Source organism: Oryzias latipes, chromosome 7 (assembly GCF_053564925.1).
Source record: "Oryzias latipes strain Hd-rR chromosome 7, Olatipes_Hd-rR_3.1".
Lineage (NCBI taxonomy): Eukaryota > Metazoa > Chordata > Actinopteri > Beloniformes > Adrianichthyidae > Oryzias > Oryzias latipes.
Genome location: NC_136243.1, coordinates 14,272,156 through 14,337,614, shown reverse-complemented (window position 1 = coordinate 14,337,614; position 65,459 = coordinate 14,272,156). Strand labels below are relative to the sequence as shown.

Sequence of the window (65,459 nt, the reverse complement as noted above, 5' to 3'; positions counted from 1 at the left end):
TTATGTGCTCTAGTTGTTTTATGCCCCCTGCTTGCCAAGCTGGGAAGTGGATAATTTTTTTGTTTATGAGGATGTCTGGGTTGTTCCAGATGGGTGTCATTTTGCACGGTTGAATTGATGATTTTGATATTTTGAGAAATTCCCACCAGGCTGTTAAAGTGGCATTTATATTAATACTTTTGAAACAATCCTGTCTTTTAACTATTTGACTAATAAATGGAAGATCTGACAGGTTGATCTTTCCACATAACGCCTGTTCCAAGTCTAACCATGAGTTGGTTTCTGGATTATTTTTTAACCATTTTAAGATGTATTGTAATCTATTTGCAAGAAAGTAATTGTGGAAGTTAGGTAATTCTAATCCTCCACAGCTTTTTGCAGATTTTAAAGTTTTTAGACTAATTCTTGCAGGTTTATTGTTCCATAGAAAGCTTGATATGGATGAGTCTAATGTTTTGAACCATTTTAATGGCGGTTGTGTGGGAATCATTGAGAAGAGATAATTAACTTTGGGTAAGATTTTCATTTTAACCGTGGCTACCTTGCCCATAAGGGACAAAGGCAGGTTGGTCCAGCGTGTTAGATCGTCCTGTATGTTTTTCAGTAATGGGGTGTAGTTTAGCAGCACCAGTTCTGATATTTTGGGGGAAAAATAAATACCTAGATATTTTATATTGCCTGATTTAACTGGTATTGTGAGTCCTTGCTCCGCATTACTGTTCAGTGGTAATAAAACAGATTTATTCCAATTAATGGAATAGTCTGATATAGAAGAGAATTCATTAATGATTGTTGCCGTTTCATTTACAGAATGTATATTACTTAAAAACAGTAATATGTCATCTGCATAGAGACTAATTTTATGATGGCTGTGTTTGGTTTTAATTCCTTTAATACTCTCATTCTGTCTTATTGCTGCAGCTAGAGGCTCGATAAATATTGCAAAAAGAGAGGGGGAGAGTGGGCAACCCTGTCTAGTTCCTCTTCCAAGAAAAAACCTGTTGGAAGTCTGTTTATTAGTTCTAACTGATGCATTGGGGTTGTGATATAATATTTTGATCCAATTGATGAATGATTCTCCAAACCCAAACTTATGGAGGGCAGCAATGAGGAACTTCCAGTTTACTCTATCAAAGGCTTTTTCAGCGTCCAGTGATAGTATAGTCATTTCCTGGTTTTTGATGGTGGCAAAGTCTATTATGTTAACGAGTCTGCGGACATTGTCATCCGAGTGTCTGCCTTTGATGAATCCAGTTTGATCAAAGTCAATTATGTGAGGAGTGACTTTTTCTATTCTCTGTGCTAGTGCTTTGCAGATAATTTTTACATCTGCATTAATTAAAGAAATGGGGCGATAGCTTGAAGGACTCGTGGGGTCTTTGTCTGGTTTTAGAAGAAGGATAATGTTGGCAGAGTTCATGTTAGGTGGTAGAGATTGGCTTTCATTGATAAATTTTACCGTTTTATAAAACGTTGGTGCCAGTTGTTCCCAGAATTCCTTATAAAACTCTGCAGGAAAGCCGTCAGGCCCTGGTGCTTTACCATTAGGCATAAGTGACAGAGCTTCATGAAGCTCAGACAACGAGAGCGGAGAGTCTAAATTTGTGATTTGATCTTCGTTTAACTTGGGCAGGTTTATATTGTTGAGAAATGAGTTGATGCTTTGTTCTGATGGATTGATCTGTGGAGTGTATAAGTTTTGATAAAAGTCTTTAAACGCATTATTAATTTTTACCGGGTCATGGGTGACATTCCCTGTTTGGTCCATAATCGAAGTGATTGTTGATTTTTCTTTATTAATTTTAAGCTGATTAGCTAGAAATTTGCCAGATTTATTTGAGTTTTCATATCTTTCCAGTCGAAGCCTTTGTATCTGGAATTGTGTTTGTTTATTGATGATGTCATTTAACTGCAGCTTTAAATTTTTCAGGTCCCCCAGTATGTGTTCCTGTGCAGAAGCAGCATAAGCAGTCTCCAGAGTTTTTATTTTATTTCCTAATTCTAATAAATCTGCTTTCTCCTTGCGTTTTTTATGCGTTGAATAAGAGATGATTTTCCCTCTCATGACTGCTTTTGCTGCTTCCCAAAGAATACTTGGTGATATTTCAGAAGTATCGTTGAATTCTAAGAAGGTTGCCCACTCTTTTTTAAAGAATTCAATAAATTCCTGGTCTTTTAACAGAGACGTATTAAACCTCCAGGTTGAACCCGAGGGTCTGGGTACTTCCCTTGAGATAGTAACAGAAACTGGTGCATGGTCACTGATAATAATTGGATGAATGTTGGAACTTTTAATTTCTTTCAAAAGGGAGTTACTGACTAATAAATAATCTAAACGAGATTGTGAATGGTGAACTGGAGAAAAAAAGGTGAACCCCTTAGTGCTTGGATGACATGAGCGCCAAGCGTCGCAGAGACCCAGATCATTCATGTACTGCTTTAGAATACTTGCAGACTGCCATGTACGCTGGTTTGCTGCTGTGCTGAGTCTGTCAAGTTCAGGGTCCAAAACAAGGTTGACGTCTCCTCCTATAATGATTGTGGAGTCAGAGTGAACTGAGAGTGAGGTGAAAAATCTGTGAAAGAAGGAAGAGTCGTCAACATTCGGGCCATAGATACTGGCGATGCAAAAGTCTTTATTCTGAATGGATATATTAATGATTACAAATCTGCCTTCTGGGTCAGTAACTGTATCCTTATGAGTAAATGTAACATTTTTATTAATCAAAACTGCAACCCCTCTTTGTTTGGAGTTGAAACTGGCAGAATACATAGCTGGATACTGGGAACAGCACAGGAGTTGACCAGCTGATAAAGATAAATGGGTCTCCTGCAGCAGAGCTATATCTGCTTTAAGATCATTCAGGTGATTTAACACTTTCAATCTCTTTGGCCCAGAACCAAGTCCACGCACATTCCAGCTAACGATGTTAAGACTGTTCATAGCTGTTCTAACCGGGAGAGTGCAAGGCTAAATAGTGCGTGTGCCCGTCCGTGTGCGCGTGCCCGCTGTGCGTTCCTGCTACACTGACAAGCGCTATGCGTTGTGGGTGAACGTGTCTTGGCTGTGAGCTGCATGTTGCGTGCAGTAGCGGTTCTAGGCACGGGCCGTCCGGGCGGTGGCCTGGGGCGGAAAACTGAAGGGGGGCGGCACCGGCGGCTCAGCCCTTGTAAAATATTATATGCACCACTATTGGTTTACTTATGTCACAGTTTGTGAGTTTGTAACAGCCTGAACCTGGCCGCGCCGCCGCCCTCGCCCCGCAGCTGCGCTCTCCTGTCTTTGAGAAGTAGACACAAATGTGTGTGAAGAAGGAGAAGGGAGGGGGCGCGGGGTGAGCATGAAGCGCCGCCGCGTTTGCGCATGTGCAAAACCTGGCTGGCTCATCTTTCAGGGGAGGCGACGGTCGCGGGCTTGATGAAAAAAATAAAAGTAAAAACTGCGACTGCGCCGTCATGTAGCGAATCAGCGCCCCTGGCTGTAGCTGCACGCGCTCCTGCTGGAAATGTGTGAAGGAAGGGGGGGGGGGGGGGGGGGGCTGCGGGGAATCAGTTTTGGGACGCTTCCAAATTAAGTGGCTAGGTGGGGACAAGGGCGGGGGTTTGAATCTACTTTATAAAACCTTTTTATAAGTCAGTCATAAGGTGACATTCTATAACCTACATTTTAATAAAGGTAGAAAAATATATTCTGCTTTTTGGGTTAATTTTGTGTGAAATGCCCAAATAAAAAAAATGGCAACACAAAACAATGCTGTCACTAAGGTGACAGTTGGTTCAGTCGACGGACTTGATGCCTTCTTCGTGACGTGAGGACATTTATGCCAAACAAACGCCAAAAACATCTAAAATATGGAGAAGAAAAGGTCAAAGCCATCTGGTGCCCAATTTAGAAAGAAAAGAAAAGAAGAAGAGGAGAAAAGAGATAAAGAAAACGGGAAGTCCTCACAGCTTGATGCATGTTCTTTCTAAATTCTAATGCTACCTGCCCTTCAACCTACAACAACGTTGCCGATGAAAACTTTATTTTGGTCGATGACCAACACTGAAGTAGGCCCAAATGTTGCAAATAGCGTCATTTTTTTTTTTTAGATTTTATTCTTAAAAATTTGCTCTGCCTTAACTTGTAACATTAGTTATGATTCATGTGTCTGTCTGCTCTGCTGTAACACAAAGGTTTTGTTGTTGTATACTAGTTCATAATGTTAAAAAAGCTGTGATGGTTACACAGCATGCTGCTGCTGCCATAACATGCTAATGGGGCAAATAATTTGAGATTGGTCATTAATTTAATAATCATTTGTGGCAGCCTAAACGTTTTCACAATGTTTTTTTGACATGTAACTGGGGATTTAGGGGTTAAGTTTGAGCCTGCATATGAAGTTTATTTTTTATTTGTTTTACAAATGTGGGGTTATATGTTTAGCCAATAGAATTTCCATAAATCTGTAGGTAGTTTTAAAAATGAATATTTACCATTTACTGCAACTCTATGGGGACAAAACATAATTCAACAGGTCATAACTAAAAATGTGCCAATCAAAGGATTGAAGACGGAAAACATGAGTTAATTTTTCTTCTCTGAAGTAGAGATCGATATAGAACATGACAATTTAAATTTCCAATTCATAAATGTTTTTAAAATATTTATTTTATATTATTTATTTAATATTGAGTTTGATTCAATATTTTCTTAGCTAACTGTATTTTTGCCATGCTTATGGTCTTTTATTTTTTGTGTTCTGATAACTATTATAATGCTGTTCAGAATTCTCACATCTTTTGTATCCACTTCTTAATTTCAATGACAATAAAACATGTCAGTTGACAAAGACAAACAAAGTTCTGTTGCGACTATTGGGGGGGGGGGGGGGGGAGGGGCGCCTGGGGAGGGTCTCGCCCGGGGAGTAATTCAGGGTAGAACCGCCACTGGTTGCGTGCGTCCTGTGTGAGCCTAAGTGAGGTTTTTGCAGTTTATCAACGTGTGTGTGCGGGATCGCGTGTGCATGCTCTTATGCGCGCTAGTATGCGCGCGCGCCCGTTCCGTGCATAAATAAATACTCACCGTGGTTGCGTTGACTTTACCTGATTCACATATGAGGACATGGGAAGGGGGGGGGGGACAAGAGAAAAGAGAGAGGGAAAGAGAAAGAACAAAAAACAAAAACAACGAAACAACAACAGAAACATGAATGTGAGAGAAAGAAAAAACACTTTTCCTGAGAGGTGTGGATTATTGATGATCCGATTATTTCCTAGTTAAATAAGTTTGCGGGTTTCTTCTGGGCAGCGCAGATGTCAGTGCGCCTCTGAAAGCCTTCAGCACAGCCAGGGTGTTACCTCTGGGTCCCGGAACAGCTTGCCATTCACAAAAAGTTTATCAACAGCAACCACCGCGCGTGCTCCAGCAGACAGGTGCTTCCTCCTCAGCGGGAAGAGGATTTTCCGCCGGCGGAGGATCTCGCCTGGAAACTGATCATTCACGCTGTAATGTGTGTCCTTCAGCTCTCGTCCTCTGCTTTTTACCTGCATCTTTTGTTTATAATGTTCAAATTTAGCAACAATAGGACGGGGACGCTGATTGTCCGGCCTTTTTCCTCCGAGCCGGTGAACCCTGTGGAAGGAGATCTTCTGGACTTCTTCCTTGGGGAGTTTCAGGTGGACCTCTATAAAGGACTTAACAATGTTCTCCGGGACTTCCCCTGCCTCTTCTGGAATCCCTGCGAACACTAGATTGTCCCTCATGCTCCTCGCCTGAAGATCCAGGAGGGTTTCCTTGATGGATCGGTTTTCCTCAGAGAGACGGGCGGTGTCGTGGCCCAAGATCTTCACGGTCTCTCTGAGGGCCTGGTTCTCCGCTGCGAGCTCCTGCACCTGCTGTTGGCTGAACTCCAGAGACTCTCGCAGACCTTGGAATTCCTTATGGAGGATCTCCAGCAGATTTAAACGGCAATCAAGGCTGGAGAGCCTTTTATCAATTGAATCCAGGATATCACTCATGTTGCTGCCTGGGGAGGAGGCAGCCCCCGGGGAGTCTTCGGGACGGTTGCGTTTGGTGGACGGAGTGGCGGTGTTGGATTTCTTCATGAGGCAGGTATTGAAACACTCGTCGATGTAATTCTCCAGATCCTCCAGGTCCTCCAGGTCATCCAGGCTGGCAAATGCTTGACAAACTTTTTCAGATTTTTATTTTTTAAACTTTCTGGATTATTTAAATATGGCGGTGTAATTAAATAAATCAAAAATGTTTGTTCACAACTTACGCGCCGCCAAGTAAACTCACCACACTCCTCTCGTCGGATCTCGCGATACTACAGCATCACGTGTCCTACTGCTGACTCCTGTCCTATGAATATTTCAAGCATCAGTAGCTCCCAACCTGCACATATTGTTGATCGCGCAATTAGAGTTAAAGCCACAATCTAATCATCCAGCCATGATAATCTTCAGCAAACAGAGCCTGTCAACAAAAGTAAAAGAACTGTGGCCATTAGCTGGACAAATAATTACTTTAAGGAAGTGTAATCAACAGTGTTTTACATTATTAACCCCCTCATGCCTGAATTTGTTTCCAATTACACAAAAAGTATGTTAATGGTTTTTCCGTTTAAATAAAGTGAAGTCCTGGAGCAAATGCTGTGTTCCGAATTTTTGACTTGCAGAGCAAAGGGATAAAACTATCGTAAAAAAAAACAGTTTGGCAAATTGTTCATTCTTTTGGTTAAGAATGGAAGAAGGTTTTTCTAGAAACTTAAAAAGCCTGTAACAAAATGAATTAAAAAAAATAAAAACTCTCTGGAGCATGAAGGTCCATGAGAATCACAGCAGAACCCAATGCAGAATCCTTCTGCTTTGGATTTGAACTACAACTACACATGGAACAGGCAGCTCCTCTTTGAAGATTCAAAAATAATTGCAAAAATCCTTTAGGCATAAGGGTTTTTGCTTTTAACAAACATATTCTGTATTTTAAAAACTAATTTTGTATGTTTATCAAAATTACTTTGCCAAAGGTTTCCTTTTCTTAACCCCTCTCGAATAACCTTGTTTGGGTTTGACATGTTTATCATTCACCTGGCAACATTCAGAAAGGCGGTGCTGTTTGGAAGGAATGTGATTCATGGCGGTGGAGAATAGCTGAGATGTTTCCCAATTTCACAGCATATTTGTACCATAGTCAGAGCAGACACCATTTGCCCACAATATAGAGGTGAATATTTAATGAACTACTGCCGCTCTGCAGAAACTATGTCCCAGAAAACACGTTTTTTGATTTTGGATAAAAATGGCATAATCCTAATTGATAGACCACTAGGAATGCTTTTACAGTAGATGATCTGATTGGAACATCAATATGATTAAATAACTTTATCTACTTGAGCGCTTTTCTTTTGTCTTTTCACTGCTGCCTTTTAGAATTAATGAATGAATGCTTCAGAGGCTTTGGCGCCCCCTGCTGGCTAACTAGCTTCTGCTACATCTGCTTCTGTTGACCTTCCCATGGCTTTCATGACCCATCACGTCCACAGAACTCCAGTCTCTGCTAACATGTTGGCAATGTAAGAGTTAAAGCCTAAAAAAGAGGCATTTTAGAACAACTTTTGAAATGTTTTCACCCCAACTATAAGGCAATAAAACAGGCTGTCACTTAGAACAAAAAGGGTTTTATTCCACGATATAACCTTAACATTTTGACTTCCGCAATGCGCCCCTCTGTATCATACGTTGGTTAGATGCTGTGGGTCTGCACGTCAGCAGCGTGTGTGTCCGGTGCGTCCACCAGAACTGCAGCCCATCCACCTGAGCAGCTTCATCATCATCATCGCTACAACACCTATTGAGACGCAGTCACTTCAGTCAACTCGTTATTGCTCAGATAAATAAACCTATGCTACAAGAAAAGAAAGATAAGGACAGGGAAAGGAAAAAAAACCCACAATTCTTATATTAAAATGAATGTACTACACACTGAAGTTAAAAAAAAAGTAATATTTTACTTTGGGGAGAGTTTTAGGGGATGAATACCTCAACTTCAGACCCCATGACTCTGACTGAGCATGCAAAGAGGTTCCAACGGAAATAAATGTAATCCTCCTCACTCTTAATCTGGGATTTTATGGCGTAAAACTCCTTTGCGCTGACGTAAAATCCCATGCAGCACACTTTACATCCTATTTTTGTTCTTTTTTTTTATCATTTACACAATCACAAACAATTTATAAGAAGAAATATATATAATATATGTAAAAATACAAAAAAACCCTAAACATTGTAGATCTGGACAACAATTGAAAGAGGAGATAGCACCGTTGTTACAATGGATGGAGGGACGGGTCAGGGTGTGAGGAGACGAGGGAACGCATCAGTGACACATCCAGGCTTGGGACTCCAGTAACGGTCAAACTTCAGAAACATCAACATAAAATGTTTTTTTTTCTAAAAAAAACGGCTGATTCTCCTCCATCTCTTCATTTTCTCATGTGTCCGTCCTTCAGTGTACAAGTGACACAAACGTAGTCCTCCTTCTCGGCCATCTCCGGCGTCACCCCAACGCACACCTGGTGGAACCACTGGTTGCAGCTGCCATCACACTGGACCCAGTCCACCTGCAGACACACACCACCACCCAAGCGATCCATGAAAAAGCAACAACAAAAAGAACTCTTTTGAGCTGTTTTAAGAGTTCCCAGTGGTCTTTTATGGTTATGATTATGCAGTTTTTGGGCGAAAATGAAAAAAGTATGTGCCATTTTCTAGGACATAGTTTCTGCTAAGCGGCAGTAGTTCATTAGAAATTCACCTCTGAGTTGACTTCTCTGTTGTAGAGTGGACCGCAGGTTGTAGCCTGCCTAGTGTAGTTTCTACGTCACAAATAAACTCTTTTTCAAACAGCAGTTTTGCGTCTGCTCCTGATTCACAATGATTTGAATAAAAAAATACTTAGAAATGCCATTTTGAGCTTAACTTTCTTCATATATGTCCTCCATCATCAGAAAAAGGCCACAAGGACATTTTAAAAACACCAAAAACACATTTTATTAGCAGAAAATCTGTTTTCAGCTGTTCAGAGACTTCTTGCAAACGTACTTGTTAATAAGTAAACCGCAGTTCCTCCCGTGACGACTTTTTAAAAAATTGCATCTGATCCATTTTAACAAGAAAAAACGGTGTTGAAATTAGGGTTGCACGATATGAGGAAAACTCGCGATATGCGATATTATTGATCAATGTTGTGATGACGATATAACTTGCAGTACATGAAGAAGTAGCAAAAACAACAAAAACATTTCCATTTCACAGCATATCTTAATTTAAATAAGAGTTAAAATACCTTAAATTATTCTCCAAATGACCCTCATCAAATTAGGACGGCAACGTCTAGCATAAAGGCTCCATCCGATTGGTCACAGGAATAAAGGGATTTACAGTGATCCCTTGCTATATCACGGTTTACTTTTCACGGTTTCGCTACTTCACGGATTTGGATTGTGCATTGTGTTCTGCATTCTAATTGGCTAAAAAGTCACTCAGCGAGTAGCTCAAGAATGGGACCCTTTGATGAGCCGTTCATTACAGTTCTCCAACATAATCGATGGTGGCATGTCGGTGTATAAGGATCTTTAGCAAAGAAGAAAAAAGAGCGACAACAACTGCCTATCAATATGTTCCTCTCCCGAACAAACACACCTGCAGCTGCACCGCGGGCTTCAAAAGGAAAAAACGCTGCAGAGGATGCAGCGGCTCAGTATGAAGAGCAGTGAAAAAGAAGACCGGAGTCACTATCTGTCCCACTGTACTTTTTTATTTTTTTCATAATCATTTTAAATTTTCTTCCGTTTAATCCACTCGGGTCGCGGTGGGCGGGGCTAATCTCCGCAATTTAAAGCCTTCTGTTCTTATCGATGATTGGAATTATTATTTGACAGCACACTACAGAAGTTATTTGTTGAAAAAACGTTTCTAAAGTACTTTTATTCTTTAAAAAAACAATTGATTTAGCCTGTTAAATGGTTTGTTCTTTCTTTTCAATGTATAATAGTGTATTTCATTGTATAATAATTGTAAAAAAAATAAAGGTTTCTACTTCACGGGTTTTGCTTATCACGGGTTCTATTTGGAACGTAACCCCCGCGATAATCAAGGGATCACTGTATTCAATTCATTAAATAGTTCAAGTTGCCATAACATTTTTTTGGCACATTTACGGTTTACCATTTATTGCGATGTTTGCTGCGATAAATTTGTGATTAATTGTGCAGGCCTAGTTGAAATGCATTACTAACCTTACTCCTCCGACCTTCATGCGCTGCCTCAACATGCAGACGTTTGCAAGATACTTAACACCAAATGAAAGCTCGCAAGATTTTCTGTAACAAGTTGACTTGGGATCTCTGAGTAAAATATAGAGATGTAGTCACCTCAAAAGTAGACAATCCAGCCTTTTTCCCTCTGCTTTTGAGCAGAAACAGCTCAACTCAACTGGGACGATCTGACAAACTGATAGAATTGAATGTAAAACTGGTTTAGGATGAGTTCAAATGTTGGAAGATTTGATACTGAGCACAACAGTACAAGCTACAACTTGTTGGAAGAATCGGTTGTACAAAAAATAGAAAATAGAATTTCAATTTGATAAAACCATGGAGGTGCAGGAGTTTGGAGATTGAAAACAGGGGAGAGACTCTGGTTTGGTTTTTGAAGTGACTTCACTAGTGAATAAACTAAAACATAAGAGTAAAATGTATGTTAGTAGAACTGCATTCCTCACATTTTTTTTTACATTTTGCATTCTGTTTTGCAAGTACAAGTTTGCAATGTGTGTTATGAAAAATAATATTGTAAAAAATATTAAGAACGAGGATTGTAAATAAAATAAAACTTGTAGTGTAGTCTAGAGAAAGTGCGCTTATTAAAAAAAACAGAAGTTTTCAAACAGGGTAGTTCAAAAGTTTCTGTTCCCAGATACAGATTTGAATCTCTCTTACTGAATATCACCTGTTGATTGGGCGTCATTTGAGAGGTGGAGCTGTTTTAATCCACAGAACCTTAAGCTCATTAAAACACTTAAATATTTAGCTTTGAGTTTCCAATACCGTTTGTTTTGAAGTCAGGCATAGACCCTGCTCATTTTTTCTCACCTCGTCTCCTTCTGGTAACTGACAGTCCTCCGCTGGACACACAGCCATCTCCTCATCCGAGTCCTCGGACTGGGAGAAGTCGGAGCGTGGAGAGGATGACGTTGAAGCCGACCTGCGCTGAGACTTCTTTTTAGTCATCTTCTGTCTTTTGTGAGAGTGCTTTCTGTCCTTCCCCCTGTGTTCTGCATCCAAACCCTCCTTCTCCAGATGCCTCTTTATTTTCCTCTCAGAACCAGCTTCTTTGGAGCTGCCGGTACCATCCTGAAACACCGGATCAACCCATTACAAACAAACCCCCCGAAAGGGTGAGTTTGTTCCCTCTGCACTGCCTTACCTGGTTGAGCGACACGTTTGTTCCCTGAGAGATAAACTGCATGTGTTTGTCGCGGTCCGTGGGTTCCTCCAGGAGGGGCGATCTGCATCTCTTGGCTTGCTGGCTGCTGGCTCTGTCCAGTAAAAAATGATAGAGGCTCTGGACTTGGGGCAGGCACACCTGCAGCAGCAGCCCTTCCACCATCAAACCCTCCAGCTCTGGGCTCAGGCCTGACAAAGACACAAAGGTTTTGGGGTGAAGCAGAGAGAGGGCTAGTTTTTATCAGCCTCTGGAGGACGCCCGTACCCTGCAGGGGGATGCATCTCTGCTCCGTGTAGAAGACGGTCTGAGCATGGCTTGTCCTGTTCCACTCTGGAGTCAAAGAAGGAGCCTGCATCGAAACATTCAACCCCAAATTTAGCATCTACAAAAGGTTACCTGCTAATATGACGTATCAAGGAAGACAATATCAATGACCTGAGTGTTTTTGGGATCGTTTTCACAGCCTGACACCCAATGGGTTAGAGTGGGAGGAGTTCTAGGCCTCTCCTCCAGCTCTGGTAGCTTACACAAGACCTGCTGCGCTCGCTCCTGCCAGTTGTGTGTCCTCTCCACCAGATATCCAAGTGCATCGCCTTCTGGCAGGCGCACCCCAATGCGCTGTAGGGATTCCAGCAGAGAGAGCACTTTGCTGAGCGGAAGCTTCTCTGAGCGCTGGCAGTGCGGGCAGAGCCACGGCTGGGTGTCGCAGGAGCCCGACGAGTCCCTGACGCAAACGCTGTGGAAGGCGTCCCTGCAGAGCTCACACTGCAGCATGGCGCCCATGGGAGCCTTCTGGCAGAAGCACACCTTCAGGTCCATACAGTCTGCTGTGGGAAGGAGCTTTGATTCATTTGCTGCCCTGAGATTATAGAAGGTTTCCATCTCCCTCACACGCAGCTCCTCCAGAGTCGCCACCTGTGGAATAGAACGATAGCAGCCGCTCATTTCCCTCCAATCCTAAACCAAAAGAATTCCACCAAAAGGATCTGCCCATCTATCTTTGTTTCTGACCAAAAAACTAGTTTGTGCTGCCTGCTCAGTGTTTATGTCGTTAATAAAATGACACACATTTTCTCCTCCTGGGAAAAAAACTCCAAAATCATACACATCCTATTTACAGGAAACAGATTCACAAGCAAACGTGGAACCCTTAAAGCAGAACTGTTGCTGTTTTTCTCCAGTGGAGGAAAACCTGCAGTCATCTGAACTGCAGACGTGCCTTTACGGAGCACAGGTTATGATATTTTAACAGGGAGAGATACCATCTTCTCTGGAAGAGCATCATTGCAGCAGGCTCGCTTCACCATTTGTTTCTAGTGAAATTCATGTTTGTCAGAAAACAAATAAGGAAGTTTGCGCTGGAAACTCACATACCGGTTTGTTCTGTTTTAAAACCAGCTCTACTGTTATGTTTATGGAGCCTAAGGTTTGCTGTACATTTTCAGAGAATTGCCTGTCTTTAAATTATTATTTTTATTACTTATATCTCCAGATTAAACTAATAAAAAGGTATTTGGACATTTTTTTCTTGTCTGTGAAGGTAACACGTGGCCTTTTTGAGTCTCCTACTTTGTGTTTTACAGTTTTATGCTCAAAACTACACATAAAACTTGTGTTTTTATATTTATTCTGACACTTGCTTGTGATATAATCGACAGAAACGAACAGATAATCCCATAATTGCCTGGATTCTGTCCTATAAAAAGCTTAACATTGTTGTTCACCTAAATGTGAGCATTAGGAAGGACTTTATTGGTGTGTAAACTGTGCCGGTAATTAAATTGAGGTGTTTTACAAATGTGTGCAATTGTGATGATTATTGCTTCATAAAACAACTTTTAAAAACTCAACCACTTTAGCTCTAAATGTCGTCTTTGTATCCAGAATAACGTACAGAGCCGGTCTGTCTGTTCCGGTATTATGCCGGTAAAAACAGTAACATGTACCAGCTGATGGTTAAACTCACTGCAGAGGTAGGATCTTTGGTCCCCAAAAGACTTTTCTCCACGTCGCTGATGGTGTTGAGCCGCGCCGTTTTCTTTTTGTTACTTTTCATCGCGTCTTTTCCTTTCCTGGCCTTCCTCTTGAAAAGACCTGCAGCCTCAAGCCGGGGACACAGAACCTGGACGGAGGATAAAGACGTGAGTTTTGACTGGGAGACGATAACTAGAACGTCTCTTTCTGCTGCTCCTCCCGTCTGTTTTTTATAAATACGAAATAATCCGTAATATTAGGTAAATGACTCATATGCTATTTAACATGTGTAGTTTGTCACTATTTTAACAGTTAGAAATATTGAGGCTAAAATAAAGACTAGTGTTTTTCAATGTGCCGACCCATTGCTTGACCATTTTAAATAAAGATTTACCGGTAAATGAATTTTTTTTTTTACAAACCTTATATTTTTACACAAACAGTTAGTTTTACATTGAAATAAGAAACCATAAGGGGGAATTTGCGATTTCCACTTTAGTGAAGGACTTACCTCCAGTAAGTTCTTGGTTAAGTCCTTCTGAAGGAAAGCGGCTGCAGCAGATTCCTTCCACTCCTGCACAGCTACCAACAAAGTCTCCAGCTGGTCCAAAGGCTCCAGGTGGACCTGAATGGCTTGTCCCCGTAACACCATGTCAGAGAGGCTGTCCACCATCAGCACACAGCCACTGGTCTAAATGGAACAGATTAAAGCCATAACTCTTAGAATATTCTTTGCGTAAACGCATCAAAAATGTTTGACTTTTTTGTTCTAACCTGAAGCTCGTCGGCCTCCTGAAGCCACTCGCTGGCTTTTCTGATGGTGTCCTTCAGGAGGAGACAGTTTGGGAGGTAGGCGGGGATTCCAGATGCTTTTTCAGCAGCAGCGCTAAGAGTCTCTATGGAGTGGGGGGGTCTAATGGGAAAGACATACGCCTCAGTACATTATCAGCTCAATTCTCTTTGTAAAGATCCTTTAAAATGACCTATTCTCCAAACATTTAGTAACTGATAAAAGCTCTTCTTTTAAGCAAAGCTTCTTTATGAAAGTATAAAATTTCAATTATGTCAAGCTCTATTAAAACTGTAGTAAACTTTAAAAAAAAAAAGTCTAAACACTTAAGAGAGTTCTAGGAATTGGCCCTGAGATTAGTTTTTTGAATGAAGGTAGGAAGTGAAGTGCATTCCTGACAGCCATGCCATTAAAGCCATTAAGAAGCACTAATGACAGTTAAACTGAGTACCAATGAAATGAGGGCAAAACTAAACGGGATGCTCACTTTTTTGTTGTTCATGTTGGATATTCTAGCAGCAGCATTTTGCACTAGCTGTAATTAAAATGAAGCAAAATCAGGAGCACCGACGACTGAATTTAGTCATAATCAGTGCGACTCTAGGAAAAAGGCCAATGTTTAACACATGATCAGTGTTTGGTTCACAGGATCTTTTTGGTGTCCTTCCTCCGTTCTTCGGAACATCCTGGAGTGCTCCCTCTCACCTCGCCTTAAGGAGGCTGCTCGCTTTGTCCTCCCAGTGCTCTGACATGGTGAGCTGCTCCTGAAGACGTGCCATGGCTTTTTCCACAGACGAGTGGGGTGCCAGGCCCACTCCCTGGTCAATGAGCATCCTCATGGTCTCCAGAGTGAGGGTGGCGGGCTGGGTGGCGGCCTGCTGCACCGCCTCCAGCCACCGCGCCTGCTCCAGCCTCACTCTGAGTTTGGGCAGCTCTGGCAGATCCACGTCAAAGTCGAAGCTGACGTCTAACAGGCTCTGGATCTCGGCCACGCTGAGAGATTCCTCTGCCAAGACCTTCTCGCTGTGCTGCTGGAAGTCTTCGATGCGATTCAAGAGTTCCTAAGAGCAAAGAGATCAAACACAGAGCGAGTAAATACCAATGAGGATGGTCAGGTTTGAGTCCCACTCCAATCATTTGTTTTTATCTATTTTCAAAGCTTTCCCAGTGGTCTTTTAATTATAAATATGCCGTTTTGAGCTAAAATGTAAAAACCTGTGTTGTTTTCTATGAAAGTTTCTGCAAAGCTGCAGGAGTTTATTAGAAATTCACCTCCGAGTTGTGGGCAGGACGTCTGGCGCAGAATAAGCCCGCCCCCACTTTCCGTCACCCATCTGTGTACACGTTCTCCTGCTAGCTTACAGCCCTTTACACCCCCCACCAAACATTAATGGTGCTACAAAAATGGTGAGCAACATTGGAGTTATCCAGTCGTACAGTTCAGAGCCAGATTCCAGCTCAGACTACATGGATCTATTTGTCTGCTAGTGGATCCATCAGAACGCAGCGGAGCGGGGAGCCTGTGACCCGCTAATTTTAATTTCTACGTCACACCTCCAAGCTTTTCCAAACGGCATTTCTGCATCTGCTCCCTGATTCACATTGATTTGAATAAAGAAATACTCAGAAACACTATTTTAAGCTTAACTTTCTTTGTAAATGTCCTCCATCATCAGAAAAATGCCAGAAGAACATGTTAAAAACACCAAAATGATGATTTTCATCTGAGTGGGTCTTTAAAAAGAATTAGCGATCAGGCTTTGTGCTACAGACTTAAACATGATCATACTGCTGTAGGACCAGACATTGGAGCTTCTCCTCCGATTACCTTCAGCATGGGGGCCTGAGGGAGGCTGCAGCACAGGTTATACAGCTGCCTCACAAAGGAACTGAGCTCCTCCACAGTCAACTGGCTGCGTGACTTCCCACTTCCACATCGATACCTGTTTGACGATGATAACCATTTCTTTGGAGGTACAACTGGATAAGGAATGTGTTTATCAGATCGAATTCGATGGGATGTCTGGTCAGGTCTGAAAGTTACCTGGTCTGTTTCTTGCCGTTTAGCAGCTGTTGAGCCACTGAGGCGCACTTCTCTGCATCCTGTGTGACGAGACGCAACCGCCGCCGCAGGTCGTTGTCAGGGAACAGCTTGGACTCGGACTCAGAGAGTAAAGAGCGAAAGACGGGCAGGCCTGAGGAGAGAGCACAAAGTCAGTCACAAACACAGGTCTCCAAAATGAAACAACCCCACTCTCTGCTGGATCCTTTTTCTGCTGGTTTTCTCCTCACCTTTCTTCTTTTCTAGCTTAGCTTCCAGAGTCTCTGTCACACGACAGGCCCATTCATCGTACAGCTCAGCTCTCTGCTTGACAGCACTCATCATGGGGTACAGCTCATCCAGCGTGTATCTGTAACTGCAGCCACAAGAACTTCTCTCAATTCATGGATGCAAGACCCTAAACACCAAACTAGTTCTGCCGTTTACCGTCAAAACCTGCCTTTAAAACACACAGTCACTTTGATGCATCATGAGTCTCAATCCACTGGACTTACTTGAGTGTGTAGTTGGTGACGGGGCAGCTGCAGAGGTCACCGATGTGGTACAAACAGACCAGAACTCCAGGGCTGCAGGGGCAGGTGATGGCAGAAAGGTAGCAGGTGGTCCTGCACTTGGCACACTGCCGCTCGTCATCCTGGAGGTGATCGTACTTTGCCTCTTTGAAGTCCAAGACGCCCTGAAGGAAGGAGGGAGAAAGAAATAACAAAGCAAATCAGGTAAAAGCAACAAAATATAAACTTTTTTTTTAAAGCGACAGAAAAAAACCCATATAGCTTTAAGACGAGGATGGAAGGCAGAGTGCAGTACCATTTTCTTCGCTTTCTCTCTCAGTTCCCGCTCCTCTTGGATCATGAAGACCATGTCTTTGTGGACGGCTGAGGCCAGGACCATGTTGAGCGTGTCTGCTTTGGCGGCCATGTTGCAAACCATCTCATCGTGGGAGAACACGTTGTAGCGGTGCAGCATGCGGTAGTGGTCCACACACTGTCGGCCAAGTGGCATCTGGAGATGTGTGCAGAACAAAAGACAGAAAAAAAAGAGTTAGTTTAGATTCTGAGCGATGGATTTTATAGTGCTGTATTTTTTACAGATTGTACTTAATTAATCTTTCATGAAGTATAAACGTTTGATGTCAACGGGGATAGATGAGAGTTTGAATGACAGTGTTCCCTCGTTTAATCGCAGTTCACCTGGCTCCTGCTCTCACTGTTTCACAGATTGTTTTTTTTTGGTGCAATTATTCAGCACACCGTGTTCTGCGTCCAGATTGGTTGTTGACCTTGTCAATCAATCCCCTCTGTGCCATGTCTCCTGTTTTCAGTTTGCCACATTTACACAAATCTTCGATGGCGATCAGATCTTGGTTTGATCCTATAATCCTGGACTTATTTCTATGTGGGGGTTTGAACTTTGAGAGTTTAAACAGAACAGAAAAGTGTGAAAATGTTCATGTCTGTCTGAAAAAAGTGCATAAGGTGTGTAGTGAGGGGTTTTACAGCCTTAAAACATCTATTATCCTACTAAATTTCACATATCGCAGGTTATTTTTGGGACGCAACTCCCACGATAAACAAGGGAACACAGCACTCTTTTTTGTCATTTTAAACCTGCATAACTTTGTGTGTAAGGGGGGGGAGCGACAAACATTTTAGGGCTGAAAGAAACACGGCAGCTCAATGGAAACACTATAACGGAGAGACATAGCGGAGGACATGAAGAAATAAAAAAGGGCTAATTCTCCAGCATAGAAACAGCAAGACAGAAATTAAATAACTTGATTACTTTTCTAATTTTTTTAATGTTCTGATTTGGGCAGCCGTGGCGCAGAGGTAGTGCGGTCAACCTATGATCAGAATCTCGCAGGTTTGGTTCCCACCATGCCTGTCCTTGAGCAAGACACTGAACCCCACATTTCTCTTGGTGGTTTTGGTTGACACAAGTGTTAGGCACCTGGGCTGCCGTCAGTGTGTGAATTGGATTGTGATTGTAGAGCGCTTTGGGCCTTCAGGTAAGGAAGACAACTGCTATACAAGGATACACCTTTAAAATAAACTTCCTGCTGTAAACCGTAACAAAACAATTCTTATACTCTGACTTCAATATTAGAATGTGAACCTGAAGCTTTAATGGTTTTGTTTTCCCTCTCCAGGATCCAGGAATGGAGCAGAACTCTTTTGTTCACAGCTGGAGCAGAAGCTGAGATTCAGTAACTAACAGAGATTTCTAGAATTAACTTAGAAGTGGTAAATTAACATTTAAAGTAAACGTCTGAACACGCAGCGGTTGGATTTTCTAAAATGTGAATGACATTAATGTTTTGGGCTTGTGTGACTGTAAGGCATAAACATTTTGTTTTTGGGGTACAGCTCATATGAGTGAAGCATACCCAGTCTACAGTGCAGAAGTTGACCGCCTCGGCAAAGTTAAAGCCTTGGTTGAAGCCGCTGTGATACGCTCTAGGAAACGTGATGACAAACTCTCCAGCACACTGGTTTGTTCTGTAAATCTGAAACAGAGAGACGTTCAGAGCGTTGCTCGCTTGAACAGACAGCAGAGGATCGTGAGCGCAGTCTCCTTCATATTTACTGGGACTCCGTAGGCCATCAGGGTGTTGGGGTTCATGATGGTGACCAGCTGGTGCAGCAGGTCAGGCTGGGACTCGAACAGCTCTGGAGCCAGTTTCTTCATCACACTCTCCAGCTGCTCTGCAGCAAAACCAGGCGCTCCGTACCAGGTTTTGGGTTCCCCCCTTACAGAGAAAAAGGATCAGAGCATATAAACTAAAGCCAACCAGCTTAGTTTCTCTAAATATTTTCTGAGAAATAGAGAATGCATAAACAAAGGAGGAAGGCTGGAATCACTAATGAGGTGGTACCAGTGCAGGTAGTTGATGGAGTAGCTCCAGTGATCCTCGATGTGCCAGCAGAAGGAGGAAAAGCACATGCCCACATAAAGCCACGGCAGTGTCATCCCACAGATGTCAGCCGTTACGTGAGTCAACACAGACGGGTTCATCATTGCCAGGTTGTTGAGGTTCCAGCCACATTTGAGGTATTTCTGCCAGAAGGACACAGAAATGAGGACAAGTCAACAAAAAGATCAACTCCTACAGAGAAAGCCACCTGTCTCCAGACGCTTTTGGGAGTTTGGTTTCAGAGTCTTACCTCATCTGCTGGGGAAACCTTAAATTTCCCGTTGGGAATGGGGAATCCACTCCCAAACTCCTTCGAGGCAATATCTGCTCCATATTCAACGGTAACGTCCTCATCGATGGCTCCAACCAGACGCCAAAACTCTTTCTCCACCAGCTCTGTGGGTACCATCTGTATGGATAAAAGCAGAGATGTCTACCTTTATTAAAAAAAAAAAGGAGTATAATTAAAAAAAGAACTCAATCTACTTACATGAACTGGCATATTAAAATAATCTGATTTGAATGCATCAGCCATTTGTCCAAAAGCTCGGAGGGAGTAATCTCTGGAGGCTTGTTCGAACCCAAACGCCTCATGAGGTTTGCTGCACTCCTGTGGGTACAATTCAAAACAAACGTGAACTTCGTGTCACAAATAAGTTAAGTGGCTGTTTAAAAAAACGCTAAACAAACATAATATGGTTACTTGTACAGTATTTTATTGTTCTTGTCAGTAAAGTTAGAGAGATTGCTCTTCGAATACCAGTTGTCTGCTTGTCAGGATTGAGTAAGTATTAATTTTGTCTTTACAGACACTGGCTATGCAATGCATTGTGGTCCATATTTGCCAATCTACTAAGCATCAATGCACACTAGTTTTTTGCAGAGACTTTTGGGAAATTTCTTTTTGGAATAGTACATTTGGACAGCACCACAAAATGGCAAACACACTATATAGCGCACTATGTAGTGAGTAGTGAAGGAATTCGGACAAAGCCCAACTCTACCATCTTAAAATTTCCTGTGAGCCAACTGCATGCCCCTCCCCCACCTGTGAGGGCGTTTCTGTCTAAAGCCCACAATGAATAAGCAACGCTTTCCATTGAAGTTATTGATGTTTCTTATTATACTTTCCTAAGTAAACTCTGGCTCTAAAAGCTCTCAACTCGAATGTCAACCATTTGAACAAAGTTCCATCTGCTAATCTCTGATCAGACCCACAAATGGAAGTGAACTTTTGTTAGGAGGGCCGGCCAGCTTTTCTGTCTTTAGCGGATCAGCTTTCAGCTTTCTTTAGTTTTTAACAGAACACTGTGTCTCTTCAGAACTACAACTGAATTTACACCTGAAAAACAAGCTCAAACTGAAATGGGTTCTTTTTGTGAATCATTTTCCCCGTTTTCTGTCTTGTTCCTACCTGTTGACTAACTGACCACATGATCCGACTTCACCTTGGCACATTATTTATTATCTGATTATTATAATCTCTCTGTGGATGCTGTCACATTGTGTCAACACTGGAAACCTGACTGGCCTTATAAACTGAGGGCTAAAAACAAAAGCTCTCAATTCAAGATGTATAAAAATGGTTCAAATATGGTTGGCAGCTTTACAAGAAGGACATTTTAATATGCTTTACTCAGATAAAAAGCTTGATCACATCTTAAATATCTCATGGCAGCATATTTTCCTAGAATGAAAAAACTAGAATAGGATGGAGAGTGTTCATCTGTCAGGCTGGTCTGTAGGGAAACAATGTTCCTGCAGATTGAACTCTCCTTCTTTATGGGTCTGGGTGACCATGACCCATGCTCTTAGTTATGCTGCTCTGAGCTAAGGCTGACAGGGACGTCTTTTAGGGAGCACTGGGTGTCTTTCCTCGCCTTCTCCATGTCAGACCTTCAGCCACCTGATCTCTACTTGGTCCTTAAATGTAAATTTCATTGCTTTAAGTACCAACTTGTCTTTTTTGTGTGTGTTTTGGATCTGTGTCTGTCTTGTTTTCGCCCAAGAACAAGCTGGGTACAGGGGAATATGCTAAAAATAATTGAATATTTTCAGTTTGTTATTTTTCCTTTAACAGATGGAATGACTGAACTAGACCCAACTGCTTTAAAAATAATCTTGAGTAGCTTCATTTTTTGTTTAGCTCTTTAAAACAAACACAGTTAATGCTTTACAAATGAATATCATAGAACTAAAAAAAACAAAAAACTATTTTTTTACTGTGAAAGGATGCGCCCCATGTGGGTTTGTCTGCAGGTCAGGTGCAGGTGGCCCCTCCTAAGTGGAATAACTGTCACTATCATACCCATTTGCATTGCTTATGGGTTCCATGCATTGACTGTATACGAGAACTGAACTGAGTGACCCCTCCCCTCTCGCGTCCAAACAGGAAGTACCGGTTTCCACTGGTGCCAAAAAATCAAAATCTCATCGACTTCTATTGAGGAATAAACAGCTCTTACTCCGTCATTAGTTTTTGTCAGAATAATCATTCTTGCTCGGATCCGTTTTTTTAACATGTTCTTGCAAATCTTTTTTTTTTTCCAAAATATTTTTATTTATTTCAAGTTATAAACCGATCAATCGGATGCTTCCATAAAACTATTTGGTCTCGTGTCAAACATTTGAAGTGTTTGATTGGCAGATTCTCCCGAGCACACTTTCAAGTGGTAGTAGGGACGAACAAGATCACTCCTGGTTAGTGCAAATGGTTGCCATAGAAACGGTGACTCAGCCTGATTCCTGACCAATTACTCCTTCCTGATGTTGTCTGGTTCCAACATGGTGGCATCCATATCGTGAAAAAACGGCGACTGAATTGACTTCATTTGGTTGGAGCTGGTAGTAAGTCGTGGATCTATGGATGACATCACACTCACTGGCTCCTGTTCTCATATAGTCAATGGTTCCATACTTTTTGACCTAATGTTCCTGAATTCCCATGGGACCCACGTTTTGGTCCGTTTGCAGCCCACTCCCATTTACAACCCAAACGGATAATAAACGTTGGGCTCATTTACCCACATCGGCATGGTTTGGGTTAAAAACCTTTAAAGAGGTTAGTCTAGGGTGTGTTTATTGTCACCTGAGCCAGACACTTGGGGCACCTCCAGTCTCCTCTGGGAACGTCGTGGAGGGGGGGAATCAGACAGTAGGTGTGGTAGCTGTCGTCACAGCCGTCACACAGCAACAGGCGGTCCTCGTCTCCCCCACTGGCACAAACCAGACACACAACCAGATCCACCTGGACAACAAAATAACAGAACACACAAACTAGCTTCTTTGTGTCTCTGTTTTGTTAAAAGTTTGCAAAAACCTGAAACAAGGTGGTTTACTGACTGGATTTGAAGTAACCAGGGGGATCATCTTCTTGTACCGTGACTTGGATTTGTCATCTTCACTGATTGGTTCTTTACTTTCCAGCGGTTCCTGCTTCACTGAGATAGGAATCTCTTTTTCTACAAGACAGCAACAAACACCAACATGATTGGAACTTAATGACTTTGCTTTTACAAGCAACAAAACTGGGTTTTAGACGTTCATCATCTTTTCTATCAGGTTGGTAGATCTGAGTAGGAGTGTAAGTGCTTTCACATGGTTTTAAATGTCACAGCAGATAAAAAAACGTCTGACCTGGTTCTGGTTTGGCGACAAAAGAGCCCATCCTACGCCTCAAATTGGGTTTGTTTTCCCCGGCCTCACCTGGTTCCGTCTTCACACAGGTGATCTATTTAAGAGGAGACAAGTGAAACTGGTGGGCGCTTGAGACAACATAAAACGTGACGTTACAGGAAGCGTGCGGCGAGCAGAGCAAAAGCCGAATGTGTGCGGTTCTCACCTCACACTTCATGCGCTTGGCTCGGCGCGCACTGGGGCAAGTGTCAGTCATGGGGGGGGGCAGCCTCTGAGCCTGTTCCTGCAGCTTGTGCTCCTTGTTGTCGACAGTCTCCTCTTGTGGGACAGGCTTCTGAACGCACTGCAGGAACACAGTGGGCTGTTAAAACCACAACCTGCCGGCTGTTGAGCAGCACTTGGGTGACTGTGGAAACACCTTCAAGAGCAGCGAACAACTGGACTAGTAAAAAAATTTAAAAAACAGGTGCAGAAGGTCAAAAAACATGAGAAATTAAAGCAGAAAGTGGATTTAAATGTATATTCTAATTTGTTGGCATAAATATTTTGAAGATCCACCACTGCAGAGAGTAAACTTGGTAGAAAAAGTAGGTCAAACTCCATCACAAGCTATTTGGCATCCATAGGAAGAAGACTGTGAGGAGGATTTGGTTAGTAAAAGTGGGTTGCCTTATCAAAAGTATCGGAAATAAAACATGCCGAATCGAAAAGGAAGGACTGAGTGGTGCTGAGGCAGCAGGCTACTTTCATAGATCACTGTGTTCACAAAACTGTTAGAAAGCGTGTGCAAGACCATGACACGTCACAATAAAAGCAGGAAATTAAAAGGAAATATGTTTGCAGAAAGAAGAGAGCAGTTTGATAGCTATATAAATTGATATTTGTGTAGATATCTGAGCCTCAGACTGCTGTTTAAATGTGGAAGTCTGCTTTAAAGCCTGATGTTGATGCTTCTCCATAAAGTCTCTGCAGCAGCAGAACATACATCACATTTTAAACCACAAAAATAAGACAAATAGTAAAAAGTTCAAAACAAAAAGATATATTTTTTTAAAATGATTTAAAAAAACAACAACAACCTGTGCCTGCTTTAAGTCTGCACATATGAACCCCCAAAACCTACGGGTAAACATGCATTTTGTTAATAATGATGAAGAGCGGCTTCGCGATCACAAACATACCTGTTCAAGTTCAGGATCAGCCTCCAAACGCATCAGTTTGGAAGCCAGATCTGGTGCCTAAGGCAAGAGAGAGCTTTTGTAATTACACAATTTAAAGTGACCCGTCGAAGAGGCCACGCAGAACCAATTCAGAGGTCTTAGACGCTCTCTTGTTATGGAATGTTAGGGCTTGAAAGGACAACACATGGCGCCCTCTGATAATTAGACTTCACGTTCATACTTTTTTTAAAAAGGGAAAGCTGGATGAGCTTAAAAACGACAGCAGTGTTATAGAAACTTATCTTTGGTCAGTTTGGGATAGGCACAAATCTTTTACACAACCGTTTGGTCCTTAAATACAAACGTTTCAGCTGAAATAACATGCTCACTAGCAGGAGAAGGGAACCATTTTTTGGGCAGAGCGTCCTTCCAATGCTCACCAGTAGGTTGGCGCCGTTCTGAAACAGGGTGTAGGGATAGAGGATCCTCTCATAGTGCCCCCGCAGGTGCGACCCGATGGCTTTGCCGGGTGAGTAGCCCATCTGCAGAGCAATCTTGGTCCATCGCCGATCCTGGCAGACAATTTCGAATCCCCCCTCATCTGCTACCAGCTGAGACGACAGAGACTTCGGTCAGAGCTGAGATCAGCACGTCACACTGCAATCAACAACCAACCTTATACAGCTTATACAGATCCAGAATCTTCCGCTCTACATGAGGAATCTTCAGGGAACATCCCTGCAGATCCCAAAATTTGGCAATCTTGTCCAAGAAGTTGAGCTTGACTCTGGTTTGTGCCTAAAAGAAAACAGTGAGACAATCAGAAAAAGACCCAAAAATACAACAACAAATCAATAAACTCTATAAATATAATAATAACAAGTAAAAAAAACAGTTAATAATCACACAAACCCGGTAAAACAGTTTGTAATTTAGCAGAAGAGTAACAGGAAGAGGGAACTAGATTTTTTTTTAGCACAGCAGCACAAAGAGATAACAGTCAAAACCGACATAATCTGATTAACAAAACTCACCTCCAGCTCATTGAGCCTCTGAATACGAGGAACAAAATGCAGTTTGTCAACATCACAAGCAAATGGAGGCTGCCAGTCCTAAAAACAACCACAGGGAAGTTTGAAGGTCAAATATCTGTTGCAGTCGCCGAACATCTCACCAGCAAAGCTTTTGGTTTCTGCCATCAAACTTTTGGGGGACTTTGAGGCCGATTTTCAGGGCTAAGAAATGAATCAAAGGTGATATAGAAAAGTGAAAGAATTCAAATGAGGACATTTTTTTTAGGTTGAGAATCAGGGCCTGCTGGTAGTGAATCACACACTGCTCCTTTTTCACTTAGACGCACGATCAAAAGTGCAAAATGGACTTTAAAAGTGCAATAAACACATGAAGGACCCCAGGTTTTGGGTGCCAAGGGTAATCAACATCCCCCCTAACGTTGCACAAAATGGCCAGATGGAAGACTCACTCACCATCCAAGCTTACCACAAAGCCAACATGGAGGACAACACCCTCCAACAAGAAGACTGTTGGACTGTTTATCAGCTTGTTTTCATGTCAGTGTTGAAGATCGTGCTAATTTAACCACAACTTTTAAGATCACGCCAATTGTAGTGGAATATCTTTGGTTTATTAATAAAATAAACTGTATTTTCTTTAGCTTCATTGTAGGTTAAATGGTTTAAATTTGTATTTTATTGTGAAATAGAATATAAATAAAATGTTTTTGTTCTGCCATGATGAAGGTTTCAGAGAAGGGCGCGAGCTCAAAGAAAGTGATCAACCTTCAACTGCCACTTCAGGATGCCAATATTCACGTCAGTTTTACGGGACATTTTGTTAGAAATATTGTTTACTGTTTTTAATTTTGAAGAATATGTCACGCATTTGCACGCTATTTTACTATCAGAATGGCTTCCGCATTGCCACTTATGTCAACGCCGCGAGCCTCATGATGACAGCTCGCGGGTGAGCTGTGCTAGCCTTAGCCGAGCTGAGAAGAGGCTCGCTCCGGCCGGGCTGCGAGCACCAACGGCGAGCAGGGACGACAAACCCGCCGTAAAATCACCCACTAGGTCGCTCCCACGCCGCGGGGTCAGCAGCGGACCGGCAGACAGAGCGTTTGGGATTAAAAAAAAGAGACGGTAGAAAAAAGAAAGAAAAAAAAACGGCAGGCGGCTAGCAGCGGCAGCACAAAGAATGAACACAACCGAGCATCCGCCATGTTGAACAGTCCCTTTAAATCCCAGGGCTCGGTTCATCCACGGCCAAACTAAACTCAGCATCCGCGCCGCGGAAACGTTGCAAAGCATTTCTTCGCACTCACCGGGGGTGGTCGGACTTTACAAATCCCCGTTTTCTCAGCGATGGGGCGGATCTTATTGATAAACGCATAAGGATCTCGAAATTCTTCCCAGCTGGGCTCGAAGACCGGGCACTCCGGAGGAGGCTTAAACTCGTCCGGTCGAGGCTGGCTTCCAGTTTCGACCCGGTGGAAGCTCGGACTGGACATGTCAGGGCAGGAGCCGACGTGTTATAACTGAGAGACTTTTCACCCCCTATTAGTTTGATTGGATCCCGTATATCGGTCGCCAGAGTCGGTTGCAGCAAGTCGACATCAACACGAGATGAGGCAGATTACACACATACTCTATACACACACACACACACACGTACACATCCACGCACAGTGAAGAGAATGTTCCAAGGCAGAGAGCACGTCCGCCCAAAAAACTAGTTACTAGACAATTTTCTAGTTAAATGGCCTCAATTTCAGCAATTTTTGGTTATCAAATTGCTTTATTACACAGGTATTGACAGTAAGATTTGCGAATTCAATCCATTTCCTTAATGTGTTTTTATTTATACTTTACAACTACTTTACAGTTAATGTCTAAAATTATGAATATGTATGAGGGTATGTTAAGTTAAATTGCAGCACGTTGGAAACAAGCTGAGTTATTAGAAAACCATTTAAAAAAATATTCACTAGAGTAATCAAGACTCCAGAAAAATGAGGAGCACATTTATGTACTTCGGATGTTTTTCCCCCCTAAATAAACAATGTACAATAATTTCATCTATCATTCATGTAAAGTTACATAAATGTACTAAATTTTAGCAAAGTTGTTCATTCTTAAATAGATTTAGATATACCTGCAACATAGTTTTATTTCAACCCTAGCTATCATAATAACAATAATAATAAAGATTATTATTTTCTTTCTTTTTTTTTGGGGGGGGGGGGTGTTTACTTGACACTGCTTTCACTTTAACTTTTAACAAATACTAAAGCAGAATGCATGTTTATGTTTTTATTTTTGTTGATTGTGGTGTACTTTAATCACATATATGCCATTTCTGTCAAGTTTTAAAGCATTAAAATCGGAATGGAGCAATAGTATGATTTTTTTAGACTCAAATGCAGACAATCTTTCATGGTAACAGCGTCAAAGGCGGCCATAATAGTAAAAAAATTCTATTCAAAACTGAATCAACGGATTCTGACTTTTTATTTATTTTTTAAACCGTCGAACAGCTGGACATGACAACGAAGTGTGGTCAACGGGAAAGACCAAATGTTAAACATTTGGCCACTTTCTGCTGTAATATTGACATTGAAAGCCTGTTTTAAGACGTTATTATATGTTTACACTCGCGCGGATGGATACCAGCAGGTGACACCTCCTGGCTACCGGGAGTCGTTGTTTAAATAGCCAGAGTGAGAAATTTGATTGGTTGTTGCTCACAAATGTTTGAAAACATCTGCCACTCAACACCAGCTTCGTCAGTCAGTCAGTGGAGGACAAAAATGGACTCCATTAATAAATAGGGCTTTTTCTCTATTTATTTTTTCACATCTTATTATTTTTATTATTTGAGAACCGTTAAATATATTTATTTTATGTGGCAAAAAAGGAAAGTTTTTTTTTGATGCTTCATTTTTGCTGGCAGATTGGAGTTAGTGTTTGGAGGTTTGGGGGAAAGCAGATTCAACTAACACTGATCAATCTTTGTTCAAAAAAAAAAAAGCAACAATTTTTAATAGAAAGAACCACACACGATTTAAAGATCTGACCTGGATCATAATGATGTTCTCAACATCCCCTTATAGCACTTTATTTTGACGATGGAGGACATATATAAATACAAATAAGCGTAAAGCTGAATTTCTCAGTATTTCTTTATTCAAACCATTGTGAATCAGATGCAGATGGGGAAAAAAAGCCGCTGGAATAAGCTTGGAGGTCTGACGTAGAAACATCAAGACACCACAAGTTCCCTGCTCCACTCCATTCTGTGGCGTCCACTTGTAGTCAAATAGATCCATGTACGTCTTTGTTTTTCCTCGTCCGAGCTAGAATCTGGATCAAAACTGTACAGCTGGATATCTCAGATGTTGCTTTTCATTTTGTTGCACCATTAATGTTAGGTTGGGATTATGAGGGGCTGTAAAACAGCAGAAGAGGGTGTATACAAAGGCATGATGGGAAGTGTGAGAGGCTTACACTGAACCAATAGTCCCGCCCACAACTCAGAGGTAAATTTCTAATGAACTCCTGCTGCTCTGCAGATACTATGTCCTAGAAAACAACACTTTTCTTTTTTATTTTTGGCATTTACAATAGATTTGTACAGATTAGAATAGACAGTACACATCAATGTCTTTTATTTCTGGTCCCAAAAAGTAGTCCATCTAAACATTTTCCAAAGCCACTGAATACCCTTCGGGGTCACAGGGTTGCTGGAGCCTATCCACAATGTGCGTAATCACATTGTGGATGAATTAGAGAGAATGAGACAAAAAACTCATTGTTTTTGGGATAAGTGTAACAAAATTAGTAAATATAATACAAAAGCACAGCTTATGGGAGTGAAGCTGAAGATGCGATGTTTATTTTCTAAAATAGGCTAAATAAATGTGACCCTCATTTTATAGAATCAGTTAAACCAGTTCTGGTGTAAAATTGTTTTAATCAAGCATTTGTTTCTTCCCTGACATCTCCATCACGTACATAGTATTTTTTCAGCCAATGGAAAAGAGCTGCAACCTTCATTGCAAAAGCAATAAATTACTAAAGTTTTAAAATAAATTATTTTATCTCAGTAAAATACAGTACTAAAGTAAAAGATTACTTTTTTATCTGTACCTTTGTGAATTTTTAGAAATATTTTCTTTATCACATGTCCAGTATCTTGTAAAGAACAGACCAACTACACAAAATTTAGTTGTTCAAAGCAGCAAGACCACGAGGCCTGAACAAATAAAAAATGCCACAAATAAAAACTTTTTTGTGCTTGTTCTCAGTCACTTTAAGCATCTTAAGTTCATGTCAACTGAAATTAATGAGCCATTTTTTTGGTTATAGGCTTCACTGACACTAGTACCGTATTTTCCAGACTATAAGTCGCCCTTTTTTTCATAGTTTGGCAAGGGGTGCGACTTATACTCCACAGCGACTTATATTAGAAATAAATTGAAATAAATACATTGTTGACCCTCCTGTTATGTTCATTTGTGAGGAACAGAGATGATGTTCCTGGGTCAATTTGATGTATGAGGTATGTTAAGTGTTAAGAGTATGTTAAGTGACACAGAGAATCAGTAAACTTTTTTTTACAACAAGATCTTGAAGGCAAACAACATAATATTTTATTTTCCAATGATTTCATAGATTCAGAAATGCAATAAAAATGACAACTGTTTCTACAAATACAGGATGAAAACAGAGTGTTAGTTGGCCAATGATGCTTCATGAAAGGAATAAATAAATATGAGAAAGAATTACTGTGAAATTATGAGATAAACAGTCTGCTATGATTGTGTCATATGAGTTTGTGCAAGTTATTATATCTTGGTCTCAGATTTTGTCAAAAAAAATTCCCGTCAAAATGCGACTTATAGTCCAGTGCGACTTATCTGTGTTTTTTTTCTACTTTATAATGGATTTTTGGGCTGGTGAGACTTATACTCCGCAGCGACTTATAGTCCAGAAAATAAGATACTACATTTGAGGGTTGTGTTCTTAATAAATGTGTTTATTCCTCTAATTCACATAGCCATTAGCTGTTGGTCCTGTGGTTGAAAGCTGTAGGTGAATCTGCTTTTTTAAATTTTACGTAGCATTATTTTTAGCACACAGGTCTCTGCTTCTTTGGTTGGTTTCTGTCTTCTTGTTGTTCACAGTAGATAGCATGAATTCACGGCTTTGAACTAAACTGGATGAACATAAGGGCCCTCTCATTGTTTTCCCCGGTGCTTTAACTTTACCCCAAATGTACAATATTATTAAAGTTATCTATACAGTATATCACCAGCCCTGAAATACATTAATCGCTTTATATCAAATCTGCTTCTGCAGGTGTTGCATAGAAAATAAGCAGTTATTTGATGAAATGTAGTCATCCCTACATCCATCCATCTAGCTAGAAAAAAAAAATGTTAAACTTTATTACATTTTTAACTGTTTGCAGTTGTTAAATTCTTTCAAAGTATGTGAACCTGCAGCCACAACTGTATGATCAGTTTATAGAACTTGAAATGGAAGGATTTGTGCACATTTTTATTAAATCTTTATTCAACTCTGTGTAAAGAACAGCAACAAACAAGGAGAAGAAAACTTTATTTGGTAAAATGAAAATTGACATTTTAAGAATAATAATACCCATTTTTCATGGTAACCAAAAGGTAATAGCGTAATGTGACATCATAGGTAATGATTTTCACAGGTTTCAGATTTAAATGCCTACCTAGAAGATATGTTTTATTCAATTTCTGTGCTTGAGCTGGAAACAAGCTGGTTGGATCTGGTAGCGAAGTTAAGTCAAGCTACGTGTACACTGCAATGGGCATTCACTCCCCACAAAAAGTCTATATAAACATGCGTAAATGTGGTTCGGGAGTTCAGGCTTAACTTAGACCAATCAGGGACTCTGGTTTGGTAGTGATGTATAAATGGAGTCCCTTTTAATTCACAGAAGTACCAACCGTTTCAAAATTCGATTTTCTTTCACACCAAGGGTCTCGTATATCGGAAAAGAGCTGTGAAACAAAAAGCCTGGAGCAAGATTTACAAGATTTGCACTGCTTTCACATTTCGCACCAAGCCTACTCCAACTGTAGGTGGTGGACAATCGCTATAAAAAAGTAGAAGAAGAAGCCCCTCCCTGCTTGTCCAGTGTGAACACCATATGCTAAACTGCTGTCACATGGCCAGTGTGAACCCAGCATTAGACTTCTTCATCATCATTTTCAGAGTCAGAACTCATTCGGCCCAGCTCTTCATAATCCTTTTCCAGGCAGGCTAGGTCCTCTCTGGCCTCTGCAAATTCCCCCTCCTCCATGCCCTCGCCCACATACCAATGAACGAACGCACGCTTAGCGTACATCAGGTCAAACTTGTGGTCGAGGCGGGACCAGGCCTCAGCAATGGCGGTGGTGTTGCTCAGCATGCACACAGCACGCTGGACTTTGGCCAGGTCGCCACCAGGGACTGCAGTTGGAGGCTGATAATTGATGCCGACCTGTCCAGAAAACCCCCCCACAATATTTGTTAGAATGTGGAACGCCAAGCCGCACTTTTACGTTTGGTAGCTGTACCCACCTTGAAGCCAGTGGGGCACCAGTCAACAAACTGGATCGAACGGCGGGTCTTGATACTTGCTATGGCAGCGTTCACGTCTTTGGGGAGAACATCCCCTCTGTAGAGCATGCAGCAGGCCATGTACTTGCCTTGACGAGGATCACATTTGACCATCTGATTGGTCGGTTCAAAGCAGGAACTTGTAATCTCGGACACGGTCAGCTGCTCGTGGTACGCCTTCTCCGCAGAGATGATGGGCGAATAAGTAACCAGAGGGAAGTGGATGCGAGGGAATGGAACCAGGTTGGTCTGGAACTCCGTCAGGTCAACGTTTAGGGCTCCGTCGAAACGGAGAGAGGCCGTGATGGAGGACACAATCTGACCTATCAGTCTGTTCAGGTTGGTGTAGCCAGGACGCTCGATGTCCATGTTGCGCCGACATATGTCGTAGATGGCCTCGTTGTCCACCATAAAAGCACAATCGGTGTGCTCCAAGGTGGTGTGGGTGGTCAAGATGGCATTGTAGGGCTCCACCACAGCCGTGGACACCTGGGGAGCTGGATACACAGCAAACTCCAGCTTGGCTTTCTTGCCATAGTCTAGCGATAGACGCTCCATTAGGAGAGAGGTGAAACCAGAACCGGTGCCTCCTCCAAAGCTGTGGAAGACGAGGAATCCCTGTAGACCCGTGCACTGATCCGTCTGAGGAGAGGAGTTAGGGGTTTAATGAAGCCTCAACCATTTCAATTGATGTCTAAACTTTACCATTTGTATTTATGGTGTCTCTATCACCAAAAAAGATCATCCAATATCACTTTATTGTTAGCATCCACCAGCAGACAGACAGACAGACAGGGTTGTGAACAAATTCCCTTCTGTGATGGATTGATACTGACCAAGTAAAAACAAAAACAAAGTTCAAGAAAAAAACATTCTAAAATAGACACAAGAAAAATTCCGTAATCATTTCTCGTAGAAAATCTACTGTTTTCATTTTTTTTAACGGTAATTGAAAGTTGTGTGGGAGTTCAGTCTATGCCAAAAAAAGAAAAAAGCACTGGACAAACCATCAAAAGAGGGTGGTGGTTCTGAATGGACTCAGCTGATGCTTTAAATTAAAAGATAATTGTTTCAATATGGAAGCGGCATGTTGATGTAGTGGTTAGCATTCTCGCCTCGCAGCAAGAAAGCTCTAGTTCAAATCCCAGCGGAGTTCCCCGTGTGCATGCTCGGGTTTTCTTTGGGCACTCCAGCTTCCTCCCACAGTCCAAAAACATGCTTCATAGGTTAATTGGTTTGTCTAAATTTCCCCTTTAGGTGTGAATGGAAGAGTCTGTGCGTCTGTGTGGACCTCCAACAGACTGGAGACCTGTCCAGGGTGTACCCGCCTTTGCGCAAGAGTAGCTGGGATAGGCTCCAGCAACCCCATGACCCCCAAAAGGGATTCTGGTTTATTGATTTTCCTGAAATACGTTTTCTTGTAACTGCAAAAAGAATATCCTCAGACAAAATAAATGAAAAATATGTTAGTCGATGCTTGTTTGTTTGTTAAATAATTGAAAGCTACATGGAGTTGATGGTTTCACTCAATGAGATATGGTATATGAAGAGTACGGTAACCTGCATCATAAATGCACCAAAAGCTTTGAAGAAAGGTTAAGGAGCATCATGTGCTGTCTGTGCAGCAAGAAGGTGGGTGCAGTTCTAAATCTAAAAATAATATATTTAAGAAAAAAAGGAAAACTGATTCAGCTGGAAAACGTACACATAAATAAACAAGCAAACTAATAAAAAACAAAGCTACAGTGTCATCTTGATAATTTAGAAGTGGTACCTTCAGGGTTAACCAAAGGTTAGATGGGCTAAGTAAACGCATCGACTATCTCCTCACCATTTTCCGAATCCGCTCCATGACTCCATCGATGATTTCTTTCCCGACGGTGTAGTGGCCTCGGGCGTAGTTGTTGGCTGCATCTTCCTTTCCGGAGATCAGCTGTTCAGGGTGGAAGAGTTCCCTGTACTTTCCAACCCTCACTTCATCTGAAGAAACATCCAGATCAGTCTATTACCACACATTAACATTGAGGAAAATAACATGATTAACTTTTAGCCAAGGAGTTTTATATGCAAATCTCAAATAGATCAGATCAGCAACTTCCTAGCAGAAAGGTCAAAGGTCACAGGAATAAGAACATTAGATCGACTCGGAATTTTTTGGAACAATATTTAGCTTTTCTAAGAATTTTTTGCCACATGTAGTCAGTCTAAGAAAGCATTACTTCTAAATCTGTTTGAAACTTTTAAATTCACAGCAGAAATTGGACAAAAACCTTATTTTTGGCTGAAATCTGTTTCCTGTTGACTTTCTATAGTTTACTTACTGCCTAAAGAGAAAGACTGCAGTTGTTGCTTTATAGTTCTTCTGAGCGGTCACCTCCATGTTCAGTGTGGATAAGGATGGTGGAAGTTAAAATGAAGAATGATGTTAGAAATGTTTACCAATGACCGAAGGCTCCAGGTCGACGTAAATGGCTCTTGGAACGTGACGGCCAAAGCTCCCGGTGTTGAAGAAAGTGTTGAACGGATCTTCTCGTGAGTTGGGCTCGGACGGATCGTTCAGAAAGATTCCATCAGGACCAACGCCGTGCTCCAGGCAGAACAGTTCCCAGCATGCATTTCCCGTCTGGACACCCGCCTGACCCACATGGATGGAGATGCACTCTCTCTGTGCAGAGGAACACCAAATTGTCAGAAAATGTTTTGGTGCTTAAAGTCAAAATCATGTTTAAGTAAACCGGTTTACGCACCACATTCATGTGCAGGAACCTTCTTCCTGCAATAATTCTACTTAAAAATGTTCTGTTTGAGAAAATCCTTCATGTAAGAGTAAAATAAATTCTGATGCACTTCTGAAAAACGTATATTATGAAAGATAAAAACAAAATGTGTAAATCCAGCAAGTTTACATTTAGTATTTCTAATTCTAAATTTTCTTTATTTGGCAAAATTTCCCTTTAAAACCAATAACAACTAACGCTAATAAAGTAATATTTATTAGGAAATGAAAAAGGTGATAAAACAGTGAAAATGATTAACTGTTATTCCAAATAGTTGAGTGAGAGAAACATTTTAAGCTCTGACATTTAGTTAGACTAAAAAGATTACTTGATTATTAAACGTATAAGATTTTCAGAATAAAATTTTAAAACGAGGTTTGTTCTTTTTGGCAGAGGGCAAATCAAAAGTTTCTTTACTAAATGAATTCCCTCAAAAAGCATTCAAAGTACGTTGGAACCCCCATATCAGAGCCCCACTTTTCTGACGTCTAAACCCAGACAAGCTAATTCCTCCTCACTTCCACCTCCACCAGCATTCCTGTTTCAACTTGTGTGAAATTTCCACTTGTTGTCTCTGGGGGGAGAACGTCCCATTAGATGATTTTTTAAGTGTTGATTGACATTAGTGAGACATAGGAAGAGTCGGGCAAGAGCACAAGCAGAGGTTAAAATAATTAAAAAGTTTAAAAAAAAGAAAAAAAAAGAGGGGAAGAAATGATGCTTTGAATTTGGAAGTGCAGAGAGCTTTGAAGGACAAATAAACCTATGCAGTTTGGAAAAGTACTACAGTAGGGTTTATTAGGCAATAAAAAAAAGAAAACTTAGGGTCGATTCAAATGATCCAAAAAATTATCTTAAGGAAATCTCTCTTACCATGTTCCTCCAGGAGAGATAAAGCTGCTGCAGAAAGTTTCTGTTCTTCCTCAGACAGTAGGGCTGCAGTAGTGGTGAGCTTCACCTCTGCAGGGTCTTGGAGAGCCGCTCTTTATATGTGCTTACAAGAGGAGGGAGCTCGCATGGAGGGAGGGGAAGGATGGCAAACTTTCTTTTCACATTAAGTTACTTCTTCTCCCCCCCGTTGTTGTTTCTGTCCATTTTCAGGCTTGTCATTACTTGCAGGCGTTGAAAGGAGGCACATTTGGGCAACACTCTGTCATCTTAATCGTTTCTCGTGCTTCTCTTTATGTTTTGCAGACTTGATGAGATTTTTTTTTTTAAAAAGCACACATGCTGGTTATTTTTAATCTTTTGATCAGAAAATGAAAAGGAATAAGTGGAACCTGAAATTGTGATTGAAGCTTTTCGTCATGGTTTATTACTACGTTCATGATGAGGAAAGATGAGATAAAACCTAAAGCATTTGGTGCGTGCTGCATAGTTCTGCACACCACTGCTTTTACTGTTTAGCTGGTAAACAACAGGCTAGAGCAACATTAAGTTAAAACGTAGCAGCCAAGCAATTAAGCTAGAGGCATAAGTTGAAGTTTTGAAGAAAAAATTAAGCCTGAGCCTGCACATTCAGAAGGAAAACTGTGCTGGACAAGTCCAGAAGCAGGCTTTTTTGGTTAAAGAGTGAGCAGAAGTGTGCCAAAATGTAGACTCTTCCATGCAGAAGCATAGGAACAATAAGGGCATTGGCTTTAGTTTTTGTCTAAACTAAAAATATTCAGGTTTCACATCAAAAGATGGAATATCAGACAAGACAGTAAAACTTTTCCTCCCAGCTGTTCACATCAGGGTCTGGCAGACACAGTAGAGGATATCACTGTATGTTTGAACCCATCTCTGTTTCACGCTAGCAAAAGTGTATCTAAAACCTTGCCCCTGATAAACTCCCTTGTTGTTTTGGATGTTTGTTTTGGGTCCTATACCGTCTAAAGCAGGGGTGGGCAATTATTTTGACTCATGGGCCACATAGGGTTCTAAAATTGGATAGAAGGGCAGGACCAGGAGCAGATGTTTGGAGTGAGAAAGAAATAACATGGAATCTGAATGAAAACATTTGGATTGAAAATTATATTTTAAAACAGAGCATTCTAGAGTTTTTAAGTTAAAACTTTTGTTTTCATTTTAGAGCCAATTGCACCAACGGCTTGATGTACCTCATGCAAAACTTAGAGAAATGCTGCGTGTATGTGGTGTTTGAATGATGGGAAGAATGAAAAACAACAAATCTTCCAACACCACATGGATGCTAGAGCAGAGTCCCCAAACTTTTTCTTGTGAGGGCCACAATAAGTCTTTTTCTGTAAACTTCTTTTATCTTTCTTTTATTGTAAAGCCTTATAATAAAGTTTTATTAACTCATGATCATTTTAATAAAATGAATAACACTATTTATGAAATAAAAACATGACCAAATAACTGTGATTTTCAAAGACAAAAAGTCAGGAAAAAATATACTGATACAATAAAAGGAAAAACCAAAAAATAGTGGATCCTCTCCCGTCTTCGTCCCGCTGAGACTTTGAGGGCTGCAGCTCCTCACACGTCTCACAGTTTGTGCTCAAACTGAGCAGCTGTGCTGTGTCCTGCACGTCTGTTTCTCATCCAGTAATAAGGAAAAAAGCACATTTCTATGTCTTCTGCTGGAGCTATGCATATATCTGCATTACCTTTTCACCGGTACAGAGTTCCCTCGTTTATTGCAGGAGTTACGTTCTAAAAATAACCCGTGATCGATGAAATCCACAGAGTCTGATTATAGACGTTTAGTTCATGGCAGTAAAACTCCTCACTGCCTAAATACACGTTTCTCAGACAGACATGAACATTTTCACCCTTTCCTCTTGTTAAAATTCTCAACCCTTCATAGAAATCAGAATAAAAACAAAGATCTGATCAATCTCAGATTTCTATAGATCTGAAGCTCCGCGTTTCTGTACAGGTGACACGGCACGGATGAGATTGATTGACAAGGTCTCCAGCCAATCAGGACACAGAACAGGGTTCGCTGTTAAAAACCCCCCAGCATAATCACTCTAAAAGAATGAGCTAAACCGGGAAAGATGAACTGCGACGTAGAAAGGGAAGACTGTCTTCTCTTCTATTTGAGGGTTTCAGGTTGGAGCACAGACTGCAGAAGGGTGGAATTTCATTGCCTTTGTTGACATGTTTCACCTGACTTCTCCATTAAAATGTATGTCATTGTAAAGTCACTAACTTGAATCTGTCTGGTCTTGTAACTGTTGATCCAGTGTTTCTGTGTTTGTCTATCTCAGGTTCTCTTTCATAATTGGTTGTATCCTAATTTCCTCACTACTCCCTAACTACAAAAAAAAACTATTTTTTTTTTGAAACGGCAATTATGACCTCACCAATTTCCCCTAAGTAAAAACTTAGTAAATATGAGTATTTTACACAGACTATGAATCCACTGTGTTCTGATGATGCAAACATGAATTATTTATAAAAAATAAATTATAATACAGTTTTCTCACGTGAAAAATTGTTAAACCACAATGCATTGTGGTCTATTTTTCACCAATCTAGTGAGTATCGATGCACTTTATTTTTCTTACCAATTTCTAAATCACTCAATTTTTAAAAGTGTATTTCAAAATCCAGTACCCTGGAAATTTCTCAGAAGTTTTGCGAAAAACTTGTCTGCATCAGTGCTCACTAGATTGGCAAATATCGACCACAATGCATTGCATTTGAATGATTTGACACATTAGGAAAAAATGGGTGTCAATTATTGATTTTATTAAGTCATCCCAGTTTTTATTATTAGAACACTGTGGATTCAGAAATTGTCTTTGTAAAATGTTCATTTATATTAGGTTTTCACTTCAGGAAATGGATGACGTCGTGTCAGGTATTTTAAAAATGTCCCCCAAAATAGTGAGCACGTGAATTACATTAAAACTGCATAGTCCTGCACAACATGGTCTTTTAGGGGTTAGAAGGTAGTGAGGGAATTTGGACACAGACGGTCTGTTTCTCTTTGTATAATTGATGTTTTGCCGTTTCTGTATCTCCTTGTTCTCCATTGTTACCATCTGATGTTGTTTTTAGAATTATGTGGACTGTAAAAATCTTAAAGCATTTGTAAGAAATTGGACCTGATTAATTCTAATGTTTAATTGTAGTTAATTCTTATGTGATTTAAAATCAATTGAACTCTTTGGCCAACAACTGCCTTCTGTCAGGCGTTTGGCGGCATCCCAGATAAAAATGTTTCTTTTTTAGATTGTTTTTATTTTTCTTTTCTTCTCAATGACATCAGGACTTTGTATCCTATTTATACAGAGTCCCAACTTTAGATGCAACATGGAAACAAAAATAATAAAAAAAAAAGAAAAGAAAATATCATGCAACTCAAAGTCTTTCTAAAAGCATCTTTGAATATAACTTTTAAGAAATAAGGTTTTTGTAGTAAAGTGATTTTCATTCCAAAGTAAAGCTTACAGGCAACGAAATGCACGACAGGGTTTAATACCCAATAATGACAGTGTAAATGTCACATCGAGTCCATTCAGTCATGTTTAAGTGTCAGTAAAATAGAGGCAACATGAATGTTTGATGTTGGATGTAAGGCGTATAGCAGCAACTGGAGTCTAAACATGCTCCATGGTTTTTCTTTTCTTTTGATGAGTAAAAATATATTGCACTTTGAAGACACTGAAAATATAATCTCACAGGTATGACAGACACAGGTACCACCCAAGAGTCATGCATTAGTGATGGGCTCTTTGGAGGTGAAATGTACCACCGTGATGCTGTGGCAGTTTGACTGAAGAAGGCCTAACCGTCCTCTGGAGGCGTAACTGCGGCACGTTTTTTATTTATCTGAGCTTCTGTTTGCATCTTACATACTTCTCTGTGGCTCTGTTTCTTTCAGATGCCGCATGTCCTTCTGTCTGCTCGTCCTCCTACGGGTCTAACATGAGCTGAATGTCACTTTTCTCGAAGAACGCAGACGCCTGCATCGCAGCGCTGGGTTGCCATTGACGTGACGACCTCCCAGGAGTCAACAACTGGGTCATAACATTCAATACTGCTGAGGAGCGAGTTCCCGTCGTACCTGCAGGAACACAGAAGAACCACAGCTGTGAACTCAACAGATTTTCAACTGCAATCACGGTGCAACACTTGTTTCGGCATGCTGGGAAAACCACAGCAGGTTGGAGTATTTTGCTGCACCTTCCTTTGTGTGGAACATAATAATAGTCTGTTGGGTTTTGCCCCCAATTTCTCATTGTACAAATCAATGCACTTTGCATTTTTCTCACAATGGAGAACATGTATAAAGAAAATTAAGCTTAAAATTCCATTTCTGACTTTTTCTTTATGCAAATCGTTGTGAATCAGGAGCAGAAAAAAGTGCTTAAAATTTTTTCAAAATAAAGGTCAGGTATCCTAACAGATTTGGTTAAAAAATGTTTTTATTATGTAATCGTTCATAAAAATGTTTCAACAATAAGTAAAAATTAACTTTTCTTTACTGATCTTCACTTACCTGCTGGAATAATGAATGGATCTTTAAAGCATTTTTTGGGTGAAAAAATTTTTTTTTATTAAATATTTTATGCATCAACTCATAATTTTATTAATTTAAGTTCTACCTTTGTTCCGTTTAAATTCCCATTTAAGCAAAACTGATTTTTAAAGGGCAGTTTGATAAATTATTCAGCATTTAAATGAAACATAATAAACAATAAATTAAACAAAATCTGAAATTACACTGATTTAGGAATTTTGGAGTGACACCCCCCACTATTAATAAATAATCAACCAGTGTTTCTAGTTTAAGAGTGGAATCAGCCTGAATAAAGAGGCCCTGACACCTTCTGCCTTAGTCATCATCACACTGAGGGAATATGACAGCACCTTGTAATGAACAGAAATACCCTTAAAACCTGACCAGGACATTCTGATGATAACCAAACCATTTAAACCGGTTCATCTCAAAGATGACGGTGCTCCTCACCCTGCCAACCTGAGAACAAAGCTTATTTTGTTACCTGTATCTGTCATCTTATTCTTTTGTTCTCTACAGATCATGACCGCAGGTGAGAGAAGAAACCTTAAGAAGCTTAACTTCTGCTCCAGCCCTATAGGTCAAGGCAGAGCAGAGTCTCTCCATAACAATAGATGAATACAGAACAAGGACCTCATGCTCCAGTCCGACCCATTCATAATGAAAACTTCAAAGTGGCAGAATCCAAACCAAAAACTGCCACACGGTTCTCAGCACCTGCCGGCCATATTTGCATTGTTCAAACAGGGGGAAGGGCATTCTTTCTTACCCTGCAATGGCATAAAGTCGCCCTCGTAGGACAGTTGCGCCAACGTAACATCGAGGTGTGGTCATACTGGCTACAGTAGTCCAGTAGTCTGTTCTGATGTTGTACACCTCTACAGAATCGAGATGTGAAATGCCATCAAAGCCTCCCACCACGTAAATGTGGTCGTTGAGTAAAGCCACGCCAGCTCCTGAAAAACAGTTCAGAGGGGTCAGAAGCAGCAGCAGACGGAGCTGGGATGTTTCAGGCTTTAAACATGACTGTCCTTATGCATGTCTGCAGGGGGGGAAACGGGCAAACCTATACGAGGCATGCAGGTGGTCCACACAAAATATCACAGTCATAGATTGTAGAGTGATTATGTTCATCTACATTTTTTTTCTACGGGCATGCTGCAACTGACCGCACCTAGGGAATACTTTTACAAAACACGAGGGTAAAGTAAGGGTGAGGTCACTGAGATGTGTCATACGGATTTTCCATTTTTAAAGCCCCCCAAACCCCAAACCCACCACTCAAGAGGCCCCTTGGTGTTGTTCAAGTGAATGAGGGCGTAGTTTGTGAGAGCGTAGTTTATGTGGGCACCTTAAGGTTGTGGGACATTGAGACATTCACACAGGGTCATCAAGGGACCATTACACACACCTTAGCAACGAGCCGTTGTGTGGCGTAAGGGCACCATACGACAACGTCACCAGTTCGTCATAAGTGCGTGTAACTTACATTAGCTTAACAAAGGCTTGAGAGAATTACAAGATACACCTGTGGTCCCCTTAAGATGCAACCGCTGCTCTCTATGACCCTCCACGGGTCCGGACAGCCCAAAATCCTTTAGCGTCTGTACAGGGTGCATGTGAGCAAGGCTTTACCTCTTGTTTTTACCCACCAGAGCGCTTTGTGGCCATGGGTGTGACACTCGTCCAGTGTCCCGTGTGAGGGTCATACCGCTCCACTGAATTCAAGATGTTAAGGCCATCGTATCCACCTGTGACAAAAGACAAAAGGTAACTTTATACAAGAGATCTAATAACACATTATGTTTATAGATGAAATAGGAGGGAATCCCAACAGCAAGCATTTTGACTGCAGGTTCTGTGACTTCTTTGTAAATGCGTTACTTCTTACCTAGACAGTATATTAGCCCACTCGCCACCACCAGACCAGCTCCCTCCCTCGCCGTCTGCATATCTCCCAGCATGCTCCACTGGTCAATGTTGGGATCATATCGTTCCATGCTGGTATGCCGGCGGCTTCCATCAAAGCCTCCAGCAACATATATCATATCTGTCGAAGCCAATGAAAGCACAGCTGTTTGGTAAGGACTGTCTCTCCACAGGGAGGAGGAAACAGAGACACGGGGGAATTCTCAGAAAGGAAACACTTTCACCTCCGAGTGTTGTGGCTCCAGCAAGCCCTCGGCGCACATTCATGGTGGCGACGGTGTACCACACGCCATCTTCGTCTGCTGTGTAGTCCAGGCACTCCACGGAGCTGAGTCTGGATCGGCCATCGTAGCCTCCGATCACGTAGACTCGATCGTGTAAGGAAACCGTAGCCACGTAACGCCTTTTACGGGCAATATTCTGTTCAAGACGCAAAACGGTGTTTGAGCAAAACACTAAAGCAAGGTTGTCTTTCAACAAAGTAAAGACTCACAGGTAGAAAGCTCCATTCTTGAGTTTTGGGATCATATTTCTCTACTATGTCTATGGGTGACTGCTGGCTGCCAAACCCCCCAATAACCAGCAGGACTTCTTTGGCACCTGGGAGGAAAAAGTTGTGGATTACAAGGCTTCTATCCCGGTAATCAGAAACATGGATTTATCTAAATTACAGTTAAAAGCAGGGTTCCAACCTAATCTGGCTTGAGTTCGCGGTCCCTGCATCTCGCTTCTCAGCTCTGGTCGTAAGTGGAATTTCTTGGCCTCATCAACAAGGTCTCGACACGGCAGGCTACACCGAATGAGAGGCTAGGACATGCAAAAACCTGCTTAATTGTGATGCAATAAATACTTCAGCAGAACAAAATCTTTCATCTGAATCTTCCTGCGTGATTACTTAACAATCGGTTGTCCCGGCTCACCTCAGCATCAATGACATCCGTGATGTAGCGGGGGGTAAGCAGGGGCATTCGGACAAACTCCAGCATGTCGGGGAGGTAAGGCTCTCGCTCTTTTCTGTTGTGTTTCACCCAATTCAGCACAGCTTCAAACACAGGCTCCTCCGAGTCCACCTGTACGCAAAAGAGCTGCAGTTAAAGACCCACTCTGATGAAAATCATGTTTTTGCTGTTTTCAACATGACCTTGTGGCATTTTTCTGATGATGGAGAACATGAAGAAAATGATGAAATGACATCGCAATTTAGTAAAATTGTTGTGAATCATCAGCAGATAAAAAAAAACTGGGGTTTGAAAAAGGTCATATTTGGGATGTAGAAAATACGATGGGCGGACCACAAGTGCTCTGCTTTGCACCAACAGTCCAACTTACAACTCAGAGGTGAATTTCTAATGAACTCGTGCTGTTCTGCAGAAACTAAGTCCTAGTAAACAACACAGGTTTTTGGATTTTGGGTGCCCATATTTCATGACATTAACCTAGAGCCGTCCTCGGCCCACGAAAACCAACATCCAAACGTTTGCAAAGATGGATGTGCGTATTGTGCAATGAAACACTGCTAGCTCCCCGGAGAAAGTGGGTGTGTGTGTTAGCCTGGGGGCGGGGCTGGCAGCACAGACTCATTCTGGAGGGGGCGGTTCCTCACTTATCTACGTCACAATGTGAGGAGGACCCAGTTGTTTTTGTGGATTGGGAGGGGCTGGTGCTTGGAGCGCAGCAGGTTTTGCGTTAATGGGGTTCTTTATAGTGAGGAAATAACATTATAATACACTTAAGAGCTCAAAAATTGATTTAGCATGATATAAACCCTTCAAGAAAAACCATACATTCATACCAGAAACAGTTCAGATGTAGGAAGTCTGAAGTACCAGCAAGGCTACTTAGCAACATCTTACAAAATATGAATTTGAATAAATAAACAGAAACGTTTGTATGTAAAGATGTTATTTTACAAACTACATACATCCCTAGTATTCCTGAAAGATTCAGAAAATCCTGAGAAATTTTAAAGGAGATTAAACAGACACACAAAGCCAAGACTGTTGGGCTTTTATGGAACAAAAAACACAAGTCACAGAAATCTCTCTAAATAAATTCAACAACAGAGCTTTTCCCTGCTAAAGGCACAACCACATGTACTAACACGCATGCGAGTGCAAACCTAAGGGAAGGGATTACAAGACCCACTGAATCCAACAGCAGCATTACTTTGATTGTAGGATTGCACAAGACTTTGTCGTTTTCCTCAGAAGAAAACGCAACGGTTGTGATCCAAACTTTGGATTATGGTCATTTTAGGCTCTAGAGACAGTGCTAGCAGAGGGATGAAAAGGGATTTTTGGATAAAATTCTGATCAACAATATGAACCATTTTGAGTTTAATGACAGCACTAAAAGAAGTAGCTTTTGATTTTCACATATTAAATGATTTTTTTTATATAATTGAGACTTCTTTTGGAAGCTGAAGAAAACACAAGTTAAACAAATGTGCCAAGGGAGAAGGACCGCCTGGCGTAAAGCAGGCCTGTCACGATTTCACGATTTTTGAGCGAGTTCACAAGCATTGTGTAAAGATAACAACTAAGATCAACGGGTCACTGACTTTGAGGTAGCTTTTCACCAATTTTTCTGAAAACGATGTTAGTTGTGGTGGACATTTAGGATCTGCAATGTTTCCCCTAAGTTTTTTTCATTATAAAGTATTTATTCAGATATTACTATCCTACTTGCTGCTGATTACCTGGATCTGGTGCATTTTGCTAAAATAAAGTTGCAGGGGCAGAATAAATGAAAAACCACATTGGACAGCAGCCCTAAAAGACTAGAGTTTGTGTTTTAAGACGCTCTTCAACGAAAATTGTGTTTTTGTTGTTTTTAACATGTTCTTGTGGCATTTTTCTGATGTTGGAGCACATAGACAAAGAAAATTAAGCTTGAAATTGCATTTCTGAGTTTTTCTTTATATTGCTCACGTTTCTGTTGCACCACTGATGTTAAGTTGGGAGTTAGTGGGGAAGGGGAATAGTGTGGGGTTCCTGCGCTCCCACAGTCCCGCCAGCATCTCACAGGTGAATTTCTGATTAACTTCTGCAGAAACTATATTCTAGAAAACGACACGGACTGTTAGATTTGGGGTAAAAACGACATCATCATAATTAAAAGACCTCTAGGAAACCTTCTGGGTCTTTAAAGAAGCCAATTAAACAGTCAAATCAGAAAAAAAGAATATGTTTAAATAGATTAAATAGCCTTAAAACTGCATATGACATATTTAATAATAATGTTTCAAATTTACATTATAGGGGATCATTTTTGTAAATAATTTTCGAAAAAGTTCTCCTGGAAGCTATTTCTTTTTTTTAAACTTTTTTTTATTTTTTTTACTTATTAAACTTTTTTTTTTTAGGGCAGAACGATGCCAAACTTTATTGCAACACATCAAGCTATTCTGCCTGTAGTCCACTAAAGTTAGATGTTTCTGGTCAACAGTTGTGGTGCTATTGTCATATTTAAAATGGACTATTTCCTGACTTTTGTACTATTGTCAGCCTTTCAGTAACTTAAGAAAGAATAAAGGGATTTCTATGTACACTTTGAAAAACATAATCGGCATAAACAAATGGTGGGTCTTTACGTTTTGAACATAAAAGAAAAACCTCAGATCACAGCAAATTATGTGCGACTGTTTTTGAATCAGCAGTCTAGTTTCTAAAACAACAGAAATGACAGGACGAACAATTTGACACAAATGACGCTCTATAAATCATCGGGTGATAATAAGCAGTGTTTTCACAAAGCAATGCATGGGGTTTGGAAAACAGGAATTTTCTGAGTACAAAGGCAAACTTAAATCAGGTTCACTTCTCTACAATTTCACTGTCAGACCAGTTAAAAAACGGAGGGGGGGGGGGTGACCTCCATGAGTTTACTGCAGGTTTGTGCTCGCTTTACTCTTGTCTTATTTAGGTGTTGACAGACAATAGAAAACTGTGAAAGACGAGCTAAATTCACGCCAAGCTAAGCCAGTCCTGAGGAAACGTAATTACAATAATGACTTCTTCAGTGGTGCAGACGATTGAGGTGAAATGGGCCGTTTGTGGCACTCTTTCGCCGAAATGTTTCGGAACATCTAAGAGTAAAAAAGTAAATAGTAAATTTAAAAAGACGGCACAAGGCTGCAGACATTTGCTTTCCTTACCTGGATTTCGTCACATTTTATGAGCTTTTCAACTTCTGTCTGACTCAGCAGCATAAACTCCTCGTGTTGAACCACCTCAGAGAAATGCTTCTGTGAGAAGAGCTCAGCCGCCTGCATCAGGTCGAGGCAGTTGTGGGTTTCAGCAAAATCTCGAATACCCAGACAGTTGGAGGGATCCAGCTGGCTCTCCAGAAAGTCACAACAGGCCCTTTTCACTCCTGAGGGAAGAAAAAGAGCCAAGCACAGTTGACAAATTCACTTTAAGTATCATTTCAAGGAAAACAAACACAACAAAACAGGATTTACACTGTTTATTTCGCATGTCTGACAATTTGTGAAAAGACAATAAGACTAAATAACTTTAACAGACTCCTAATGACTTTATATTAGAAGACAAAGACAACTAACTACACCTTTTAAAAGCAAAATAAAGAATCTTAAATGTGACTTTTGCGCACAATCAGACGTTGCAGACAACCAAAAAAGTAATGGTGATGCAGACTCCACAGGTATGAAAGCCTGCTCACATATGATGCATTTTTAGTTACTTTGGTCAGTCAGGACATTTAAAAACAAGACAAAAAACAGAGAAACAATGTTTCTTTGGTCAGTACAGTGTTCCTTGCTATATTGTTCATCTTTGTGTCTCTGCTTGGCAGAATGTTTTGGTGCATGTTTGAGTGTCTTTTTATGTATTCATTTTTTTAAAGAGCAAATTGTGTCCTGCTTTCTTCACATAAATCTTCAATGGCAATCAGATAATTTTATAATCCTGGACTAATTTTTCTATAAAGATCTGAATTTTGAGAGTTTAAACAAGAGACACAATTGTGAAAATGTTCACGTTGTCTGAGAAAAGTGAAGAAAGTGTGTAGTGACAATCTATAACGATTGTAAGAAAAAGACTAATGTTGTCGATTGTGGGCTATTATTACAATGCAAGTCTTGTGATAAACGAGGGAACATTGTACTGATGTTTAATTAAATTCATGTTAATGTCAATTGATTAAAACGTAAAAATCCAAAATTAAAATGTGAGCTTCAGGAAAATAGAATTTCAAGATGTAAAAGCTGCTTTTTCTTTTTCTTTTTTTTTTAACAGCGGCTACTTTCTGCTCCATAGACACAACAAAGTTATAGAAGGGTATAAACTATATGTGGAGCTGCAAAAGTTTCAAAAACATTCAAATGTTCCTTAAAATGACAGAACTATAGGTACAAATGTGTTCTTTGGTAAGGCTAGACCTTGCAATTGTTCTTCTGGGTTCCTGCAAATCATTTTTCTTTTTCTTTTTCACTGGGATTTCATTTTTAGTCGCTTGTTTTTGGCATTTAACTAACATTTAAACTTCTAAAGACTATAAAAGATGTTTGTTTTTTCAATAAATAACAAAAAAATAATCTTGTCACTTGAAATTATGAGATTTACTTGTGAATGTTTCATCCATCTTAAACAAATATGGAAGGACTTTATTCTTGTTTTGTTTCTAATAAAGAGGTGTCTGTTATTCTGTTTTTGAAGTTTACTCCAAATACAAATACAGAATACTAAAAACAAACTAAAAAGAAAGACACACGTCTGGGTACTTTTAAGAGAATTATAAAAAAAAGTGAATGTGTCTTATACCTCTAACCCCAATAATGTTTTTAACAACATTTATTAACTTTCTGTGTGTCCTCCATCTCTTTTTCTTGTATTTTATCAGTAACAGCTCCTAGCAAGTAGAGCCAGCCTCAGCTATTTTATTTCATGTCTGTTGCATTAGACAGACGATAAATATGTCACTATAAAGCCTGTTCTCTGGAGAATCTTTATATTTAGCCATTAGAACAGGCATTAAAATTACCTTTCAGCTGAAGCAAACAGGCTGCAGGGAGTAATTCTTGAACATTTTCCACCGTGACAAGCACCGTTTCTGTGTAGACGAAGTCCAACAAGATCTCCATGGTAGATGCAGTCAGTCCTTGAATGTCAACAAAAGACTTCCCCTTTTCTGCAAGCTGGAGGACCAAAACAAAGGCTTAACTGGATGATTTTTTTTATCTTTAAGCTGTAATCCTGTACTTTATGGAACACATAACAGATGTGGGGCTAAAAGGGCAAAAACTAAGAAAAAAAAGTCACTTTAGAAAGTAATATACTACTTTGAAAAGTTTTATTGTAGTTTATCTATATTCAGAAAAATGTTTCTCATATTTCTGAGACTGCCCTCAAGTGGCAGGAGCATGCTACAGTATCTTTATCACATTGAATCAAACTCTTTTTGTTTAGTTTAACATTTTTTTTAAGCAACATTACTCAAAACTCTGAAACACATCAGTTTAATCAGTATAATGACATAAGAAGTACATTTGACACAGATGGTGAAAAACAGGGATTGATGATCAGACTGATGAAGATGACAGACTATTACCTCACTAGTAAACATGGCACAGAAATAGTCACTGCAGGCTGCCAAGACAATCCGATGGGCGGGAAAATCTGTATTCTCAACCCTCAGAGTGATGTCGCAGAGTGTGTTACTCTTGCGAAGCGAGTTCATGGCATTGAGAATGGATTTGGCGTGGGAATTGGTCATGATGTCTTTAGGAGCCATGTTGCTTTGAGAATCCCTCAAGGACCTCAAACTTCCACAAGAGTCTAAAGGAATAAATACAGAAAATCTCTGTGAATACGGCATCTCATTGAACATTCTCTTTTAACAATGTGCTCCTGCAGCCTTAAAAGACATACAAAAACAACTGACACAAACAAAACTGCTTTAATCAACGTGTCTTTGACAAATTGGCCGTTTTATTATTTTAAATATAAACGTTACAAACATTCGAAATATAAAATGTTAGTGGCTTAAAGGGACAAAGATGATCACTGTTCAGACCAGGAGTCTGCAAACCTTAATGCTAAATAAGTCATTTAGTCCAGTTCTTACCAACCAAAAACCACAGAGAGCCGCAAAGTCCCACTTCATTGTTTAGAAACACTTACTTAGGTTTTTGTGGTCATTAAGCTGTTTATTTATAAAAAATAATTTTTCAGTAACAATTTTACTTCTATTACTTTTAACAGCATCACATTCAAGTCTCTTTCAAAATAAAGTACACCCTAAGTTAAAAAAAAAAGATCCTCCTGCTGCAGCAGGTTTACTTGGATCAAAAATGCATTATGTCAAATTTGACATCTGACTTTAGTGCACCATAATCCTTTTTCCTCTTTTATCATTGAGTATCAACATGACAACATTGGTGTAAAATCCCTTTTTTAATGCATACATACACGTGAATCCAATCATATACTTTAAAGACTGTATGAACAGCTACTTGCAGCAGTAGATAATAGGTGCTTTGATCTAAATTTAGTAATAAACCACTCTGACACTAGGATTTGGTAAGTTACTTGACATGTTAAAAGTTTAAACATAAGACTTAAATAACTAAATCCAATGAGTGAAACTACAAACCCATCTTTTAATGGTTAGCATTTTCTTATAAACCACGATAGAAGGATTAAAAAAAGGGCTTAGGAGTATGATGAATGAGGCTGAAGACAAAAAAACAGAGAACCAAGGAGAACAAACGTACAGTAAACACTATCAAGCACTTTCATTCATTTTTGAGGCAAGCAATTGTCTATATTTAGTCGGCCGCGGCAGACTAGCTAATTTATATTAGTATACAACTGCAGTGTCATATAAAAATCAAGAACAAAAAACATTTTTATTCACTGCAGTTTTTCCCACAATACCCGATAACAAAAGACCTTCCCCGGTTTATAACCACGATATTAATGTTAAATATGATCCCTATTAACACTGTGACTTTAGTATTGCTAAAACAACTTACCGTTAAAGGACCTGAACACTTTTTCCACCACTGGGAGGCAATAACTATAGCTACACATGGGCTAGCTAGCAGCAGTAGCCAGCGACAGCTGATGGCTAACATAGACAGACAGAAACTTTGGAAAAGAGAGCCACATGAAGTACACTGACGGCCAGAGTGAGACAGCACATAAAAGCGACACACAGTAAGAACTTCGAAAAATTGTGCGTAATACCTGTCACTGCGGTAAGGCTGATTCAACCCCTACACCTAAGTTGCTTTCCTAGCTACTGTACTAGCCTTAGCATCAAAGTCTGTCGTCCCAGCTCGTGCTGTCCGAAAAATAAATAATTACTCCATCACGGCATGATTTAAGTCAGCCTACATGCGGCTTCTGGAAGGACTTTCATGAACGAAATGTTAAAAAAGCCCCATGCTATGGCGCTAAGCGGTGTTTACAAGCAACACTTTCGTTGCTCAAACTGAAGCTTCGACCCCCTCAGATTGGACGTAAACAGACCGCTACGTAAATGTACGTGCGCGCTCCCCGTCAAGCCGGACGCTCTTCTTTCCAGAAACAAGATGCCTTCGGCGCGCACTCGCCTGTCTGTGTTACTCCTGTGGGGGTGGTAAAATGACCGCTTAAAAAGGGGAAAGAGTTGCATTAAAAGTTAAAAATCGAGTTACATCGCCAAAACAGCCAAAAGCAGTTGTTTTACTGGAGCCTAAAAACTCACTTTACTCTTTTTTAGCCACCAAGGACGTCAGCTACACGGTAGGAGGAGCTAGCAGCGTGTTTCCGCTCAGCCGCGGTATAATCTATGCAGCCGTACTAAGAATCGCAACGGCCAAACACTTGGCAGCTAATACAGGAAACTGTTCAAGTTTCATTCGTTTAATCTTCGCTGTGTTGTCGCTGTCGCATCATTGAGGAGAACAAAAAGACTGTCCGCTGGATCGTAAGCAATGGAAGCCGAATTTTTAGAAATCGATGAAAACGGGAGTTGGAACGCCATTTATCAGGTAGGAACTCTCGACATGTCAAGGTGGAAAGCAGCAATGGGTGAAGCTGTCACTTTTTGAGCCAACATTTTTCTCACTTTCGCCACGATACATGAGCAGAGTCGTACAGTTCAGTCCCCGTGTTTCTCCGTATATTTTTTTTAACTAACCGCCGGCTTTGTTCCCTGTGTGGCCGGTCCATGTTTTTTTTTCTTTCTTTTTTTTCCGCTTGGTGCTCGGACCTTTTTTTTGTTGATGGATGTGTCTGCCCGGGTCCTAAACCGGCAGCACGTCCCATGAGGCAATTCAACACATGTCATTTTAAAGCTTTAAATTATTTTTGCACCATAGCTGTTAAGTTTATGACACTTTCAGCGTTTAAAAAAGCATTTCTCAGAAAAAAATTATTCACATTATTATTTGAGAAGGATTGATAACTGTTATATGACATATTATTGATCGTTTTTTCGGAGTATTCACACACTTATGCAGTTATAAAGGACAAAAATGGCACCATTAACATTTTGACAATGTTAAACAAATGTGATTGTTTTTTTATCTTAACAGGAGATTCGGCAACAATCGTGTGAACTTCCCTGTAAGATCGCCAAGTTACCCGAAAACAAGAATCGGAACCGTTACAGAGATGTCAGCCCCTGTAAGTAACGCCTCACACATCACAACATTACAGAGTTTTTAGATGTTTCATTTAGGGGTATGTAATTTAATCTACAGCCAATATCAAATACTATAATGTTATGTATAGCAGTGTTTATCAACACATCCATCTATTTAGTCAGTGGTTGCATCATTGGTAATAATGGCTGCATTCACCAGCTAATATAAAAGTAACTGATTGAACAAAATGTTTACCTTAGCTTCTGATTAACTTACAAGCTTTCCGTCAGCCTAAATATATACATTGTCCATTTAAGTATAAAAAGTTCTCTTGTTTTACTCATACATATTAAATATAGATGGGTAAATTCCAATAATATTAGTTAATTTTGAACAGATTACCAAATATTTTTGGTGAAACTAATCAACCAATCAAAACTGTCTTTAAAAAAAAAATCATTTTGGAGGAACTATTCAGACAATGCATTCAAAATGTATTATAATAAATGAAATATAACCTCCCAGTTCAAGAGCTGAACTTCAGTGGTTTCCTCTTTTTCACATTAAAGAAGCTATGCAAATTGTGAAGCATATTTTTGCTGTTTGTATTCCCCACCTTTAGTCAGACGTGAAAATGGGGAACCTGAAACCAGTTCACGCTGTTTTCAGTTGTGCTCTGAGGTTCTGTCGTAGTCACAACGCTCACTCTCAGTTCAGAAACTCCGTGACCGCTCATTTTAAACCTTTGGAGAGCCGTGTTTTTTTACCATTTGTTGCTGATTTAGAAATACAATTGGACGTCCTTCTCCGCAGTTGACCACAGCAGAATATGCCTGCAGCTGGGTGCAAATGACTACATCAACGCCAGCCTAATAACAGTTGAAGAGGCACAGAGGAACTATATTCTTACTCAGGTATGGAAATATTCCCACAGAGTTAATGTCAAAATGATTACAGCCATGATAAAAATATCTGTTTTAACAAGACTGATATTACAGAGCAGGAGTTTCCTTATTCCTTAACAAAAAGTTTAGCTTGGATTGTTTTAAGGATGTCAAGAAGCTTTTATCCACTGTCTAACATAACTGTCTTTGTATTATTTCTAGAATCTATAGTATGTGTGTGAAAGTAGATTTTAGACCATTTTTAAAGCATTGTAACTGATAATAGAACAGGAAAGTCAGTAAGCGTGATTTAAGGCGTCCTGCGTTTAGCCTGTGTACATATCTAGAGACAGACGTGCTGACAAAACGGCAAAAATGTTAGATTCCAGTCACTTGTCAGTAACGTAATGCGACATGCACCAAACAATGGTTAGAGATATGTTTCCTCTTGTGTGAAAAGGAATACCTGCAAGGGGCTGCTATGGTTCATAAATCATTAGGGATGCACTGAATACTTTAAAACTGAATATATTTCAACGAAAATCGCAAAAGAAAAATAAAAAATAGCCACATTCAGCCTTTGGTGGGCTCAAAGTTTTGTTACTTAATGTGCATCAATGATCTTGTTTATTGTGTAAAATGTAAGTAGTGCAGAGGTATTTTAAGAACTGCAGTTTGCAGCAAAAGCGTCCAAAATTTCTCCAATTTTTATAAATATAATGAAAAACTCAACATCCACCTTTTATATTCAGTAACTATTTGGTGTTCGGCCAAGCATTTTCCTTTCTTTGTTCTGCTTCTGTCACAATTTTTTCATTTCTGTGCATCCCTAATAAACATACTTGCTTTTAAAAAGTCATGGCGCTACTGTCCTGGAAACAAAAGCGTGTGAAAAATGCAATGTTTTGCCCTATAAATGATGGTCACACGCCTGAAGAGTTTCCATCTCTAGTAGGAATGGTCTAGGCTGGCGCATCAGCGGCATGTCTTCTCGTAAAGGATCATCTACAAAGGCTCGTATTATTATTTATAAGAGAAAATATGTTTATTGCAAAATATCAAAAGTGGCCGATTAGAGGGAGGTGGAGTTACTTGGTCTAATTGCTGCTCTGTGATTGGTCCAGAACTTTCTAGTGTCAACAAGACTTGTAGGTTTTTTTTATGATCCCAACAACTAGAGATGTTGTGTAAAAGCAAGTATGTGTTGGTAAAAGTTTTTGGTTTATGGATTGAAACATAAAATACTTTAAAATGCTTTTACATTTGAATAAAAAGGACTAAAAGAGGGGAAAAAAGGACACATAAAAAGACCCTTTTTGTGTTGGATTTATGAACATTTGATTCCTTTTAGACAAATACAGTGAGGTTTTTGTTTTTTTTGTATTTTTATGTGATGAAAGCTCTTGGAAACATTTCCAAAGAGGTTTTATGTTCTTATGTTTTGAACAGTCTCAAAGATAAAGCCATAAGTGGTTGAAGCAGCTTTTTTTTTTTCTTCTTCTTCAATTATTTTCTTTTTTGAAATAAAACTTCTTGGAAACTACTCCAAAGATGTTTTATGTTCTGAAAAATCCCTAGTATAAATATAAAGACAAGTGGTTAAAGCAGCTTTTTTTATTTTTAGGGACCCCTTCCAAGTACATGTGGTCACTTCTGGGAGATGGTGTGGGAGCAGAGGAGCCGTGGCGTGGTGATGCTGAACCGAGTCATCGAGAAAGGATCTGTAAGTTGGTGTTTTCCTTCATCCACAGTGGTAACCGGAGCCCTTTTTCAGACACTAGAGCTGAATCACATGGTCTGACCAGGAAAGGTCACCACCTGGATTTAACCAGGCATTTTGGGTAATCGTTTCACCTCAGAGAACGGCTGCACGGATTATGTTTCAACTTAAGTCGAGTTATTAATTTGACCCCAAGTGAAGCAGTGAGAAGCTTCTGGTTTCAACAGAAAGAAGGGTCTAAAATATTTGTTAAGTGGCTTTAACAAAAAAAAAAACCCCACTGGAGTCACGCTGATCATTAAGGAAAAATGCCAGTTTTCTAAGAAGATGAAAGATTTATCTCCAGGGAAAAAGAAATGAAGTGATGCTGTCTGATGGATCCAGAAGAACCTGTTCCATTGGGACGGAAGACGCGCTGCAGTTGTTCAGGTTGAGGTTCAGCATCATCAATAAATGAGGTTGTGATGACAATGCTTCCAAAGATGACAATGCAGGGATTCACCAAATCCTTTCTACTCATGAATTGAGCTCCACTAAGTCCAGACTGTGGAGAATCCTTGGGATGTGTTTGAGAAGACGGCCTGTTGCTTGATGGAACTCAGGCAGGAAGAAATGTGACTTTGCCGAGGTTTGTCAAAATGATCATGGGGAAAGACGGCTATAATCAAAGCTAAAGGTGGTCCAGCAACATATGAATGGTTTAGTCAACCTGTTTCAAACTTCATAGACTGCTGTCCATCAGCCTGAAGATGTTTCTTTGCTCAAACTCAGCTGGCTGTCATTATCGGGGCTCTGCAGGATTTCACGATTCAGATGCCGTTTAAGCTTAAGTCACATGCACCTGGACAGGTGCTGCCGGTTTTTGGGTTGTCGGCGTGCGTAGAGGGTTGTGGCGGCTGCATCTTAAGGGGAGCACAGGTGTGTCGTGTAGTTCCCTGGGGGGACATCATAAAAACGTATGACTGCCTTGTGGTAAGTGTATTGGGATGTATTTGTAAGGTAAAGGTAGTTGCATGACTCAGACAACAGGTGATACAGATGCCCTTATGCCACACTAGTCATCAGTAGGGTCAAACACAGGCCACTTGCTGGCTGCGCTCAAATGCGGCACGCATGGGGTGTAGGTAAGTGCCTGTAGGACTGTAAGTCTGTATCCACCCAGAAGGGCAGTTGTGGTTTCCAAATTTGACAGCCAGTGAGTCCTAACATGGTTCCCCCTGGATTCATTAATTCAACCTGTGGAAGTTTTGTCTTTGCGTATCTGTGCTAGATCAATCGGTAAAGTTTATTCACAAAGATTATTTAGATTTTTAGAAATATTACAGCATGTTATCATGACATTTTAAACAAGTGTGCAGAGCACTTATTTGTGTAAAATGACGAATGGCAACGCCTCAAATTGTGTTTTCTCTATCATTTCAGCAAGTTTGATTGTTTTAGCTGACACAGCTAAAACAACTACAGCACAGCTTTGGAGATCTAATCACTGGTTCCACCTAATCAGATGCAGGGTGAAGGAAAATGTGGACAAAACTGTAAAATCTCCTTCTAGATATTAAAAGCAGTTTTTCCCAATAAATACTGGAATAACGGTTATCGTTCATCTTCCCTGAGAATTGCACTGCTTTTCCTTTTTCCTGTTGTTTATCTTTCCTTGCCATGTGGTTTCAGATTAAATGCGCCCAGTATTGGCCCTACAAAGAGGAGAAAGATGCGATCTTTGAAGACACCAACTTCAAGCTGACGCTTGTCTCAGAGGACGTCAAGTCTTATTACACAATCCGTCAGCTGGAGTTAGAAAACCTGTCGGTAAGTTTTCTGCCTCGGTTTATTGCCCATTCATAAAACACATATGGTTGCACAACTTATATTGACTGCAAAAAAAACCATTTTCTCTCTTAAAAATAGGATTTTTGGTTAAACCTCTGTAATTTTCAGTGAATTTCCCGATAAAAATGTTATTGTGAACTATCGTTATTGCTCCCTAAAGGAAAGTTTGTGCTAGCTTTCTATATTATTGTCATTTGGGAGTTAAGATGTAATAAAGGAGATTGATAAGTTTACAAGAACTGCATGTCAATCACAGTTTAAAGACCCACTCCGATGAAAATTGTGCTTCTGCTGTTTGTTTTTTTTGAACATGTGCTTGTGGCATTTACCGGCATTTGTTACGTAGAAAACAAAAGCTTCCTGCTCCGCTGCATTCTGGTGCATCCACTTCAGACAAATGGATGCATGTACGTCTTTGTTTTCCTCGTCTCAGCTGGCATCTGGATCAAAACTCTACGGCTGGATAGCCCAGATATTCCTCGCCATTTTTGTTGCACCGGTAATGTTAGGTTGGGGTTGTGAGGGGCTGTAAGCTAGTTGGAGAGTGTAAACCGATAGGTTACAGGATTTAGGGAAGGGATTGCTCCGTGCTCTGCAAAAACTATGTTCTAGAAAATTTGATTCAATTTATTGATTTATTTCAAGCATTGTAGTCAAAGCAATAAAGAATTTACACATCTTATCAAACTCATGACAGAAATGTTGAAATGCATAGATTAATAAGACAGAAAATAAAACAAAAAGTCACATAAATCACATTTGCTTAATTAAATACAGTGATCATTAACTAAAGTCACGTAGAGCTTGATTTATTGCTTGAAAGGGAGCGGGAAGAAGCAAATTTATATAATCCCACCCCTGCTGAGTTAATTCATTTGATAGTTTTACATAGTTTTGGTAATTTGGTTCTGATTCGATACATTCTTTTTGAGTAAAAAGATCCTGTGCCTATTAATGATTTATCTTCAGAAAACATTTACCGGTATTCATGACTTTAGTAAACAGTTAACGGTAACATTATGTAATAATCATTGATTATTAGAACACAATATCACATTAAACCAGTAATTATTGCTACACATTCAGATCAAGTAAAGAAAATCAATAGCTTATTGATTGTAATTTAAACATTTCAGTGATCATTATTGCACATTACAATGTAATAATCATTGATTGTAATTAAAAGAGCTTTGATTATTTCACCACAATCAAGTTCAAACATTTATTTGGAATTATTCAAACACCTGTTGATCCTTAACTCTTCTTATCTTTATATCGTGAAATCAGAGTTTCTTTATACCTTTTCTTGAATATTTGAATATTTTTTTAGCTCATTACTAAACCCGTTCCAAAATTTAGTGCCACACACCGACACAGAGAAACATTTCTTTGTGATTCTTATCAATTTGATCTTGAAGTTCCTACATCCCCTCAGTCTGTAGCCTCCTTCATTTTCTAAAAACTGTTTTTGGATATTGAATGGTAACGATTTACCACTGACTCGTATAAAGGTTGCGCACTGTAAAAATCCACAAGGTCATACAGTTTTCAAAGTCTGGATTCATAAAATAAATTGTATGATCAAGATAGCCAGCTTTATGACGGCTCGTTTTTGAAGTAAAAGATGTAGTGAGCTCTTGTAATCATTCCCCAGATTTCTATACAGTAGGTGAAATATGGCAATATTAAACAGTACAATACATATCTTCAGTTTTATTGTAAAATGTATTTGGATTTACTTATAACTGAAATACTTTGTGAGACTTTAGTTTGTATGTGTCTGATGTGCAGCTTCCAACTTAGTTTGTCATCGATAACAAGCCCTAAGAACTTGTAACATCTGTAACACTTTCAATTAGGGCATTATTTATTTATTTCAACTGAGAGCTCGGTACTGGCGTTGTAGTTACCAAAAACATCACTTTGGTTTTATCTAGGTTCCAAGATAATTTGTTGTAATCCATCCATGATTTTATTTTGGTTAACTCTGTGTTTACCACATGTTCCCTATGATTGTCTGTAGAATAGAATATGTTTGTGTCATCAGCCAATAATGAGTTTCATAAGCTTTGAAACATTGAATATATCCTTTATGTATATATTGAATTGCAGCGGGCCCAGAATTGATCTTTGTGGGACACCTCAACTTATCTCAAAATGACACATGTTTTTTTGATATTGGGTCAAATGGCATATTGATAATTAAAAGACCACTGGGAACGTTTTTAAAATAGGTCAAACGATGATCTGAGTGAGACAAAATACAAAATATCTTCACTGTATTTTTTTATGCAACTGTGACCATAAAACGGAGAAATGTAATGTTTTTTTTGTGACTTTCATCTAAACTTAAATTTTAGCTTTGATGCTTTTGATTGTTGCATTTGTCTATAGTTACACAATCCCTGCTTTTGTTCGGCTGCCTAACACATCCCGCTGCTCCTCCTCCCGCAGACTCAGGAGACGCGGGAGATTCTACATTTTCACTACACCACCTGGCCAGACTTTGGGGTACCAGAATCTCCCGCCTCTTTCTTAAACTTCCTGTTCAAGGTGAGGGAGTCCGGCTGTCTGAATTCCGACCAGGGACCAGTGGTGGTGCACTGCAGCGCTGGCATTGGGCGCTCTGGGACCTTCTGTCTCGTGGACACCTGCCTCTTGTTGGTTTGTACCCAAACTTCATTTGTGATTGACATTGTTCAGGACGTTTTGAGAATTAAGAAGCTGAAGCGTGACTATAAAGATGTGGAACATGGAGGCTGACGTCCTGCATGCCTTTGCTGTTCAGATGTCTCTTCGTAAGGACCCATCCTCTGTGCGTATTCGCGACGTGCTGCTCGAGATGCGTCGCTATCGAATGGGCTTGATACAAACTGCAGATCAGCTTCGCTTTTCTTACCTGGCTGTAATAGAAGGTGCCAAGTACATCAAAGGGGATGTATCTCTGCAGGTAACTTCTTGTCGTCCTCTCCCCTGCTCAGATGTTTGCAGGCTGTTGTCAGATGCACGTCGATAACTTCAAGCATCTTGCTTTTAAGGAGTCGTGGAAAGAGCTCTCAAATGAGGAAGACGACCCTCCAGAGTTCACACCTCCCCCTCCTCTTCCTCCTCCGAGGGACCCTTACAACGGGAAAACCGGGAGGTCCTTTTTCCCTGAACATGTAGAGATCATCCCTGAGATGAGGATTCCCACTCTTGGGTAATATTTTCAACCATGTTCTGATTCTGTGAACAAAGGTTGACTTCCATGGCTGCTTTTTATTGAACAGAAATGCATTTCAATAGTGAGGTTTACTTTGAATGAGGGCTTGATACTCAAAAAGGAAGAAAACAAAACATCCTTACATCCGTCATCACAGACCTGAGCTTGTCCCCCCCCCTCAATTTAACCCTTAATGTCCATTGATAAAGTGATGGAGAAGCTGCAGACAAGATGGTGCCTGACATCATCATCCGGAAGCAGAAATTATACAACTAACCCTAACCCAAAAGTGTTTAGAGTTGGAAAAAGTAAACTTTTATTAAAGCTTAAAACAGGAAAAATGGTAACTCTTGGCGCCGCCAGTAAAATAGTTTTCTTCGAGCGATATGGGGAGACTTCTGGTTGAGGAGTTCCGGTTTTGGCAGTTGATGTCTGCAGCTAGGTCCTCTTGCACTGATGATGTTGAGAGCTTACCTTTATTTTGGAGCTGCCACTGGATGACGGCCGCTTCCAGCTGGATTTGTTTTTGATGACTTGCTGTCCCACAACAGTCCGAAGAAGGCAAAAATCTAAAATAAGAATGAAATTTGAGGATGTTTTTACTACAGTCTCGATACAAATAAAAAAAAAACATAAAGTTCAGGAGCAGCTCAACAATCAACTCCTTCCAATTTATTTGTTTGGAGGATAAGCCCCTTGAGATGTGTCATCTCGTTTTCAAGGGGGTCCTCAACATACAACAAAACAAGCAAATGCCGACAGATACAGTTGAGCAAACTTTACATATGTCAAAACAGAGAAAAACTTAAAATTTCCAAAACAACGAGCAGACACACACACATACCCACACACACACAAACATTGACATTTAATGCTCCTACTAGCAGTTAGTTTAAGGTAAGGAAACAAAAATAATAAATAAAAAGCAGAAAAGAAATCACTCCTCCATGTTGGTTTTGGACTCCAGCCGCTGTTCACATCATGAAGTCGTCACTGCCAAAGCTTCAAAATGCACCGCAGGACTTCCTATCACATCAGCACAATAACTTATCCCTGAAAGGCCCCTGCCACACAAATCTCGTTTTAGAGCTGATCGCCCTTGTCAAACCTGAAAGTCCTCATTAGGTTGTTGTAGAAGCTGTGGAACTGTAGGGCAGCTCTGGCAGAAGAAGCAGTGATGCAGAACCTCCCATCAGTGCAGCGTGACTGAAAGGAGCTGGAGCCTGTGAGGGATCTTTGCTAGAATGACGGCATGCCGATCCTTCAGCCGTCAGCTGCAAACTGCTTGCTGCACGTCATTTCGCATGTTGTAGCTTGCAGTTTGCTCAAGCAGGAGTTAATTTTGTTTTTTCAAACTGTCAATATCAAATATGCATTGATGTGCGACTTCTATTACTTCAACAGTGACGCATTTTGTAAAAAAAACAAACAAACATGAAGATCTTTTCAGGATAAGACAGTGATCCAACAGTCATGCTTTGGAATATTTGAACCTCAGACTCTGTTTCAGTATTTTGAGGTCATTTGTATTTGGAGAGCAACCAGATTCTCCTTCATGTTGGTTTTTTGACTCTACTCGCTGATCGCATCATCAACGCCTCACAGCCAAAGCTGAGTCGCTGATTGGTTGACGCAAAGCAAATTCTTCACCAAAGTTCAAGTTCTCGTCTGTACGTTGACTTAATATTAAAACTGCGCACATCGCGTTCAGTGTGAACGCAGCTTTAGTCACATGCACCCAAACAGGGGTCCTTACGTTGTTGGTAAGGTGCGAGCACTGGCTCCTTACTGACCACTGAATGCTGCACGCATTGGATGAGCAGGTGACGCGCAAGTGCCTGTGGGTCGGACGTCCACACAAACAACACTCTGTTTGATTTCCACATTTCTAACAGCCAGGCTGCTCACAGAGGCTTTACAAACCTGTACGGGGCATGCAGGAGGGCTGCACAAATGTTGTACAGGCCACCTGCATGCCCCGTACAGGTTTGCCCATTTTTCACCAGGAGACAGCCCGCATTTACCCGTAAGGAGGTCAGCAGAGGGAAGTGTGAAGCACTCTTGGACTGAGTAAAGCACAGCAAACCAACAGCAGAGGTTCTTGAAAACCTCTTGATCCATATTTCTCAAATAAAACAACTTTTAGTCATAATATACTGGAATGCACATATATATAAATAAACCTTTATTCAGAGGTTTACTGGGTTGATCCTTGGCTGGGAATTTTTTTCTCATTTTGGCTGTTATGTGCATGAAATGAGAAGCAAAACTTCACAATCTGACACTGTTCTCCCATTCAGGTTGTCACGAGACGGAGATGTTCGCAAGAGGAACATAGCTGACCCCCAGCCCCCTTCAGGCGGTGATGATCTGCCGGATGTGGAAGAAGCTCCCTCCAAGCCTTTAAGGAAACCCCATCAGCAGTGGGAGGAAGGGGAGCAGGAGCTGCCTGAAGTGCAGGAGCAGCCAACAGGAAAGTCTCCTGCCCCGGGGAACTGGTCCCCTCTTCTAACCAACGTGTGCCTGTGCACGGCGCTGGCCCTCAGTGCTTACGTTTGGTATCGAGCCTATTTCCACTGATGTCTGTCCGCCCTCTTCTGATTTACTCCTGTTATTCCACCGTCGCCACAAAAATGGACTCGGATGGCCAACCGGCATTCTTTGACTCTGCAGCCGGGTGGATGCTGGCATTCGGGAGATTCAGGTTCAGCTGTTTTTTAATTGTTTGAATGCGTTGTGGGACGAGGCTGGCCGCCACCCACAATTTACCCAAACCTTCTTTCCGTACGCCATCTTAGGTGCTCAGGGCCTCACTTTTTTCAGGTGCCACATCGCCAAACACGTGTACAGACCTACACACGGACTCGAAACGCATCGCGATGTTTTCGGAACCACGTTTGTGAAGCCGGAGCTTTACAAACCAGAAAAACGGCTTCTGTCCTTCAAAAATGCATCTCTGCTTAGTTACCAAAATGACACCTGAATGTGTTCTTTGATTTTTTTTTTTTTTCCATCTTTAAATCATGTTATACAGATTTTATTCCTGTGCTTGCATAAATCAAACGGTAAACTCTGATATTTTATTTTTTGACAAGACGCTGTGACTAAATGCTCGTGGGAAGCTCAACTTTGATTGTAGGTCAACCCGACGCTGAGAGGAGAGATGCGCCCGGCGGATGGCAAGCAGGCGTGGGCGCTGTTCTCCGCCCCCGCTGGAGGCCTGTGTTTGACCGACTGAGTACATATGGTGTGTGTGTGTGTGTGTGTTTGTGTACATTTGAGCGTCATGTAAATTTAACCTGCTCAGTAAAAAATATTAATGCATTAGTGGCAGTTAGTCAGATGTGAGCTCCAGATGGGACAGGCTCTGTTTTTTGTTTTTGGTTTGGAGGAGGGCGTTGATCTGTGATTTCTACCTTTGGAAATGCATCAGTGTTATGCGAATCAGAAAAGTAGTGACATGGAGCTTTGATAAAAGAGACACCGCCCTCCCCGTCGCCTTTTGCCTGGATCGAACCCAGGAGGCGTCAGACGAATGTTGAAAACTGTTTTGAATCTGTGCAGCTTCTGAGATGATATGACTTTTCAAAGGAACACATGCCCTCCTCCATTTGTTAGCAATAAAATAAAAATGAAAAAGTAGTCAGCATGTAGTAATAAACGTATCCCCCCTTTACGTTGTTAGAGAGGGTTGGAGCAGAAATTACAAATAATCCCAAAAAAAATAAAAGAAAGAGAAAAAACAATCCAAACACCAGCACGAGGATGAGAACAGAGATGTAGAGATGGTACATTGTGACACGGTGTGCTCCTGAGCTGGCAGCATTGTTTTCTATGATTATTTTTGAAGCATGTTGCATTTGTGAATTGACAGTTTAATCCTAAAGTGAGATTAGTTAAGATGCTACCATCCGTTTAGCTTTGGGACTCGAAAAGTTCTTCATTTTGTCCAACGGCTGTACTTTTCTTTAGAATGTATAAATGTCCTCTGCAGGGACACACATGTATATTTATATATACGTATGTATGCATATACATACATACATACATACATATATATTCCAATCATCAGGTTTAAGTGTACTGAGTCTTTTTTTCTGCTCTTGCCACAGATAAAATCTCAGCACCTGTGCAGTAATTGCACCAGGTTTTCCTGTTTTTCTAAACGTATGCTGAGCTCAATAACATGTATTTTTTTATTTACATTTGTTGTTAAAGAAATAAATAAAACCCAACCTGGACTGAAGATGACTGTCTGATTAGATCATTTACTTCTCAGGTCTGAGTATTTGTAGTTTGAAAAAAATAGGCTTTGTTATAAATTCAAAGAGATCAAGTAAGTTTATTGTAAAGAAAAACAACGTCTGAACCTGTAGATATAACCTCTGATTGGTCCTATCCAAGTTTCCACCTTCATCCGTACATCTTTGGAGCCTGCTGAATCCCTTTCAGTATCGTGGGGTTGCTGGAGCCTATCCCAGCTACTGTTGGACAAAGATGGGGCCCACCCTGAAAAGGTCGCCAGGCCCTTCCAACCTTTGCGTTTGTATTATTGTCACAGTGTGAGAAGCTTTTTGTAAGACAGACTTCTGTGTCAGTAATAAACTGATAAAGACCAACGAGACGAACCTTGGTGGCTAAGGAGCCGGAAGTCTGGTAGCACATTTTAGTGCACAAATCAGCCATTTCAACAGATAAAATCAAAGTTTAATTTATGTAGTGTTTAATTTGGCCTGTTGACCATCAGCATCACCGCTCTGCAACATCGATTAAATAAATATTATGGGTCTTTATTGAATTATTTTTAATAGAAAAAGGCCTTATACTCTCAACAAATTAGGTTGCCAATATTTTACACATAATTGTATTTTTTCAAACTGTTTAGGCATCTTGACCTTGAATGGAGTTTAGACATGAAAAAAACTGATAGTGTCCCTCTTGTAAAAGAAAATCCTAGAATGGGCACTGAAATGAAAACGGGTGAAAGTGATAATTAATTTAAAAAAATAAAAAATGTAAATCAGAGGATTCTTTTGAGTTGATATCCCACAAAATTATAAAAAATAAAAATCAAACAGGCCTGGACTTATCTGAACATTTTCAACTAGAATGTGTCTTCAATAGTCAGTGTGCTACACTTAACATGGACTACAGAAAGAGGAGATAAGCATGGACAAGCATGTTAAAGGTAAATGCTGTAAGAAGATCTTTAAGCAGCTTGATGTTCCTGTGACCACAGCTGCACATATTCAGAAGAGCCTTTATACAGACATGAACATTGAGCTCCAGGGTCGAATCACAGCACTTGTCAACCAAAGAAGACTCCATGCAGCCGACCAGGGAGGACGCCAATGTCAGAAATAAACCATAAAAAGAAAAAACTGGAATTTTAAAGAGACACTTTTGGTTCCAGAGCCTCAGGTTCAAACCCCTGGTCTGGACAAATAAATAAAAAAGAAAAAGAAAATATTTGTCACCTGATTTAATGCATCCATTTATTAGGAGAAAATGCAGGAAATTAAATTGAACGTGTGTTGAATTGAGATGGCTCAAGGGCAGTCGGTTTTTAAACTCATTGCAAGGGTTGTGCTAGTGCTGAGATGTAGTGTTTTAAAAGCACCACATGGTGGATCTGTAGAGCTGTCTTAGTCATCGTCTCTCTGCTGTTGCAGCTGTTCTTTCTGGCGTCCTCCATGGTACCTGGGCTGACACACAGCTGGCAGCTCGGCCTTCCCTGTTGGTACATGCACTGCCTTCACCTTTGTCAGCAGGTAGAAAACAAGTTTCTTTTTTTTTCATTTTAAAGTAACTATCATTTTGGGTTTTTTTTTTAGAGAAAAAATGGCTTTTTATCTTGTCTGTGCCTTCAAAAAATGAACTTTGCCTTCAAAATCTGGACTTTAAATTTCAATATTTATTCTGGCTCACATCAAGTGTCAGTGATTAACCCCCTTTTTTTTCTCCTCCTGTTTGTTGATCAAACACATCAGCATCCAAAACCGTTGCTCTACTTTATGATGATCTTATGCCCATTTTGAAGTGGGGGTTGTGAAAATGAAGAACAAGACAAGTGGCCGCGTGTTGCTGGAGGAAAATCCACCGCATGGGTGTGTGGTGCAGATGATTTGGCAAGAGTCTTGGCTCAAACTTCCTGTTTGGGAAATAAGGAGGAGGCACTGGTACGTGCTGTACAGGAATGCAGCTTAAGCACGGTGAGTAATAGCACTCCCAACCAACGATCGGCTGACGTCAAACTTCAAGATAGAACATGCTGCCAGAGAAAAAGCTGTGGGTGTGACCTGCTGCCGGAAGTCACCTCCAAGCCACGGTTACATCTACTGAAACTACTACCA

The 65,459-nt window shown here is 40.5% G+C and overlaps 4 protein-coding genes across 9 annotated transcripts; 1 reads left to right on the top strand and 3 right to left on the bottom strand.

The window, feature by feature from the left end:
• Positions 1 to 7,648: 7,648 nt before the first annotated feature.
• On the bottom strand, positions 7,649 to 26,754 carry kdm5bb (lysine demethylase 5Bb). 3 transcript variants are annotated; one of them, XM_011477513.4, is made up of 28 exons: positions 26,371 to 26,735; positions 25,064 to 25,141; positions 24,705 to 24,827; positions 24,470 to 24,640; positions 24,051 to 24,107; positions 23,075 to 23,212; positions 22,870 to 22,963; positions 22,576 to 22,694; positions 22,322 to 22,480; positions 19,724 to 19,843; positions 19,484 to 19,642; positions 19,195 to 19,376; positions 18,906 to 19,068; positions 18,706 to 18,825; positions 17,127 to 17,321; positions 16,814 to 16,995; positions 16,550 to 16,674; positions 16,302 to 16,452; positions 16,086 to 16,200; positions 14,963 to 15,318; positions 14,242 to 14,380; positions 13,979 to 14,158; positions 13,460 to 13,615; positions 11,929 to 12,408; positions 11,758 to 11,842; positions 11,473 to 11,681; positions 11,139 to 11,399; positions 7,649 to 8,606 (listed from the first exon to the last, which is right to left on the bottom strand). In XM_011477513.4, exons 1-28 carry the CDS (start codon positions 26,554 to 26,556, stop codon positions 8,469 to 8,471), a joined length of 4,641 nt encoding a protein of 1,546 aa, XP_011475815.2. In that variant the 5' UTR covers positions 26,557 to 26,735; the 3' UTR covers positions 7,649 to 8,468. The 3 variants fall into 3 exon arrangements, with proteins under 3 accessions (XP_011475815.2, XP_078806397.1, XP_020560513.1); XM_078950271.1 differs by lacking the exon at positions 26,371 to 26,735 and adding an exon at positions 25,517 to 26,251; XM_020704854.3 differs by lacking the exon at positions 24,051 to 24,107 and having other exon boundaries at positions 26,371 to 26,754.
• A 3,843-nt stretch (positions 26,755 to 30,597) lies between these two features.
• Positions 30,598 to 35,477, bottom strand: tuba5 (tubulin alpha 5). Its single transcript, XM_011477514.3, has 5 exons — positions 35,338 to 35,477; positions 34,127 to 34,352; positions 33,519 to 33,667; positions 31,649 to 32,329; positions 30,598 to 31,568 (listed from the first exon to the last, which is right to left on the bottom strand). Exons 1-5 carry the CDS (start codon positions 35,338 to 35,340, stop codon positions 31,275 to 31,277), a joined length of 1,353 nt encoding a protein of 450 aa, XP_011475816.1. The 5' UTR covers positions 35,341 to 35,477; the 3' UTR covers positions 30,598 to 31,274.
• Positions 35,478 to 38,643: 3,166 nt separating this feature from the next.
• klhl12 (kelch-like family member 12) lies at positions 38,644 to 50,682 on the bottom strand. Of its 4 annotated transcripts, none has more exons than XM_004070865.4 (13): positions 50,086 to 50,469; positions 49,872 to 49,986; positions 48,446 to 48,672; positions 47,879 to 48,032; positions 46,032 to 46,249; positions 42,796 to 42,945; positions 42,568 to 42,682; positions 42,369 to 42,475; positions 42,100 to 42,295; positions 41,838 to 41,996; positions 41,599 to 41,697; positions 40,716 to 40,902; positions 38,644 to 39,490 (listed from the first exon to the last, which is right to left on the bottom strand). In XM_004070865.4, exons 2-13 carry the CDS (start codon positions 49,927 to 49,929, stop codon positions 39,364 to 39,366), a joined length of 1,797 nt encoding a protein of 598 aa, XP_004070913.1. In that variant the 5' UTR covers positions 49,930 to 49,986; positions 50,086 to 50,469; the 3' UTR covers positions 38,644 to 39,363. The 4 variants fall into 4 exon arrangements, with proteins under 4 accessions (XP_004070913.1, XP_078806395.1, XP_078806396.1 ...); XM_078950269.1 differs by having other exon boundaries at positions 49,872 to 50,015; positions 50,086 to 50,227; XM_078950270.1 differs by lacking the exons at positions 49,872 to 49,986; positions 50,086 to 50,469 and adding an exon at positions 50,588 to 50,682.
• Positions 50,672 to 63,352, top strand: ptpn1 (protein tyrosine phosphatase non-receptor type 1). The gene is made up of 9 exons (XM_004070866.5): positions 50,672 to 50,873; positions 51,420 to 51,510; positions 52,284 to 52,384; positions 53,979 to 54,077; positions 55,746 to 55,883; positions 58,359 to 58,568; positions 58,693 to 58,854; positions 58,943 to 59,103; positions 61,407 to 63,352. Exons 1-9 carry the CDS (start codon positions 50,817 to 50,819, stop codon positions 61,684 to 61,686), a joined length of 1,299 nt encoding a protein of 432 aa, XP_004070914.1. The 5' UTR covers positions 50,672 to 50,816; the 3' UTR covers positions 61,687 to 63,352.
• Positions 63,353 to 65,459: the final 2,107 nt, after the last annotated feature.

Bases quoted from the DNA above. Each gene is read 5' to 3' on its own strand.
- kdm5bb (XM_011477513.4), bottom strand. From the start codon at position 26,556: ATGTCCAGTCCGAGCTTCCACCGGGTCGAAACTGGAAGCCAGCCTCGA. The intron at 24,828-25,063 runs GTGAGTTTTGTT...GTTTTCTTTTAG, and splicing joins AGAGGCTCAATGAGCTGGAG to GCACAAACCAGAGTCAAGCT. The intron at 23,213-24,050 runs GTATGTTTGTGA...GTGTTCCTGCAG, and splicing joins CTGATCCTGAACTTGAACAG to TGCGTTCAGAAGCCTGTCCC.
- tuba5 (XM_011477514.3), bottom strand. The intron at 32,330-33,518 runs GTGAGGAGATAG...TCCTCTCCTCAG, and splicing joins TGGAGCGGATTCGGAAAATG to ACGGATCAGTGCACGGGTCT. The intron at 31,569-31,648 runs GTGGGTACAGCT...TTTTCTGGACAG, and splicing joins GGTGCCCCACTGGCTTCAAG to GTCGGCATCAATTATCAGCC.
- klhl12 (XM_004070865.4), bottom strand. From the start codon at position 49,929: ATGTGTAGCTATAGTTATTGCCTCCCAGTGGTGGAAAAAGTGTTCAGG. The intron at 48,033-48,445 runs GTAATAGTCTGT...TTGGTCCTCCAG, and splicing joins GTGCCATGTTTACTAGTGAG to CTTGCAGAAAAGGGGAAGTC. The intron at 42,296-42,368 runs GTGAGTCTTTAC...CGTCTTGAACAG, and splicing joins AAGAATGGAGCTTTCTACCT to AATATTGCCCGTAAAAGGCG.
- ptpn1 (XM_004070866.5), top strand. From the start codon at position 50,817: ATGGAAGCCGAATTTTTAGAAATCGATGAAAACGGGAGTTGGAACGCC. The intron at 51,511-52,283 runs GTAAGTAACGCC...CCTTCTCCGCAG, and splicing joins TTACAGAGATGTCAGCCCCT to TTGACCACAGCAGAATATGC. The intron at 59,104-61,406 runs GTAATATTTTCA...TCTCCCATTCAG, and splicing joins ATGAGGATTCCCACTCTTGG to GTTGTCACGAGACGGAGATG.